The 72089-nt window shown below is 46.3% G+C and overlaps 1 protein-coding gene across 1 annotated transcript; it reads left to right on the top strand.

The window, feature by feature from the left end:
- Nucleotides 1-21832: 21832 nt before the first annotated feature.
- On the top strand, nucleotides 21833-54718 carry LOC144166765 (kallikrein-4-like). Its single transcript, XM_077696251.1, has 8 exons — nucleotides 21833-22000; nucleotides 34542-34737; nucleotides 37576-37725; nucleotides 39158-39255; nucleotides 41545-41641; nucleotides 42427-42601; nucleotides 43473-43630; nucleotides 53909-54718. Coding segments are annotated over exons 1-8 (1068 nt in total). The 5' UTR covers nucleotides 21833-21998; the 3' UTR covers nucleotides 54101-54718.
- The last annotated feature ends 17371 nt before the right edge of the window (nucleotides 54719-72089 follow it).

Raw genomic sequence — 72089 nt, 5'->3', positions numbered from 1 at the left:
ATATAGCTTGCATTACGCGACGGAGCTTCTCTTTTTCACAAGCAGTTCCCGAATGGTGAACTCTGTGAGAAGTGGTAGCCGTGAGTGGTCGCTACGGTGGCAGGTGCGATCCGCCGCTATGTTGGCAGGAGGCATGTCCGGGCGAACCAATTTAACACGGACCGGTCATGAGGAAGTTTGTATAATCGCAAGAATACCAACATCCGGGCTGGTACAAGGAGCGACGTCTCTCGAATCACGAATTGGTGCCATTGAGACAGTGAAAATATCAAGCTGCACCCCACTAGTCACTGTTGATGCAAGCGCGTGGAGACCACGTTAATGGGAGTATGTTAGGCCAACAGGCTGGGTGGTGTGAGAGGGACATGTCAAGGCCGTGGCCACGATGCAGTCGTGCTCCTCGGCGTTCCTGAAAGCATAGGAAACTCATGGTTGCGTTGCAGGCGCCCACGCCCAATCCGATATCCCATCCATTCGCCAAGAGCTAGGGCATCACCATCGCTTAAGCGTATTTATATTATTGCCAGCTGCAAAACATTCACACAAGTCTTTGCAGTTGGTGCAACCAGTCACTTCTGCGGGCAACACCTTGAACTTTAAACTGCGTATGCTGAAATGCCTCTTGCAAAATACCGCCCTTACAGAACAAGTGCAACGGTTAAGAGAGTGGCGCTTAGATGGTTGCATGGAAAGGTGGCAGGAATTAATTCCAACTAGCTTTACTTAAGTTGATGTCTGACCTGGATGGGATTGCGGAAGAAAGGGGAGAACATTTCCTCGTAGCATGAAAGGTAGCACTGCGTGCCAAGGCTGCCTTAACTAGTATACACCACATCGCTAATAAACCAACGCGGGGCATCTGGGTGTGAGGCAACTAACTGCTCATCTAAATAATGACCACTTGGACATTGCCATCATGCCTGGATGCAACTGACCGGAAGAATTACGTTAGCGAGTGGGACTCGCATTTTTTTAAACAATGCCCTTCCGCTCAAGTAACTTGCCCGAGCGTGGTCCACACGAGTCCGCCTGACTGATTGAGGTGTTAGCAGTTCTGGCAACTCGAACAGCTATATTGGCAATATGCTGCCACTGCTCATGGGAAGTAAAGACCGCACGAGGAAGAAGCCACGTACTTCATCTTCCTCTTCAACCCAGCTCAACACGGCTTTGACGCGAAGATTCCTGTAGAATCGTGTTCCTGTGCAAAAGTGTGAATGGAACTCAAGGCAATTTACCGCCACAACCTACTGAGGTTAGTAGCTCATAATATTGCGGTATCTCTTTTGCGAAGAGCAGTATTTGGATGGATACATTTCAATGGGCAGCACAGACGCACTAATCTACTAACTTGTACTCGCAATGGCCTGCATTACCATGACGAACACCACGGTCACAGTGCGTCCTGCTGTAGTAGCAAATTCATGGCTATAAATTTGCATTTCAATATTATACTACTTTATTTGCATCAAAAGTAAGCGATTGCAGCCTTTTGTGCAATTTACAAAAACACGCCGATGAAATGCTCTTAAAGAAGGCAGCTTCCCGTAGTACTGTCTACAGTACGTGTTGGTCGCAGTTGCAAGTATTGTAAGCTTCGCTGTTTCAGACTTTTGGAAACGCAAAGTTGTATAATGTTATTATCATTGGCTTCCACTTTATTTTGCCTGCCTCGAGATCATGGAAAAAATATTCCAATTTCCGATCCATCACTTCAGTCGGGGGGTACATCCGGCTATAATAGAAATGATGAGCCTTTTAAATGCCGAGCAGTTTAGTGGTTCGGCTTGTCGTCGTAGATCGCTGTAACGGTCGATGTCAAACGACTGCCGGAATCAGGCCGTGTCGCGAGATAACTGAACCCAACTAGAGCACGGCGTTCCCTCGTACGGCGTTAGGCAAAGGCTTCGAAAACCAAGCACTCGAAACTCGGGATACGCTGGAGCTTGTCATACATCTCCCCGTTGTTTAGCGTAAAAACGCCGCAGGTACATTTGACGCAACACCGGCAGCCCCCACGTACGGCATCCACCGCATTCATTGAGTGCGGAACGCTCGTTGGGATGGTATTTGCGATAGTAAGCGAAAAAAGTGGCAGTGCAACACCGGCACGTGCGGGAGGAAATGCAAGTACAAAAAAATTGAGGCCGTTCTACTCAAAGTGAAAGCTGACGGAATGCAGAGAAAGTGATTCGCCATAATGGGCTGTAGCGCCGTTATCCGCTCACTGCTACCACTGAAAGCATTTCAAATTCCCCGCCTCCGTAGTGCACGCACGGCCCCTGCCTGAAAGAGCGCCAGCACGAGTTCTGTTATTTTTGGGCTTACCTATCCTCCAGCACGTGCCGGCGTTACACTGCCAGTTTTTTTTCGCTTCCTATCGCAAAAACCAACCCAAAGGGCGTTCCAAAATAAACGAGCGCGGGGACTGCCGGCTAATTACATACATTTTCAGTCAAATGTACCTGAAGTTTTTTTTTTTGCGCTAAACAACGGCGAGATGTATGAGAAGTGGCAGCGCTTCACAAGTTTCGAACGGTTTTGAATATTTAAACCGCTTGGTTTTCGAAGCCTGTGCGGGACGCCCCACGACGGAACGCCGGGCTTTACTTGGGTCCGTTATCTCACGGCAACGGCTGATTGCGGCAGTCGTTTGACATCGACCATTACAACGAGATAAGACAAGAAGGCGATCCCCTAAAGTTCTCTGCACATCAAAGAACAAAGCTCCCGCTGGCACTGTTTGCGCGAGCACTACGGATGCGGGGAATTGAAATGCTTTGGGGGGTAGCAGTGAGCGGATAACGGCGCAACAGCCCATTATGGCGAATCATTTTCTCGGAACTTCCGTCAGCTTTTACGTTAAGTAGAGGGCCCTAATATTTTCTTCTCCCGCATGCTTGCCGAAAATTGCAATCTTTGAAGAACACAGTTCCTAAATTAGTTTGTGTATGCAAATATGAATAAATGGCTGAAACAACGCAAATTTGGCCATGGATGTAAAGTGAACTATTCAATTATGTTTGCAAAGTTATTATTGAGAGAGTTCTAAGCTACACGATGAAGTTGAAGTAGCACTGTTTTAAATGATAGTATAGGCGTCACCTCATTACTGGATTAAGAAGATAGTGCGTGTGGTATTTCTGTTCCGCCTCTCGCCTACGGCCGTAGTTATCACGAGGATCGTCGTCGTTCGCTGCAGCCATGCGTTATGCCTTGATCGGAGTAATTCCAGACAGAATACCCAGCATACATTCGCGGTGTGTGCCACGTTACAATGTTGGCGAAAAGGTTACAGTCGTCTGCGGCCCTGTTTGCGAGCCTGGACTAGATATCTTAAATGCTGCGGGTACGTTTTTGAGCAATTTTGCGGGTGCGTGTGCACGTGTTCTTGGACGCTTCCACGGCGGCTGCATTCGCGTAAGATCCGTAAAATTGCTAATGTAGTTACAACTGCTCCCTCTTTCTCCGCTGCCCTCCTCTTTTTTCTTTTTTCCTCACCCGCGGCGCCACGGTCCCTTTAACTCCGCGCCGGTGCCGCCATTTTTGTTGGCTGCTTCAGCGCAAACACCCTCGCCACGCTTCGGGTCGCTCGCTGCAGTTTTTCGTGCAGTCTGCTCTTTTCACGCCGCAATCGCTCTTTGGTAGCATTTATAGAATTTATAGAACCCCCTTTTACCAACACGCAAAGAGTGAGGGTGTTTTGTTTTACATTTTTGTCTAGAAGGGCATATTTTTGGAGTGGATGCCGCTGGCGGATACGCACATCGCGGTTTATGTGCGTAACATCTCAGGATAGCTCGTGAATGCGAAAGTATCGATCGTGGACATTTCAAACTGCTCTGTTACGGTAGTTCCGTTTTTGCATTCGCGTGACTGTGGTTGTTTTAAAGGGGTCCTGAAATGCCTTCCGCCGATGCATGGATGTGCATGTAACCAAATAGAGCAATGTATTAGCAATCTCCTCCTGCAAGCATTTTGTTAAAGCGATGAGTATTAGCTGAGAAATCGTAAATCAAAAACCGCGAATTATCGTCACGCCGTATTTCCTCCTCCTTTCAACTGTTTCTTCGCTGTTGGCCTCCCCTCCCATGATGCTCCGCTCCTCAGCGGTGACGTACTTCCGCTATTGCGCTCCCACAGACTGCCGTCTGCTACGGGCCAGCTCTTTCGGCTTTTTCATCTCTGTAGACACCATGGACACAGGCTGGAAAAGCGAACGAATGACCTGGCCGCATGTGTGCGGCCTGGCCTTGCCCTTTCGCGGTGTACGTACCTGCAGGGCTGCAGTTGGTATCGGCGGCGAACTCGCAGCCGCGTGGGGAGAATCGTGCGCTCGTTCCCTTTGGTGCACCGCGCACTGTTTATCCAAAAAGCGCGGTCTCAGATGTGGCCCCGCTGGTGCCGGGTGTTATTTTGCGGTGGTTGTAATTCCTACTACCGGCGGCATGTGAAAAAAGACATTTTCAACCGACACAGAACCCGCGCACAAAACGCGCCGGATCGGATCGCTTTATCAGCGGCGATGAACGTGAAGGCGAAGAGCAAACCAACGCTGCACTCGATCAGCGAGAACCCGTGTTCTGACAAGCTGCACCCATGTGTTGCATTCAACACTGACGGGAAAGCGTTTGTTTGCACTTGTTTGGATAGTCGTAAAATGTCCAAACACTCCGGCACTTCGCTAGCAGATCAGCCGGCGAGACATTTCGGAAAACATTTGACAGATGGCGCCGTATGCATTAGTGTGTCGCTACGCGAAACTGATGAGACGCTCTACTAAAACTCCCATCGCGGTGTCACGTAGCGGGACGCAAAAATTTAGCGTTTAGCGTATGCAAAGGCCACAAACGCTGCACTAAAACTCTATTAGCAGCAAAATAGCGTGCGTATGTGAAACCGCTTGCGTTAACAAAGCTGCACGCCGAGCGCGTACGTTTCAAACCTAGTGACATCGTTTAAATACACTGGCAAGCACAGTGTAACGTAGTCAGATATCAACCGTATGCTCAGGCGACAAGCAAGAGCTTGTTTTATGTGGGGCGGAGATTGCGCATAAAGGCCCGTTCGCACTTGCGACGAAAGCGAGTGAGAGCGGCAGGAATTCCGTCGCTTTGTCGCGCGACGATCGTTTTTGTCGAATGGTCGGGACAAATTTTGGTTGCGCGACAGAATTCCCGTCGCTTTCGCTCGCTTTCGCCGCAAGCGGGAATGGAAAGTTCTGCCGCTGCCGTCTGCTACGCAGCTCGGAGGTAACCGCGCGATCTGCTCGGGCCGGATGAACGCGCACACTCCCGCACGGCAGCGCCCCAAGCGGCAGACGGCCGCGTACATCGCTCCCGGCGCCCGCCTGGAGCCCGCCCTCGGCACACTAGCCAGTATATTTCAGGCACTATAATGGAGGAAAGATTTTTTGCTTCCGATGAACCTAGTTCTTTGCCCCTGTGTTTTTAAATACGTGAAGTGGTTAGCACGTCGTCCTCACGCAGCTCTGTATCGTCGTAGCATCGCGGATTGTCCGAACGAAGCTTGCAGCTAAGCCAATGCAGCGACCGAAGCTGTGTGTGTGTGTGTGTGCATCGCCTCCTGTGTGTTGTGGACGCGTTCGTTTCGCGATGAAATGCGACATTGTACTTCTGCGGGTGGATAGTGCTTCCCATGGTCTGGATTATCTTTCTCGAACGACTTACCACTCAACCTCGCATTTGGTATGTGCAGTGTGCCTGGCTAAAAGCCTTCTCGCTTGCGCGCCAGAGTTGTGACTTGCTGCTCGTCCCCGCAAACCGGGTGTGAGGTGAGTGCCGTATTTACGACGGGCAGGAGGATGCAACTCATCGTCTGTCAATCGCGGTTCAGACTTGCAACGCATGTTGTGACGTTGCGTTCGTTCGAAACGCATCTCTGGATTGTTTTGAAGTTGAATAAAATGTACGCGTCAAACCCGGGCATTCGGCTCAGGGCGTTCTCTGCGATTGCACCAAAGAAGTGCCACGGGACTTTCTTTATGGTACGTACTCACGTAAGATAAAATCCACGTCGTGTTATGGCCGTGTTGCATTCAATACAAACGGTTAAGCGTTTGTTTACACTTGTTTCGTTTGTCGTAAAATGTCAAAGCACTCCGGCACTCCGCTGGCAGATCAGCCGGCGAGCCGACGCTGAGCAGACGACTCATCTCTTTGCCGGAAGTGCGTGAAAAAGCCGCCCAATAGCAGGATGTCTAGCTCATGACGAATATCTGGGAATCGATGATGTAGACATGTGAAGATGGCGGCGTCCAAAAACACGAAGGAAAGGGTGAGAAAAAAGCGACAAACTTTGCAACAAAAGTGTGAGCTTTCCGCTGCGCGTAAAAGAGTAATATTTGGCACAGGTGACGTTGGCGACCCAATCTAGCGATTGCGCTAGTTCATTTAGTGTGCTCAAAATGCCTTTCAGGGCCCCTTTAAGCATTCGCGTGACTGTGGTAGTTTAATCACTGCACAGAGGGCTTGCGGACGGTTCACGGCAGTATACAGAGCGCTTCATTCGGAAATGCCGTCGTTCGAGCGCTGCGCTGGCGTCCTTGCCTTCACCTTTCTTGCGATGGTTGTGAACCATTAGCGCCGGTCATCCTGCGTCCGCTTTTACTAACGACCTACATCCTACCTTAATTCCGCGCAGTTTAGAGTGCTTTGCCGTTTTTGTAGAAATGTTTCTTTCACCTTCCTGTCGTAATAGGCTGCTGTGAATAGATAAAAAAAATATACACATGCTGTAGTGCGTGTGTGCACGTACAGCGACGTGAAAAGTCCTTGCGTCCCCGACTTCGCAGCCGGATACACTAAATTGCACTTACGGACGTACGTTCATGTGGGAATTGAGAGAAAAACGCAGGCTTGTAATTCTGGGAATAGGCACCAGAGAAGACTGTGATCAATAGATCGGGTAAACTGAAATTACAGATTTGTGGCCTCTTATTTCTCATACGAAACAGAGATCGAGACCCTCTAGGTACAAATCATATAACTAATTACTACGGTTAATTAATCCTGGACTACGTTTTAATGGGAGAGGTCGTTTACAGCCGTTATTATTGGAGGCGCCTGGACAGAAGTGTTTTGTGCTGGTATATATTCTGGCATAGTTGTACATTGCACTAACAAAGAAATACACCCGAAATAAATCCTAAAGAAACCAATGTCACGATGATTATAAAAAGAAAACAATAAGGTTTTTCACAAAAATGAATTGGTGCCACCAATAGATATTTTATTGGAACAAACGTCCGTAATGACGTCGTGCAGGTGGCTTGGGCTGCTGACGTGGCTTCCTGTGAGAAAAAATGCTGGGAGTGGCATTTTGGGTTTAGTTTTTTAACGCCAAGCTTCTCCAATATCCGTTGCTCAAATTGATCCGTGAAATAATCCTATTGAGAAGGGAAAAAAATATCACCAGCGAGTTTGAGATGCGCCACAAACACTCCGCAAATATAGGCAATAATGCATTGCAGAAGAGAGTTAGTCACCGTTCTACCGTAGCATGGTCAAATTCGTGTTCGCGCATCTGCTCAGTGCCGCGTCCACGCTCAACTCGCTTACACTAAACCCGTTTAGCAAGCGCTTTGCTGGACAAAAATGGGTCAGCTGAAAATATTATAGTCGCCCAGTGTGTTTTGGTTCAAATCGCAGTGACTGGATACGTGGCGCCATTGACTACTAAGATGAAGTAAGCGCGCACACTACAAATGTACGGATTCACGTGTAATGCAAACGTAAGATGTAATTAACGGTCCTCTGTGCATACACAGAACAAATGGCGTACAGCCGTTGCGGTGCGAATATGCATTTGAAGTGCCCATTCAAACGTGCGCGAATTTAACAAAGCGACAACAGAAATTGCGAATCAAACGTTCGTCAACGGCGCGGTCACTAGATTAGCTTGCCTTAAAGGAGCACTGACACGAAAATTTGATGTTACACTTTTATTGCTTTTATCGATGCTTAATGGTCTGGCGAACCTGAAACAGCACTTCAAATACTTCAACGCGCGATAGTTAATTACATTGAACGGCCTGAAAATCGTTTGTTTCAAATTCCCGCGTTTTCATCCCGAACGGCGCATATGACAGCCTCCCAGTTTGACCTCACCGCTTTGTGCGGACGTCACCGGCGCCCGCTTGAGAGGGTGTTGCGCCCGCTCGCCCCTCGTAGGGCCGCGCGCGTGAAGTGACGTCACGAGTTTTTGACGAGCGCTGTCGCGTCACTTCTTTTTCCTCTCCTGGAGTGATGTCACGCTGATGTCCATTTGCTGAGTGCCGCTCCGCGCGCTGCTCCGTCGGCGCGATAAATGTGATCCAATTGAACTATGTTCCTCGCGTCGCAGGCCGCTCATATTTCAGCCAGGGTATTCTGTTGAGTGAAGGAAGCGAACTGTGCAGTAATATTGACGCCGAAAATTGGTGTCAGTGCTCCTTTAAGTTGTTTTACCTAGCCGGATTTTTTTTCTCTCGTAACAGCCCCAATTTGCGCCGCACCGACCAAGCACATATTACGCAGCAAACCACTCCAATGTCATAACAACGGGATTATAATACCACCCGGGTCGCTAGCACACAAAACATGACTTCACGCCACAAAGAGCTTACACGCACTCGGAACGCACACGCTCCATGGTCAGACGCAAGCTGCTGTCGGCCAAAACAACCGCGAATTCAGGTGAACAATTCTCGCGTCACGAAAACCTTACAACCGAATGAACATGCTACACCGCTGATAATTATGCTAGAAGTTAAGCGCGCACATGACAAATGCATGGCCTCTTATCCAAAGATAGGCTTACGACGGGACGAACTAGCCGCTGCACGAAATGCCTACTCAGAACAAAGGGTGGACGACGGTCGCGGAGGGAATACGCATTTCTTCGTAAGTGACCGCTCAATCTTGCGCAGAATTTAAAGGGAAGCTGAAGCGCTTTCCAAAAAAAATGAGTTAGATTAACAGTTATATAGTTTCTTGCGGGCTGATTCCGAATATCACATTGAAATTTATCGTGCATGAGTCCAAGTGGCATTTATCTTGCAAAAAGCGCGGCCCCGTTTGAAAGACGCGCGCTCTTCGTCTTTTGACGCCCCTGATTGGTTGCGCCCGTCATGACGTCAAAGGAGGACACCCTTCGGCCGCGCGGGTTGTCGGAAGCATTGCGAACGATCGCACGGTTGCCTTTGCGGCAATTTAGCTTGCAGTTTAATTTTCGCACATGTCTGAAAGTTTGTTTTATATATTTCCCGTGCTGTTGGTTCAATTATCTTGGAGCTTAAATTTGCTTTACACGACAGAGAACCCCAAAGCAGTAACTGTGACGTCGACTAGTGGGTTCCATCAAAATATTTTTGAATTAGGCAAGCAGCATAGGGGGATTTTATACCTTATGTTAATATTAGGTACTGCCTTAACTGTTTCTTATTATACACAAAACCATTTATGCCGAAGATTAATGGGCGTTTTATAAACAATCTACCAGCGAAAAGCACGTACGTGCACTGCGCGAAAAATAAAGTTCATGCGCTGTAAGCGCATATGCGAGACACATCTTGCCGGTACACGCATAAACCAACAAGCAGACTCTGCTTCCGCATTTCCTTTGTTCGTTGTCGCCCACCCCAGCCCCGTTACTCATCCCCGTACACAGACTCACACGCGCGCGCCATTTCTGCAGCGGCGCTACGGCGCCTCCGCGATTGCTAGCTGCACTTCGATTAGTTGCGTCTTACTGCTTCACATGCATTTATTCTGAAAACACTGCAGCATACTAGTGCCTGCTCAGCATTATTGGCTGTAGTAGGGCTTGATTTTCGCTTGTGCGTCGCGCATTCTGCTACAATATTACGGCCACCTCGTTATAATTAACAGACCAGTCGGACAAGGCAGTTACATTGTAGCAGAGTCCTTCAATGCTTTACATTTAAGGACTCTGGTTGTAGTTACGTTACTTTAGGAAACAATCACCAAACGTTTGTGATAATGAATCGTTGGCCTGTTTCACCATTTCTAGATTTAAGCATTTACCGCGCTAGTCGGACAGAGGCCGTATATTTACTCTTCTCTCCTAATTTTTTAGTATCATAATTATATATATCACCGACTATCACTGGAGCACACTTGAGGTTCAGGGACAACAAGTGCTTGCCAGGTTATAATATGCAGCCACGCGGAATCTTGGGCAAAAAATTAGGTCCCCGCAGTCAACACAAATTATGGCACGGTGGTGATTCGGAGTGGTGTTTTTCTTAATTCCAGACAAACATACAATACAATACAATACAATACGTTTATTTCATCATCATTACATGATGTTGCATCACCTTATCGTGACATGTATACTTGCAAAATAAGTAATCTGCTTGTCTTGGTTGGTTCTTTTACTTTGTAGGAATACTGTTTACCTCTTAGCCGGGAGAGAACTTCTATCAGGATTGGCCCCTTGTTTTAGTTTCGCCAAAAAATTGTTTTTTTGAACACTGTCCTGAGCCCATAGGGAAAGAAAACCGACGCGTTTAACGAAACAAGTATTTCCTGAACAAATGTGACTTGGTTTCTGGAATGGAACGAAACAACCCCGGCCAAAGTACAGCAGTATTCCCCATCCTTCCTAAATCTAGAATCTAATGTGAACATTCACGTCCGTCGCATCAAAAAAAAAACGCATTGGAGCGGTTAACAAAGTATTTAGCGTAGTGTAGTATATTCTCTGTCATCAAGCACAGCCACCTCGGCTGTCGCTTCCGTATGTTGTCAAGCATCCCGGCGTGGCATTATTCTGCTTAGGAATACGGCATGATAACGTATGCCTCGTTTGGCGTTCGTGCATACTTTTTGAACATGAACATTGTACAAATGAGTGCTATCAACCCCAACAACGACAAGTATCATTCACAAGGAAACACGGCGAAAAGAGCATGGCCGAGGCGGCCGATCCGGCCGGAAGTCCAGGTATGACGTTTTTCAGCCGGTTTTCGCCCGCGCTCTTCGGTCTTCCGGCATCGCGCGGCGAGATGGGGGCGGGGCATCGGGCCATTTTTGTTTGCTCATTGCGCCGCTTCTATCGCATGTATTGCGAAAATATTTCGTACACGGGAGCTATTCAATGTGTACTTGCTGCTAGTAAACTTTTTTTTAAATTCTAAAACCGCTTCACCTTCCCTTTAAGAGAGCATGAACAAGCATTCAGAAACTTACCTCGCAAAAGAGTGATGGCAGCGTCGGCCTGAAAAATGCCCGTTCAAATCTATGCAACCAAACTTTTCCCCTTTCTGCGCCGCGTTTCCCGGACGGAATGACGAAGTCTTTTGCCCTCTTGACGATATTCGCGCTGCCTAAAGCACAACACATTCGCACCGTGAAGCAACCTGAAGCGACACCGATGCGACATTTGTTCGGAACAAGCACTAATTACTACTTTGCTATTAGCTGGCGCCTACGATAAAGCCGGTACTGAAGCTCCGTGGCTCGGAAGCCAGCAATGGCGTCGCAGCGGCGGCGTTGCGCAATGTCCCAGCCGGCGAGGCATCGGCGAGGCGACGGCGGAGGCAGAAGAAAAATACCACCTGACTTTTCTGTTGGCCAATTGCGGGCGGCGCTGGCCGGAGAAAAAGAAAATAGCAAAACACGGAGGAGGAAAGGAGCGCTGATGAGGGGGGAGAAAGGCGGCGAGATCATAGAATGGCGCTACGCGTAAGGTCCCTAAAATTACTAAGGTAGCGCCATCTTTAGATCTCGCCGCCTTTCGCCCTCGCCCGCGCTCCTCTCTTACTTCGTTTTTTGCCATTTTCTTTTTCGCCGGCGAACGCCGCGCGCCATTGGCCAAGGGAAAAGTCACGTGGTTTTGTTTTTTTTTTTGCTCCGCCGCCGGGTCGCCTCGCCGATGCCTCGCCGGCTGGGACATTGCGCAACGCCGCCGCTGCGACGCCATTGCTGGCTTCCGAGCCACCGTCGCCACCGTGCCTGACCGTGCTTCAGTACTTCGAAAAAATGTCGCACCGGTGTCGTTTTAGGTTGCTTCTCGGTGTCGATGTGTTGTGCCTTAGGCAGCGCGAATATCGTCAGGCAGGGCACAAGACTTCGTTATTCCGTCCGAGAAACGCGACGCAGAAAGGAGAAAAGTTTGGTTGCATAGATTTGAACGGGCATACTTCAGGCCGACGCTACCATCACTCTTTTGCGAGGTAAGTTTCTGAATGCTTGTTCTTGCTCTGTTAAATTCTGCGCGAGCTTGAGCGATCACTTACGAAGAAATGCGTACTCCCTTCGCGACCGTCGTCCACGCTTTGTTCTGAGTAGGCATTGCGCGCAGCGCCGAGTTCGTCCCGTCGTAAGCTTTGGTTTGGATAAGAGGCCGTGTATTTGTCATGTGCGCGCTTAACTTCCAGCATCAATATCAGCGGCGTAGCATGTTCAGTCAGTTGTCGTAAGGGTTTCGTGACGCGAGAATTGTTCACCTGAATTCATGCTTGTTTTGGCCGACGGCAGCTTGCGTCTGACCATGTATCGTGTGCGTTCCGAGTGCGTGTACGCTCTTTTTGGCGTGCAGTCATGTTTTGTGTGTTAGCTACCCGGGTGGTATTATAATCCCGTTGTTATGACATCGGAGTGATTTGCTGCGTAATATGGGCTTGGTCGGTGCGGCGCAAATTGAGGCTGTTGCGAGAAAAAAAAATTGCGGCTAGGTAAAACAATTTAAGGTCAGTGACCGCGCCGTTGACGTACGTTTGATGCGCAATTTCTGTTATCGCTTTATTAAATTCGCGCACGTTTGAATGAGCACTTCAAATGCATATTCGCACCGTAACGGCTGTACGCCCTTTCTTCCGTGTATGCACAGAGGAACGTTAATTACGACTTACGTTTGCATTACACGTGATGCCGTACATTTGCAGTGTGCGCGCTTACTTCATCTTAGTAGTCAATGGCGCAGCGTATCCAGTCATTGCGATTTGAACCAAAACACACTGGGCGACTATATTATTTTCAGCAGACGTATTTTTGTCCAGCAAAGCGCTTGCTAAACGGGTTTAGTGTAGCGAGTTGAGCGGACGCGGCACTGAGCAGATGCGCGAACACGAATTTGACCATGCTACGGTAGAACAGTCACTAACTCCCTTCTGCAATGCATTATTGCCTATATTTGCGGAGTGTTTGTGGCGCATCTCAATCTCGGTGGCGACATTTCTTTTCCCTTCTCAATAGGATTATTTCACGGATCAATTTGAGCAACGGATATTGGAGAAGCTTGGCGTTAAAAAAACTAAACCCAAATGCCACTCCCAACATTTTTTCTCACGGGAAGCCACGTCAGCAGCACAAGCCACCTGCACGACGTCATTACGGACGTTTGTTCCAATAAAATATCTATTTGCTGGCACCAATTCATTTTCGTGATTTATTGTTTTCTCTTTATAATCATCGTGACATTGGTCCTCTTTCGAATTTCTTTCGGGTGTATCCCTGTGTTAGTGCAATGTACAAATATGCCAGAATATATCCCAGCACAAAACAATTCTGTCCAGGCGCCTCCATTAATAACGGCTGTAAACGACCGCGCCCGGTGAAAAAACGTATTGCATGAATAATTAACTGCAGTAACTAGTTACATAATTTGTACCTAGAGGGACTGTAATTTCAGTTTACCCGATCGATTGATCGCAGTCTTCTCTGGCGCGTATTCCCAGAATTACAAGTCTGCGTTTTTCACTAGGTTCGCACATGAACGTACGGCCGCGAGTGTAGTTTAGTGTATCCGGCTGCGAAGTCGGGGAAGCAGGGGCTTTTCACGTCGCTGTACGTGCACACACGCACAACAGCATGTGTATGTTTTTAGTCTACTCACAGCAGCCTATAACGACATGAAGGTAAAGGAAACATTTCTACAAAAACGGCAAAGCACTCTAAACTGCGCGTAATTAAGGTAGGTTGTAGGTCGTTAGTAAAAGCGGGCGCAGAGTGAACGCCGCTGAGGATACACAATTATCGCAAGAAAGGCGAGTGCAAGGACGCCAGCGCAGCGCTCGAACTACGGCATTTGCGAATGAAGCGCACTGTATACTGCCGCGAACCGTGCGCAAGACCTCTGTGCAGTGATTGCACGACCACAGTCACGCGAATGCAAGAACGGAACTACCGTAACAGAGCAGTTTGAAATGTCCACGCTCGATCCTTTCGCATTCACGAGCTATCCTGAGGTGTTACAGAATGCCGCACACGTAAACAAAAACCGCGCTGTGCGTATGCGCCAGCGGCATCCGCCCCGCAAATATCCCCTTGTAGACAAAAATATAAAACAAAACACTATCACTCAGTGCCTGTTGGTAAAACGGGGCTCTAGAAATCCTATAAATTGTTCCAAAGAGCGATTTCGGCGCGAAAACAAGAGCAAACTGCAGCGAGCGCCCTGAAGCGTAGCGAGGGCGTCTGCTCTCAAGTGGCCAACAAATATGGCGGCCCCGCCGCGGAGTTAAAGGGACGGCGGCGCCGCGGGTGAGGGGAGAGAAAAAAGAGGAGGGCAGCGGCGAAGGAGGGAGCAGTTGGCGCTACCTTAGTTCTTTCAGGGACCTTAGCTACGCGGAGACTGCCGCGCCATCTTTTGGGTTTGTGAGCAACCCAGGATGCTGCTTCTTGCCACTGGAGCAGCGGGCGAGAAGAAGCCGTCGACAGTAGGGGCGCACTCGTACAAGGGAACAGAAGCCCGCAGCGACCCCTCGAAAGGCAGCGAGAGGCAAATAAAACATCGTTTTAATGTACTTTCCGCTAAGCATCCACAAGTACTCTACACTAATTACACCCTTTTCGCGACATCCGACACGAGAATACTTCGAGCACGCAGCCTGTGTGTCCTCAAAAAACGTAGGGAACAGGCAAAGTATCATCTCTATGCGGAAGCCAGATGCCATACTTGAGCCAAGCACAGTTTGGGTCCTTGGTCGAGTGCAGCTTTGGCTGCGCGGGTAACCAAATCTTTTTTGTTGTACCCGCGGAGCACAGGACTAGGCGGCGGTTTTGGGAAATGCTTTGTTGAATATGTGGCTAAGCCTGTGTGGGCTTCATTCGACATCTCCGACTTTCATCATTTTATTTTTTGCTTTTTTTATCTGGCTAGCAAGCCAGGCGCGACGACTCAGCTGATATCCCCCGTACCATTTCGTTCTCTCTCTCTCTCTCTCTCTCTATATATATATAGTAAGGAAATGAGGGGCAAGATAAGTCGGCAGTCTACAACGCCTCCTTTGGCGTTGTAGACTGCCGACTTATCTTTCTGTATATATATATATATATATATATATATATAGATTGAGTAATAGATTGCCTAAATAATAATTGTTTCCGTTATCTACACATTGATGTTTAGCGAAATTCCATTATGGTCGGCTGCTCACCGTAAATATGGTTATAATTCGGTGTGCACTAACACCAGAAGTAGCGCTCATCGAGGCAGCATCATTCCTTTGTTTCCCGAAAAAAAGTTCGTTTTTTCTTCTTGATTATGAATTTTGGAACTGTATTGCAGAGATCTTACTTGCGTTGTTGGCTGTTTTAGTATCCAAAAGCACTATTATCCCAACTCAGACAATTTCACATGAACGAGTTGAATGAAGCCTTAATCAAGACACCTTATTCGGGAAGCTCCGGCGGGCTTCTTATTTCTCTATGTTTTTAGGCTGTACTTATTTTTCAGGAAGTGCTGTCTCTTGCAAAACTTTAGCTTAACCAGAAAACGTTTTGATCTTTAAAAATATCATGATTTCTCATCTGCCCACCCATCGTTTGCTCCTATCAAACGAAGATTTTAGTGTGCTCGCTGGTGTGGTTAAAACCGCTAAGACGAATCAGTGCGTGATCAGGGCAGAGTGCATTATGGCTAGCGATGATGCTCTCTGCCTCAATGATACACTGGGATTAGGCACTGAGAATAACGATATTTGAATGGTTGAGTTCTGTATTAATATATACTCAGGGAAACCTGTGGCAGGAATCACGCTCCGTTGCAGGTGCAGCCATAGCAGCTAGCAACGTTGCTCTCCTACTTGGCTCGGTCAGCCTATGGCTTCTTTTAACTCTTGCAGCCAAAATCAGCAAAAGAAATAAGTGCGCGGAAATTCAGAAAATTGTGTAGTAATTGTCTAACTGCCATTGTTACGACGCTTGTCTACATTGTGATTTTCTTTAAAGCCAGATTTGGCGAGGAGTAGCCATCTCGCTTGTTTATGTAATTAGAACTCAACAATTCAAATTTGTTATCCTCAGTGCCTAATCCCAGTGTATCATTGAGGCAGAGTGCAACTGGAATACGGTAGGGTTGTGGGCATCCTATAGCTCTAATTACGCACCCTATAGCTCTAAATCCTATCCTATCCTATAGCATCCTATAGCATCCTATGCTCTAAATATCCATTTTATTGGCAGACCCTATCAGGGCAAATGATACGGGGCAGTCCGGGAGGCCAACCTATACTCTACCATATAGACCAACTCAGACCTTCATATAATATCTAACAGAACTCACTAGCGCTGGAAGAGTGAACTTTCCCACTCAGACCTGGGTAAGCAGCTTTGACGCGACGTAGCGGCGAAGGCAGCACCAACTGAGTCCTAGGCGGACTAAGTACCCCGCTTACTATCCAGGTTGACTTCAATATGAAGTAAAGTCTTGGCCTCCGCCTTCCCCTACTCCTTCTTCTCTTGCGCTTCCTCCAGTTTCACGCATAAATTTTCTTTCAAACCTAAGAATGCGCAAAAACAATTTCTTTTTTCAATTTTTGTACCTCAAGGATTACTGAAGCAACGCAAAACATTGAACGCCAATAGCGGAAGTTTGTAGCCAGCACAAAAAAACCACCGGAAATATTTGTGATTTTCCCAGGGCAGATTTGTCTGCAGCAACCTCATAACGTCTCTAGACTATCATGTAAATTATCTGAGCTTAACGACAAATCCCCCTTTAAACACATTTCACATTGTACTACCTGAGAATGCGATTCGGAATGCCTGACCTCTCAAACGGAGCATGGCCAGGTTACCCTGACCACTTGGCATGGTTGGGAATGAAGATGCTATAAAGATAAGCACGCAACGGCCAACGTCTGCGTGTTAAATCGAAGCAAACAGGGTTTCAAACACTCCACAGTTCGAAGGGCTGACTAAAATAGCCACCAGTCGGTCGGCGACTAAGGAATCAGACTCCGGAAAAAGAAAAATACCAAGCAAGCTCTCTAATTTACATTGAAGAAGGACTATACGGCTCGTATGTAAATGGAAAGGAAGGAGAGTACAAAAAAGAGGAGGGATGTAGAGAGTACGACATATGCCTCCTACGGCTCTCCGCTGACTGTTCTCTCGCACTCCGTCCTTGAGTGTGTGGGTGTTGGCTCGTAAGCGTTGTCTTATCCGGACATGGAGAAGGGTATAACCGCTGCGACGGAAATGCGTATGATTGACACGCCCTTTTTTCAATTCTGACCTCGAGCTTCCACCGGAAGCAGATGCCTGCTGAACTGAATCTCGCTCCCCGTATGTGCTGGCTCCTGTGGCACGAGCTACTGCATGCTGTTAATTGTGTCTCACCCGATAGCACATTCACTATCAGGATCACGGCCGAAAAAAGCAACTGTTCACCGTGTGCTTTGTAATAAAGAACGAAAATAAAAAGAAATAGAGCGGGGTTTGTTGATCAGCCACTGTATTTCGCTTGAACTATTGTGGCCAGGCTCTTATCGAGGTCTGACCAGGATGAAATTAGGGTTGCTGCTGGGCTCCCTTTGGTCTTCGATTGAGACATAATAAGGTTCGAATCGTAGTCTGACCATCTTTGATTGCTCTTGATTGGTTCATGTACAGCCTCCAAAAGTGCCTTTAGGAGGCTGTACCAGTGTGCGAGGAATTCCTGATGGCCTGTTAATACTTCTAAGGCCCTTGTAGAGACCGCGGTGCTTCGTTAGACGCGGCTTTTTTTTTTTATTTGGGCGTTTACTGTGTGTCCTGTGTGGTTGACTCATAGTTGTTGTTCCCTTTTTAGACCAAAACAACCAGCTAACGGTATTTCTGTCGCTCCCGATATGTCCCAAGATAAGAGAAGATAGTAGGACAAAAACTGGCAGCAATAGCTTAAGTGGTTTGGTGAGCCTGTATTAAGTACATGCACGCGCCCTAAAGCGGCATTTTACTAGGGTGTTTTAAATAAAATATAACTAACATTACAGGCACTGCTAAGTTGCGGGACTAAGGCAGCCACGTATGAACTACATCAAATAATAAAATAATAAATTCCAGCTTCGGATTAGGTAAAACAACAACAACCTCATTGGTGTTTTCCATGAGTAATTTTATGAAAGACTTTTTTCTGCGAACCGAGTTGGCTTGAATATGTCAGGAGTATCGTATGAGCAAGAAAGACACTGTCGTATTCATGCATGTGCTTATACCGACTGGACGATTTGTACTGGATGAGCCATAAATTTTTGTTTCTCAAGGCGAATTTCTTTTGCACGATTAGTGAAAATAGACGGGCTCTGAGATTTTTTACTATTAAAAAATATTGCTTCATCCTCCAAGTAGTAAGAAAATCGGCAGTACAGTTTCTCTTTGAGGGCTCCCTCACGTCTCTTCGATACCCCCCAGTCACTGCATCTCGTGTGCTCTAGGACGTATAAAAACTTTTTCTGCTAGTTGTATACCGGAAGATAAATTTCGAACAATCTGCAGTGTGCCCGAATTAATACAATCAAACGAAAAAGAGTTATTTCCCATACAAGAAACTTAGAAAAATATTATCTCACTTTACCTGTAAAAATAGTTTTAACGCATTGAAGTACTTTTATACAACAACGCGTGAATTACAACAATAACAAAAAGTTGTTTATTCAACGATTATTTTTTTTGTGTGGTTTCAATCTTGTTACAGCAGCCAGTTCTAAGAAAATGCAGCAAATGGAAACCTAAAGCTTCAAACCTGCCTAACATTTTACATTATGTAGAATTTACTATAATAAGGATATAAACAGAAATAGAAGCTTTGCAATAACCATTGCCAGCGCATGCAGTATGTTTGTACTTAACAGTCTTAAAGATCACGGATAAAAGGGATGGCTAAATCTAAAGTTATATAGCAGGGCAGCATCTACAGGAGGAAAACATAATTTGATTCACTATTATCCCAACTCAGACAATTTCACATGAATGAGTTGAATGAAGCCTTAATCAAGACACCTCATTCGGGAAGCTCCGGCGGGCTTCTTATTTCTTGCTGTTTTTAGGCTGTTCTTATTTTTCAGGAAGTGCTGTCTCTTGCAAAACTTTAGCTTAACCAGAAAACGTTTTGATCTTTAAAAATATCATGATTTCTCATCTGCCCACCCATTGTTTGCTCCTATCAAACGAAGATTTTAGTGTGCTCTCTGGTGTGGTTAAAACCGCTACAGACGAATCAGTGCTTGATTCAACCAAGCTAAGGACCACTGAGAAGTGTGTTTTTTCTTCCTTCGTTTGTTGTTGGTCCTGTTGTGTCAGGAGAACCGTTGCTCATATTTACTATTTTTTGTCAAATGTAGCCCTATCCGTGGCTCTAACGCCCGTGGAAGAAGTTCAAGTGTAGCTGCCTTATGAATCCGACATAAATCTGGACCCAACAACATCGTTGTGTGCAATATTGTTTTTGTGTCTGCTTTGCTTGTGTTATACTTGAAGATTTAGAGTAAAAGTTCGTTACCAAACTGAGTACGGTACAAAGATTTAAAAAAACTGTCTGCATTAAGCCAGACTAGACAATGGCGGATGGCGGTGTTTAGAGTATTGACAAAGGCATTGTAGCTTCGGTGAATTAGGCAATGACTTAAAACCGCCTCAATAAAGCTTCGGTTGGAAATTAAAAAAAATCTTCTAAAATGAGCACTTACGCCTAGAGGCCAATTTTACGTTCTTTACGCAAAGCCATCGGAAGCGCCCCTCCACGCTGACTAGGCATTAGCAGGTAATTTGTGTCCTTTTCATGTAGTTCTTTCCAGCAAGAAAAGCCGGCACAATAGAAGTACCGGTGAGCAACAAACGCAGGCCATTTGCGATCCATACGGATTTATGGGGGTCCTACGACGTCATAAAAGTTTACTGTCTAGTTCCTCGCCTTCACTCAATGTTCATTTTCCCGCTTTTGAGCGATAGAGTAAGATAAAAGAATGCTTAAGTGCTGCTTAACGCATACACGCTTGAACTAGGACAACTCAAGCGCAGTTAAACCACACGCGCCACAGACCTTGGAAACTGAATCGGCGTGAGTCGAATGAGTTGCGCCAAGACGGAAAAAAGTGCCACGCATACTTCTGCACCAGCGGCAGTAACACCAGCTTAGTGAAGCTTGACTAAGCATCAAGGCAGTTCTTTTCGGGAATTCTTCAAAAAGTGCTGGTAAGTTTAAAAGCAGCGCAGCCATAGGGATGAAAGAACTGAGGCTAACAAAACCGGTCATTTTCGTTTCTTTCGGCAAAGCCGCTGATGCTTAGTTACATTCGTCGACTGCTTGCACATTTACGCTCACAATATACTTCCAATATTAGTCTCTAGATAGACTTTGTTTTGTACAGTTTAACACCAGCGTCTTAGCCCAAGTTATGGACCTTGTTGCCCCGACACAAGCAAAATAGGTGAGTTCCAATTCTACGCCTGCAAAAAGGAAGCATGTTTGTTAAAAACTGGCCCCGTATTTGGTCGCATCGCTTTCAATACCGCCGAAATGCGATAGTCTTCGGCGGCTCTTGCCAAGTAACTCACTCACCTGTCTAATCTGCCCACCTCCCAAGCTCTTCCCCTCCTGCCCCGGTCCACCCACTGGAAAGAAGTTTGCGGAGTTCAACGTTTTGACGCTATCCAACTAACGGCGCGCCACTTGTTGGTACTGTTGGTATTTAGCGCTCGAGCCACGAGCGCGAGGTTTCGGCATCAGCCTGATTTGTATTTCGTAGGTAAACGTCGTTTTGGCTGGTGCAGCGGGCCCAAGAAGCCGGACGGACACAAGGCCTCCTGGAATGAGGACTCTTCCCCACGGCTGACAACTTTAGATACACGTTTATTACTCCTCCTCGTCCTCGTTTACAATGCGTTTCTTCAATTTGCTCTCGCAAAAATCGAGCACGCATGTCATTTGAGTAGGAAGAACACGGGAAACACAATTTCTCTATTGTCATTCTTCCTTAAATAGGCGTAATGCTATGATTCCGATGGACAGTGTTGACAAAATCGGAGCATCATGCTACATCCAGAAGACTGAAGATGACTCGCCGGTATAAACGGCCCGCTAAAATTCTTCGAACTTTGGTCTGGCGGCTGAATCGAGGGATGTAACTACAGACAGACAGACGGACAAAAATTTTCGCGTTTGAATAGTCCAAAAAGACCATTGTTTTTAAAATTCACCGTTCTTCAAATATTCAAAACGCTTAGTACTTCTGCACGGGCTGTGGGTCGTTGCGAGTGGAGTTGTTGCTGACACCCCTCCCCCCTCCAAACAAAAAGCGGTTGGCTATGCTCAATTTGACCCCTCATTTCGTTTTGGAGGGTTATCGCCCACAAAAGCCACAGTCTCTTCGGCCCTCACAGCTTAAGTAGTGAACCCGACTCGCCGCTCTATGTGCCCGAAAACAGCGACACGCCGATCGACGAACGCTTGCTGCGCACCCTTGCCTTACCGAACGGCGCAGCCGGCTCTCTACGGGCTGGCGACGAGAAACTGGACCTACCAGTTCGCCTCCTCGCTCCTGGTGTGGGCACGCGCACTCTCGTCAATCAGACGTGCGGGCGCAAGTTTTCTCTCTCTAGTTTCCCTTTCCGCTTGAATGACCGAAAAGCGGCCTCGTTCTCCGAAGAACCGGTGCTCCTTCTCGGGCCAGCCGAAAACCGCCGGTGAGATCATACGAGAACACCGTTACGGCTTCGGCGCCGCACAAGCTCCGCCAACGCGACGAAGACGAGGGCCAAAAAAGTAACATGTGAGTGCCTGCTATCAGCCTTGGACGGCCTGCGTCTTGGACGGCCTGCATCTTCAAGCCAGGAGGGCCTGCATTTTTAAGTCGCATTGGTTTTTAAAATTACGCGTAGCCGGAGTATTTGTAAACCGAAACGTGGGGAAAAAAGTGTGCAAAGAATCGTCCACGTTTGTTGATAGTTACAGGGTAATTGCTACTCTAAAAATTGCAACCAGGTTAAAAACCGGCGAGATAATACGCTTGTTTGACGGCAAGGTATAGAATGATTACTTGCTTAATCATAGAAGCACAAGTGTTGTGACGGATCTGTAGACTTGGGCACCGATGTAATTCGCGGGTGACCATTATTTGCGGATGACCAAGGAAAGCCCGGTTGCGAGAAAACATTGGCAGCCGATATTTCAGCGATACGCGTATCTGGATCTTTTGAAAGCAGCCTATATTACTCACACCGACACTAATTAATTCCTTACGGATACTGCATGGTTACTCAGCTAGTTGCTCGTTGTCTTCGGAAGCTTTATTTGATTCGATGACCTCTCTTCAATAGATTATGTGCATCTCGGTTGCCTACAAGAAACTCCTATATGAGCCCCTCTCTCGTGTAGTCACGATTCGTAGGAGTCTTTTTCTTTCTTCGCCAAGCCTGCAACAGTCCTTCTTGGCAATGTTCCGAGTCGGTACGACAATATAGCTGCCCCAAAGGGGATGAATATTCCAAAGACGGCAGAATTATCTTTGCCTCTTATTCAATCTGCCAAATCTATTCTTGCAGTGCCAAGGCTTTAATATACTGTAGCCCAAGTCCTAAGCAATTTGGCTGGCATTCTCAATCCACCGTGTTCATTATTGTGTGTATCTGCATGTTAGCGAAACATTACAAGTTGAGAATGTTTTTTCATGTTTATAGCTTACTCATCTACGTTTTAACTATTAAATTGCTGATGTATGACCATATCGCAACAATGTCACGTTTTCAAAAAAATTAAGTTCACAGTATAATGTTGGACCTCAGTGTCCACTACGTGAAAGACGTGGCATTTGGAGCCTCGACAAGCCTTCTTCACTGCGGAATTAATACATCCACGTTATTGCAGCAATTTAAACCTTTTTCCTTAGCAGACGCTTCTTGAACGCCGTAAATGTGTATATTACGCGTTCAGCAGCAGTAGCGCAAAAAGGTAAACAAGCAATCCGTATAGATTCAGTACTTCAGATCTAGTTAACGTCATGTGGAAAGTAGAATAAGCGCCACAACATTTACTAAAATTGTAAAAGCCTACATGCGTTTTTAGAGCACATTCGTTTCGATCTTACCTGAAGCAACTCTTTTGCCACTTATCGTCTCCTGCTGCCTTGTCGTAAGGTAATTTATTCGCAGCTGCTGCATTTCTATCAGGTTTTGTGGGGCTCTTAAGTCGTTCACATTAAATTAAACACTATTTAAGCAGAAATGTTCAGATATTCTACGATAAAGAAGAATCCCACGTTCCATCTGGGCGTCCATACGACTATACGCCTTTTTTACGTGTCCGAGATGGTAGACTGCCTAGTTTCAGCCATTGTCCTATCGTATTGTGGTAGCTTGACAGAGTCGACTTGTTAAGATGGGTAATAATAACGCCGTGGTTCATAATAAAACTGCATAAATAAAAGCTGGAGAAACCGTGAAAGCTCGACAGAACTGCACTCTCCAGCACATTATTTTAACAGGCATGGATATTTTGATAATGGAACTCTGTGTAACACGTGGACGCGCACCGCCACAAAATAACCAGAAATTCGTGCCTTCACTACTACCTCTGGCACGTTTTGGCATGCAAAACAGTGCTTTCTTATCTATTGCGCCTTATGTATATACGATATATCGCTTTGGTATAAGCCAAAACAACACTAACTCCCGTCCGTTTCATTCTGCCTCATAAAGAAGGCATTCGTAAGTTCACTCATGACCTTGTCGTTGCTTTTTGAGAGTAGACAACAAAACTTGGCGTAGTTTTCGTCTACAGTGGCAGGAAAATCATTCGTGAATGTTTTCTCATGTTCCGCTACACGTGAATCAACGCTCCGCTTGTCTGGCTAACATACGAATAACCAGATGAAACGCATATTCGGAGCATACAGCACCTCCGCGAGATGGGCAGAGCCCACGGTGTGGCAATGTGCCAATAATGGCAGTAACACCTACAGGTGACGAGCGGAATTTGAATAAAGGCGTACTAGCTGAGTCGGCGTCGGTGTATTAAAAAACCTTGTTCTGTCTGTATTCCCACTTTTGCGTTTACAATTCAGAGTAAGTAGGACCATCTTAAAACTCTTTCAAGTTACCTTTTAGGAAGCGGAATACCCATGTAGCCCTTTTCAGTGTTGAGATGAATAGCCCAAACCCAATATGCCTGGCCAAGTATAATAATCTCCCCTTGCAGAGTATTTTTAGCGAATCATAAAATGGACCGCTGGCGAGGAAACACGAACATGACAACTATTCGAGCAGAAAATTTACGATTGGGTGCTTGGGGTCTTTTGAATACATATTTAATCCTTCCGTGCTGCCCCACAAGGCAACACAAATACAGAAAGACCGGTTAAATGACGTGAGTGGTGTCAATCTTATACGCATTTTTGTAGCCTTCGTACTTCCTTACGGTGGGGTAGCTGAATACATCTCTTCGTAGATATAATCATGATAATCGATTCAAGGAAGCGACCCTTTCTCGGTGGATGCCCTCGCAATCCAGAAGAACTCGCAACTCGGGCGGCCACACAGGATAGCCCTGCACCATGGTCAAGGTCAAGGAGGGCGGTACAGCAAAATATACAAATCTGCGAGCGTAAGAGGATTACTATGGCGAAAAAAGATAAATTAGGCAACCCAAAAAGGGGGGTTTCCCCGTGCCGTGATTCGGAATTTAGATTGAGTGTAGCTTGTGAACCGCGTTGACCAAGGCGTAGGCATGAAAAGGCAGCTTAAGTTGCAGCCTTCCTCGATGTATCACGTCCAGGGGAAAACCGGATGAAATGACTCGCCGCCTTAGAAAGGAAGCGAAGCGTTTCGCGTTTTGTGATTCGTGGACGGCCGGTTTATTCTCAGTAATCACAATAACCTGTAGCTGCTGTTTTTCTTCGCGCATAATGCGCATAAGCCTTCCTCTTTCACTGGTTTAAAATATTTCTGTGCATTCTGCATATATCCTTTAAGCGAGACGGTGGACTTCGCGTAACATTATTCATGCATTTAGTGTCTGCGAAACCAAATACTGAAAAGTGAATAAGGCATAAAACCATTTTCATTTGCAGCGCCGCTTTGTAGCAGATCATTCGTGTCATGGCGTTGCCGTTTACGGGTTGAATCGCGAAATGTTATGAACGGCGGCATTAAAAAGAGCTATACCAAGAAAGTCCGCTGTAGGATACTAGAAAACTATTTGAGGTTGAGTAACAACTGTAGCTCTAACCGCGCGTAAAATGTTGCATCTCCAACAGGAGTCTGAGACTTCCACCGGAGAGGTGTGATTTATTCAAACTTACGTCACTCGATAGGCATTCTTCTCCAGGCCAAAACGCGTAAGGAAGGCGTCCCCTTTCGACTAATAATCACCGAGCGTGGAACATGGCAGCGTCACATCGGACGATTCTTGCAGACTTCCTTGTCCTTGCTCACTATCGAGGACCCTTTCCTTGTTCGAAGTCCAGTGGAAGTGTCTGAGTACTTGCAAGATCGGAGTCCTACAGAAGTGAGTGCTTTTTCTATCGACGTCAAGGACTTGTATTTTTCGTTGCCGCATGACGCGCTCATTGATGTTGTGGAAGAAGGCATAGATGGATATGGAGGTGTTCGGTTCCAGAACGCCACGGGGACGACCATAGGAAAGTTTCTGCAACTCCTGAGGTTCTATCCGGAGTCGTCTGTTATGGCTTTTCAAGGAGACTACTATGTCCAGAGCAAAGGCGTCTGCATTGGCGCTTGCCTTGCTCCGTTGCTCAGTGACCTTTTACTAGCGCGTTATGACAGGAGGCTTGAGGCGAACCTCGCAAGTAGTCAAGTTTAGCGGGTCTTCCGCTATGTTGATGATTTTTTGGTGATTTTCAAGTGTGCTTCATCTTTGGACAGCCAGCAACAAGTCCAGAGCATTGTGAGAATGTTTTCTTCAACGCTTGGGGGCTTCACGTTGACGACGGAGGAACCCTGTCATGATCGCCTCAGGTTTCTGGACGTAGAATTGACCCTGCATCCGGACCACGTCTGCTGGAAATATTGTCCCCGCTCGAAGAAGAATCTATTGCCCTTCACGTCGGCCCACTCAAAAATCGTAAAAAGAGGCATTGCCATCTCGGCACTCAGGAACGCCCTGATTAGGTCGTGCTCTCATCAAATGGGGGTCAGCTTTTCCGCGCAAGCTGAGAGGTTGACGAGGGCTGGTTTCCCTGAACATTTGTTGTTCAATGTATGTGAGACCCTCCTGAAGGAAATACGCAACCAAAACCCTGCAAAAGAACGCCAAGAGATCGACCGGAAGAAGTTGACAGTGATCCCCTACGTTCACGGTGTTTCCCACCGGCTAAAAAAGGCTGCAGCACGAGCCGGAGTGACCGCTGTGTTTAGTGCACCAAACAAACTAAGTGGGTTGTGCGCCAGAGTAAACGGGGAAGGAACTGGCACCAAGGTCTGCTTGAAGAACCACGCCCAGCGTTTCGTTGAATGCTCGTCTGGTGTGGTCTATGACATTCCGTTGTCATGTGGTAAATCATACACGGGCCAAACAGGGCGGTGTCTGAACGATAGGCTGCGAGAACACGCGAACACAGTGAAAAATAAAACTGGCAGTAATTTGGCTCTCCATTGTGCGGAGTGCGCAGATCGTAAATGTACTCCTCTTTTCGAGCAGACACGTGTGCTAAAAAAGTATAAAGGAAAAAGTGCCAGAGAAATCTACGAAGCACATGTCATCCACAAGCGGGGTGATTCGTCCGTCAGTAAGGCATCCATTGAATTGTTGGAAAAAGAACACAGATACCTTGACCAATGAAAGTTTTTCTCGCACATGCGCCTTGTATATCAGTTGATTGTTTGTCTCCCTTTCTCCTTTCTTTTCGTGTTTTCCGAGGGTATATATTCCGCCACGGCGAAATAAAACTCGTTGTTGTTAGTCAGCGCCCAGTCTTGTCACGTTCTTTGTCCCGTTTTAGCGCTGTTTTTCCATATTCAGTTATGTACCAACAAGCCCGCACCAACACACTTTTTACACTTCTCCAGCTCGAAAAGATAACCCTGCCACCGCATTGCAACTAATTGGCGATGTTTTCCGTAGCGTGGAAATAATTCAGCATGTCAGAAAACTGTTAGTGGAATGGTGACTTAGATGCGTAAGTTTCAATGTTAAATTGCCGCATTGTGTTAAATCTGAAATGCTTGCACTGCTTGAGCAGCATATGTTTCAGGCCGTATAATAATCTTATAGGTGGGCGATGTAGAAGACGCCGATTCCAAAAAGTTTCGGCGGCCGAAATATTTAATGAGTCTGCTATATTTACGCATTACCAGGTTCAGTTGGCAAAGAAAAGCGGCGTCTCAGATCCCTTTGTACAAAACCTGTCTATAAAATGTCCATTTGCAGCGAACTCAAGTTTTAGCTGCCTGATGTTCCAATCGGCCTTGAACGGAGGTATGCAGGGACAGGATGAGCCCATATGGTTCGCGGCCACCTGACGTTAGTCCTAACGTTCCGCTTTGAGGTTTAGCGTTGTCAACCAGTAATCGCAGCTTGAGTTACAATCAGTTTTATACGTTACCTAGCACAATTGCTACGCTAATGTTAACATCCGCTATTGTTGAGGCTATAAATTGCGAGGTATGCTAAGAACTTCCCAAGAATAGGTGACGGCGAAAGCCTATGTCGGACCATCAGTCGATCTGCTGTTGAATTTTCTGTAGACCATTTCGGCCTCGCTTGCCACCACTTGACCTTGTAAAGTAGCCTCCAAACCTGGTTCCACTCACTCGCCATCGCCTGGAGCCTTCTGCTTGTCCCTTTCGGTTGCTTCACCTCTGTGGGTAGTTCATGATTTCAAGGCGGCTCGAACTGCACGTGAGGCTGCGGCTTACTCTAGTCCGGCGCTGGTGCTTGCTTTTCCCGGCGCGCGCTCCCCCTCCCTCACCCATATACCTAAACTCTCGAGTTAGTATATGAGAAAGAATTGTAGCCCCACAACATGACTGGTTATGTTAATAGGCCTGTAGTGAGGAGAAAACGTTAGACCTCTATGGCTTTCACCCTAATTTAGGCCTACCAACACACACACTCCGATTGGTTGGCCAGTGAGCATGACAGCGCCGCCAGAAAATTACAATGGACTCAGCTTATTCCACTTGGTTGCGGCGTCAACATTCCAATCTACCATCCTAACATAGTCACTCGTGATGTCTGTCCCATGATGTTGATTTCTGCTGCATGAAAATCGGGGAAAATAATCCCCACCCAATTTGCCGTGATGTCCACATACCACGCCTTAATCCCCCTTACCTGCTCGGGAGGTCGGCCAGAGAGGTGACACCAGCCGCCAGAAGCTTATGACTGATAAACCGATTCACGCAGGTAGCGAGGACAAAATACCCGAGCAGGCATATGCTTCTACAACTCAACGTGAAATGGGGCTCAGGTATCCTTACATCATAAGAAAAAGCTCATTTCCCCCCTAAATTTCTTTCTAATCCTGAAGAAACGCATCCCTGTAATAAACACAAAGTTGCTCCGTTTTTCTAAATTAGTCTTGAATGTCGGGCGTTTGTTTTTTAATTGAGGGCTCTGCGCTTGTCACAACAAATAAAGCAGAGCCAAATGAGATATTTTTAACTGGAACTGCTATGACAAGATTTCTGAAAATCTCGCGAGCATTAGCGTTGGTGAAATATGTGCTAGGGTATGCAAATGAAAGCGCGGTGGTTTGTTATACGGCCCACATCACAGCTCTGAGTGCTACATTGCTGGATCCTGCAGCGCATAAAATACGCGTATTGTGCTGAACGTTAGTGTTGAATGTTAAAGTGGGCGACTGAGGCTTTTGATTCCACTTCGATACTTCAGCGCAGTGTGCTAAAAACTAGGAAACCAATTAGTCTCTTTTCCTGTGAACATATTGTTAACATAATTTTTAGACACACTTTTATTTTTCGCACAGGTAAGAGAAGTAAGGCTAGGCCTAACCGCTACGGAATTTTTACGGCATCCACAGTACCATTGGGGTGGAGGAAATATACTCATTTTCGTCAGTATCGATTTTGATCTGAAAGCAAATTGCACGTATAAAGCACATACAAAAGAAACATTCACATATGTACACATGATAATGGATGACATAACAAATTAGTCCGGGTAAGCAGAACAGAACATAAATAAAGGTGCGAGACTTGTGCGTTAAAATATCAAAAAAAGGAGCAACGCGTACTGTGGTAGGGTGTAAAATAGAAATATTTCTGAAATGAGAACATTTCCCTAGGGTTTTAAATCTGTTCGCAGTGCAGTTGAAGTTAATCATACCGCCGAATTTGCTTAAAATGTAAAATCAAACGCGACTAGTAAAATTCTAACTCCATGGCATCTTCAAGAAAGGAATGTCATGCCTATGCTTGGAAGTTCACTATGTTAACCACTAAAAAAAACGTTCACGCTTTGCAACGCTCACGACCAAGCTGTTGCGGAAGCGTTTCGACGCTAGCTTTAACGTCGTACGGCCATGGTCATTATGTAACACGCCGACAAGGGGGAAAGAAAAGAAAGACAAATTTTCCTCGATAGATAACGATCCCGCGTTCTCGTAACATCGGCCACGCGTTGACGACAGGAAAATTGAGTCGGCGTGGCCGCGAGAAGGTGACCCAGAAAGTGCACTGAAAGCCAGTTCCCCGACGGGCAGTTCAGTGAACGGCGAGTCGTTTCGCCAGCCTATTGAGTGGCCGTTGAAGGAGTCCGTATTTTGAAAGCGTACGCGATTGACGAGCCATAACTGCAACAACTGAATTGATTGAATTTAGGGTTTAACGTACCGACGCAACGCAGGCGATGAGGCGCGGCGTAGTGGAGGGCTGCGGATTAATTTTGACCACCTGGGGATCTTTAACGTGCGCCGAAATCTCGTACACGCGGGCGTTTTTGCGTTTCGCCTCCATCAGAAAAGCGGCCGCCGCGGCCGGGAATCGAACCCGCCACCTCGTGCTCAGCAGCGCAACGCCTTAGCCACTGAGCCACCGCAGCGGGTAACTGAAACAATAAATTTCAGACTTAAAAGGAATGTACTAAACCAAAGTGCTTTGTATGACAAGCTTCAGTGTGTTTTTTTTTAATTCCCGAAAAAAAAAAAAAAAAACACTTGATACACCCAGAACCATCGGCAACAGCCGCCCTGTAGATTGCTGGAGCAGAAATATTGAAAAAAAAGAGAGAATTTATGTAATCGTCAGCCATAGAGTCAAAAGCGCGTTCTGAATACGCATTTCTAGTTGTGCGAGGAGAAGGTGGGGGGCGGGGGCTTCCTTTTTGAAAAAGATGTAGGGTTATCCCGAAAAAAATATGCATGTGTGCACAATGCAGGTCAGGATGCATCGTCCCCGGATATTTAAAAAGCACTCTCTAGGTTTGTGAGAAGAGTGATGTACTTGTGACCGTTTTGAAAGAAATTTGTAAATGAATAAACATTATACTCGTCTAGACGTATAGAGCTGGCACTCAAGAAACATTGACATCACTAAAGGGAGTGCGTCGATCTCTCCAAGTGCGAAGTTCTACGCCGCTATAACTGGGACCTTATAGTAGGAAATCAAGTGTCGCAAGGCGAATCCGGGCGAAGCGACCCTTTTCTCGAAGCATTTTCGGACACAGGTGCGTAGCATTGCGGCAAATTTGAAAATTTCGTCGTGGAAAATTCACAAATATACTTTTTCGCTCGTGCACATTTCCCCGGCCTTTATTGAGCAAAGTTTGCTCTGTCGTGCAAGATAGCTTCTCAATCTTATTTGCACGGGAGATTTAAGTGCAACTTTTTGAATTGGTGCTGTCCGATGGACAGTTTCTTAGCGTATAGAAATCAGACACAAGAAAAAAAATGGTCCTACTTCTTTCTTTTTTTTTTCGACATACAGCAGAAATATAACGTTCACGGACGCTATAAGTGCACCCGCCACGGTGCTTATTTGCCCACGAGATAATGGTTAGGGCCGCAGGTCTCTTGAACTCGGCACTATAATGCAAAGCAACAACAAGAAAAAAATCGCTACATTAGCGACAAATTATTCCTCCTGTTATCACCTAAATGAATAAAACAATCAACATTTCATATAATTTTTAAAAATTGTTTCTTGTAAACCGCTTAGAAAACCAATTCACATTATAAGTTGTGAGGTTGAGTTGTGTGTTGAATTTACGCTAACTTAAAGAAGAACGAGCACGAAGCAGTAGGTTTAGAAAGGTAGCGCAAGTATCCCGGTGTACAGGCAGTAAACGTTTCCCAAAAAGATGACCGAGAAAGCTGAATGTGTACAATGCCACGTATATTGCGTCTGGCCTCTATCCATTCGCGACATTAAAAAACTTCGGGATGGCGAGCCGACAAGCACCTTTTCTACGAACAACGGCACCAACCGCGGCCGCTCTGTTTGACGGCGCTGCTGTTGCAATTGCTTTTTACTTTACATATTCGGTCGCTTTCTCGACATTTCATATCAAGATTTGGCTCTCAGGCGTGCGGATGCGAGTAATTCTTCCCTTTTCGGGTGGCTTAATGAAGCGCTTGTTGACCTGCATTTTGCCGTACATTGGACCTATGTGTTGCTTTGAATGAAACTGTCGAATTGTGTACGTACGTTTCATAGACGTTTTTCGTTACCACCCCAAGCCACTCCCACTTTTATTGTCATCTCAGCAGCGTCATGATCATATGAAGACCGTTCTGGAAGCATCATTGCTAGACGCTACCTCTTCAAGAGGATTCTTTTTCCGGGCAGTCCGCAGTAGCTGAACTCTGCTGTATATAGAAAGTATGATATTCGGAGGAGAAGCCAGGTGATTACGCCTCGATAGCACTGCTTATAAGAGCGACCCAGATGAGATTATAACGAATATGCAAAGAGCAATATATTCGTGTTGCATATGATATACATGCAAATATTCATCAAGAGTGAGTTGTGGGTTTAACAAGCCGACGCTACACAGGCGATGAGGCGCGCTGTATTGGAAGGCTCCGGATTAAGTTTGACCACCTAGGGATCCTAAAGTTGCACCGAAATCTAGAATACACAGGCGTTTTCGCTTTTAGCCTCCATTAGAAAAGCGACCACCGCGGTTCGGAATCTATCCCACGTCCGTGGGCTTGCTTCTGCTCAACTCCTTAACCACGGAGCCACAGTGGTAACGAAAATATACGTATGTATGTATGTATGTATGTATGTATGTATGTATGTATGGATGTATGCACGTATGTATATATATATATATATATATATATATATATATATATATATATATATATATATATATATATATATATATATATATGCACACACACACTCGCGCAAGCAGCAAGCATGTGTGGGTGTGGGTGTGGGTGTGCGCTTGATAAACCGTGACCATGCTATCTATGGTAATACTTGTAAACCATATCTTTGGGGATTATTCATATAACACTAGCAGGCCGGCAACCAAAGAACCAAGAGCGTCTGTTATTTTGCTTGGGTTCTTCAGTGATGCCCGTCATCTCGGGTGTCTCTAAGGTGAGACATACTTGAAGAAGTGTTTGCCATTCTTACTACACATGAATATTTAACTATACTGCGTGTGATATCTAGCAACCGACTGTACGCCGTAAATTTTTTAACATTCGCCTCTTGACGGAAGCAGGTTTTTTGGCACCAGCAAACTTCCTGCTTTAAACCCTATATTTTCGTTTTGATTAGTAATTTTGGGACTGTGAGGAAGGTCCTGTTTCATCCATATAAAAATACAACCACGTTTTCTAGACAGAGAGCTTGTATTATTCTGGTTGTTTTTCCATGTATCCAGTTCGAAGTAGCTGACCAGAAAGGTGTATAACTACGATGCGCGCCTCAGGCAACTTGGGTATAACACCTCCCGTACAAGTTGTACCTGTTCGGGGGCTACATCACTGAAAAAATAAAATACTCTGTTATTATCAGCGGCGAATCGCGGTCAAGCACCTCATAAGACTCACCTGACCTGAAACAAGACAGTCTGGAACTAAACGGGAGCAGTCGCTCGATCAGCGCTTGGAGACGAAAGGGTTATCGAAACTATACCCGTTAAAGAATATAGGTCAGGTTCGACTGTAACTTGAAGTGGGTGCTAGGGCCGTGCGATGGTTCTTGTTTCTTGTGCACGTGTCGAAGAACGTTAGTAGGTCGTAGCGTCGTGCTCGGTGCCGCCTTTCATAAGTTGGAGGCCCACGTGTGCGGCGAAACTAAAAAAATGGAAGGCTCTTCGAAACAGCAAAAGCCGGTTCGTAGCACAAAAGAAGAATCTCGAATAAAACAGATACACAAAAAACATTGAAATACGAGCTATTTTTGGCACGGATTTGGTTTTTGTGTCAATGTAAAGTTTTAAACTCACGCTGATTTTGAACACACAGTGTGCTTAATTTTAGCTCCAACGGGATGTCACGAAAAATCCGAGTCGAGTGGCTATTACGTTTTATATTGACTCATTCCTTGAAATGGCTTAGTTAACACACAAACTAGAAAATGATAATGAAGGAACATGTGGCGAATGAATTGCAAATGTTAAGCATCTCAAGTGTTGACCATAAACCAAGACGGAACTTTGCGGTAATATGTTGTTCGCCCTATGCAACTGCAACACTATGGCTGCGTACAGTTCAAAAATAAATGTAACTCTGTACGTTTGCACAATCATCCACCAGTCAATATGTTAAGAGTAGGAAGAGGAAATCCCTCGATCGCCTTGCTCTGTTCACTGCCACACCTAAAACTGCTAGCTAGTAGCTATCGCTGAGCCCAATTATTGCAGTATATAAAGTATAAAGAATATATAATATAAAGTATAAAGTATAAATAATATATACACAAAATATAAAGAATATGTGATTGTTTTTTTATATATTGAAAACAGCACGCGAACTGTACAGATTGGGGCCTACTTTAAGTTGTGAAAAGTTAAAATTTGTATTAGTTACCGATGAACTTCGTGAGGGTATGACACATGGTAGATCTTGGTTTGCGGGTATACCCACCTAATAGTGCCCGGACTAATTTGACTTCATTTTGTGTACTTTAACAGCACAAGTGTGTTTTTACTCACCATACTTTGGTGGTATACACTGGTTTAAGTAGCATTATTCGACGGAGACTTCTCGAAAAAGAATTCTGCAAAACTATGTCACCACCCCCCCCCCCCCCACCCCACCCCGAAAGCATAATTTATCGCTAGTTTCATGCGCACCGGTTGCGGTCAATCATTTTTGACCTCCGAAACATTCAGGTTCAGGTTTCTCTTCTTTTGGGGCCGTATAACTTGTGCAGGAACTCCTTGGCGGTGTGCTGCTGTTTGCTGCTGGTCGGCGGCGGTCTCGTCCACGGCGCTCCGCAAAAGCCTGCGACAAGCTCTTCTTCGACTACAGAGGCTACCGGAAATGCGGAGGAGGTGTACGGCTGCATGTGCGTCCCCAAGGACGAATGCAAAGACGACACCGTCGACTCCAAGGACAAACCGCCAGTGGTAAGAAGAGGCGAAGTGTTTGCCTAGCTAAAATAGAGAAAAAAAACCTCCATCCATATTTCAAGGAAAGACAAACATGAAAGGGTAAATCCCTGCGGAACTAAAGTGTAGCAGAACGTTTGCTTAGCTAACACGCACAGAACGACAAAATGCCGTGCACATTCAAAAAGGAGCATAATATTAACGGGGGTGTCCTTTGTGAAAAAAAAAACTGTTTTTGCTATATCTGGACGCACTTTCTGGCGCTCTACTCGCAATAAATCAATCAATCAATCAATCAATCAATCAATCAATCAATCAATCAATCAATCAATCAATCAATCAATCAATCAATCAATCAATCAATCAATCTCCAAATCTTGGGTGAAACCAGCGCAAACGTTCAGCGCGATGAAACCAGCCGCTGTCCTTGTGTTCCAATTCATTTGTCTTTGTTTAGGTTCCCGCTGGTTTCATCCAAGAATGTCTCTCCCACTAGCCCAGCTTGCAACCCTCCTCCAAATTTTGTCGCACGTATTAAGACTAGCTTTGGGGGGCTTGTTTATGCTATCATTCCTATAATTCAGTCTTTTTCGTTAAAATGACTGACTTCAATTGTAATAGCTTCACTAACATGCCTCGCAATGTGTTGTTAAATAAATTGCGGCTCAAACAATACTTCAAAAACGTGTCACTTGAGCAGGAGAAAGATAATGGTTTTTAATGTAAAAAAAAAACATTGAAGGACTCTGGTACTGGTGAGGTTAGCCTGGCAAAGGCGTCTAGCTTAATACACCAGATCTATGAGGACACACGAAATTGATGAAGTAATTATGATTACTACGATGACGATGACGTGCTGACCAATGAAGCTTTATTTAGTGAGGCTGATCAAGTTCTCTTCTTCGCAGGAAAGTGAATAGAGCTTTTGTCTCTCGGGATTGTCGTCCAGAGTTAGACGAGGGGCCTAACACGCGACTTAGTGTTAGTATTCATGAAAGCTGATGGCCGGAGGACAATAGGAGAAAGGTCCTGCTACGGTATACCGCGCACCGTCACATATACCTGGGTTCTTGATTTATTTACTGAAGATGCCCCCACGACCCCAGGAGCATTATAGAGTGAACTCAGTTATAGCATTGTAAACCGAAACATGAATACATGCTATGTACAGAAGACAGCGGCAGATTCGATTGACTGATTGTAGGGTTTAACGCGCCGACGCAACGCAGGCGATGAGGCGCGCCGTAGTGGAGGGCTCCGGATTAATTTTGACCACCTGGGGATCTTTATCGTGCGCCGAAATCTCGTACACACGGGCGTTTTTGCTTTTCGCCTCCATCAGAAAAGCGGCCGCCGCGGCCGGGAAGCGAACCAGCGGCAGATTCACTTCACCATCTAGAAGTTTTCACACACCGTGCAGACGGGAATTGGGAGGGTGACATGAACAAGATGTAGAGCCCAAGCAACGAACGTTTCAAATTCTTCTTTGTGATCGTTCAGCAGAACGTCTTAGTCGTTTTCTCACGGCTGTCAAAATTGTGAATGTTATTACAGTACTTGACGACGCCCGTCTTCCTTATCGCAACGCAAACTGCTTGCCGCCTAGTTTCATTACGAGCACCATATCAGCGCCACTGAGACTACATAGAACTGACTATTGCTTGTGTTGTGAGGACAACTGGACTTTTCTCGCCAGGCATGCAAAGCTACATCCACAGCTTGTTTTTCTTCTTACCTCTTTGTTTTGCTGCCGACTCTTTCGCCCTACTTTTTGCAGGGCATTCATTTCCTCGTCCCATTTTTTTCAGAATGACATGTAAGTGACTCACGGTAGCAGAAACCTCCTTTTTTCTAATAACGAAACGCTTCTTTGTTTCTACTATTAGGATCCGTTATAGGTGCGCTTGTAGGGAAAGGTACTGGAGACCAAACAACTGTCCCGTTAGCATATAGCATCACTATCATATCCAACTTTGAGAATAAATATGCGCGGTGCATATTTCTTACTCCCCTGTTCAAGGTTTCGCTAGGTCAAATAAACCCTTTCTTGCTTTGCTGTTCCCGGAAATTTATCTCTTCACAAGAAATAAAAATGTATTATTGGTTGTCAATCCTTTCCTCAATTGGACTCATAAAGTTACCAAATCAGTGTCTTGCGGCTCAAAACGGCTCGCAGAGATTTCCAGAACACGGGATTCACTTTTACGAAAACAACATAAAGATGACAGGAATTGAATTGCTAGCGGATTACTGCTTACAATGCCAGATCGAAGTTTATTTCATGCTGTAAGTATACAAGTGAAAAATGTTTCACCGTAAGTTTACGTTGATTTCTGTTTGCCGGCGTCCCTTTAATCAGATAGCATTTACGCTGATGCCCGACGTTTTGCTGTAACTATAACGGTGGCGACTCCAGTGCGCCACTTGCAACATCCCTCTTCAACGACTACAAATCGCATGCCCCAACCAACCGGTGTACTTCTGTAGCAATTGAAAACTGCAACCTGAAACTATTAAAATTGCAGCCTGTAGCAACTACCTGTAACAAATTAAAATAGCAAAGGGGGAGTTCCATCTTTGAACCAGTATTTATGGACGGTTTTAAACTACGCGATTACCCATTGCTTACTTTTAGAGAAGCCTGATTGTTAAAGCGTCAAAATCGCAGTTCTCGTAGCAACCGAGAAATCCCCGGCTGCCAATCGAAATGCAGTGTTCACCTCCCGATATACCTCCAATTCTTAACTAACAAGTTTGGTTCTGCAGTTCTGGTTTTAGTTGAGCAACTTCTGTTTGGAGGGCCATGTTCCGTGTTCAGTGAATGCACGACATGTTCTCTGTTCATTGTACGTGCAGGTGTCAGGGGGAGGCAGCTGCGGTCCGGAGCAGGTGTGCTGCTTCCACCTAATAGTTCGCACGGAGAAGACCGTGGAGACGCACTCCTACATCTTCCCGCAACCAGAAGTACAAACCGCACTGGCGCAGAAGGGCGAGTTTCCTTGGCAGGTATGTGGTTTCCACCTTCCTCCCTCAGCGGTCGTACTCGGGCCATTCACTGGAAACTCGTACTGCCTTATCAGAAGTAGCAAACTTGAAACGATACTTTCTGGTAGTCATTAGATTGCTTCAGGATGGTCGCGCAAACCCGCAAGAGGGCATTCCGCTTTTGAGGAAACTACACATTTCACTGGGCCGGCCGGCCCTTTTAGCAGATGTGGAAGACTTCACGGGGGACCAAAAAATAAATTAAAGTTAATAATTTTAAGCTCTAAATACACGTCTTTGTTCAGAAAATATGCTCAGGTGCAGCAGAAGGATCAAACATAACACGTGCATCTCTCTGTTTTATAGACAGAAAAGTTCTTATTTCATTGGTTATATTCACTCCAGTATCTTCTAAAAAATGATCCCGGTAATTTATCTTACCTTTTAAAGCATTTCTCCCACCGTAGGTCAAGAAATAAACTTCTCACTAAGAATTATAAAAGCCAGATGAGACTTGCTGATAATTTTATATATTTGTCAATGGCCGACCTATTTTTTTCGGACTTCAAAAATTCGGACTTGCGGGAAATTTCGAAATTTCCCGAGGAACCACCAGTTGCCCCACAGGAGTAAAGACTCGCGTATTTTTGAGACTGCTCTTTTATGCATAATATTTTTCGCTCCCCTCCAGTTCCAAAAAATAGGTCAGCTTCTCCCGTATAGCCCTGCGCCACAACAGTACCATTATATTTTTGAAAAGAAACGCTGTATGAACCTCTGAAGTTAGAAAGCGCAGAACACTGGTTAGTGGAACGAAGAGGTAAACAATATATGAAAAGACAATCCCAATGGCGCTTTTTACATACATCCAGAAAACGGAGGAAAAACGGGACAACATTTTTGCATTTTCAATTCTTGCGCACATTTACGGCAGGAATTTTGGGCGATAATAAATAATAGGCTTGATCCATCCTTTGTGAAATAAGAATTTCGGGCTCTCTCGGGAAACACGAAGTTTGGCTGAAATCCGTTTGTTGTTTTGTTCTGATAAAGAGAATGCGGTATTTTAGTCTTTGCTCAAATTTTGAGGCGAACCAACAAGCAAAATGTTTAATAAAATGCAACATTGTAGCTGTATGAAAAAATATAAATTTACTTGAAGAGCCGGGTTTCCTGTTCATTTTGCAAACTAAGCACAGCTGAGATGCTATAGTTTAATTTCACTGTCGAGGGTAGCGAACGTACTTTCCGTGACACGCATTCCGGCAATTGTATTTCTCAAAGTAAACTTGCTACAAAGTTTCTGAATAAGAGAATGTGCACAGACGCTTATGGATTTATAAATAATAAGCAAGGCAGTTGGAGCATCAAGCTCTGTTTCTAGCCAGCTTTGCATTTCCTTCCTAACTGTGTATGTTTGTTTTCAGTAATTCTGTTACTTTTTTCTCTCCAGGCGATGCTGTTTTCAACCGAAGAAGAATTCCTATGCTCCGGTGTCATCGTTGGACCAAAGACAGTTTTAAGCACAGCTGACTGCGTGCACAAATTCCAGTAAGCGCTTACTTTTCTTTGATAAAAATTTTTAGGCGTGCATTTGCTTTAGTTCAGAGAATATTTGGTACTCCTTATATGCTTCGCTGATTGACAGCCCTTGTTTGTAGTCAATTGAACAAATTAGGTTGATATAGTATAGCGACCTTGTACTCTCAAAAATCGAAATGAGTGAGAGGCGAAACAAATCGTCGTTGATTTTAGGGCGCCAACATCATCAGAAAGTTGTTGGAGGCTGGTAGCAGTAGGTTACATATTGTTATGCGAAAATCGACTTATAAAGCAAGTGTACCGCTAAATTTGAGACAGCTAATTTTTTTTTTTCTGATGACCACTTGACCCATTGCAGCCGACGTACTTTCATTCGAATTGTAAACAGTGTCTTACAGCTGAAAATTTCACCCTTAGCTAAAGCGTTTGTCAATGTGCTCGCAGAAAGGCACACTAGGCCTAGATGGACCCATTGTATGAACAACAGGGTAAACAAACAAACAAAAAACAAACAAACAAACAAACAAACAAACGCACACACGCACACCCAGGCACATATGCAAACACAGTCGCATGCGCATAGACGCACAAACCCACGCACACATGCAGACACACACACAGACACACATACGGAAGATGCATGCAAGCGCAAATACGCTGGCAGTGGAGAGACAATCCGCTACGTCCTGAGAGTAAACGGCTTATGCCAGACTTCCTATGTTTTGATTCCACAGGGAGCTACAGTTGTAGCACTCTTTTCTACACGAGGCCCTAACGATTTTGAAGAAGGCCCCTTGAGCCATGCGTAAAATCCATCTCTACTGCCGCATCGCAGAGGCCGAAGCGCTGCCGACCACTTTTCCTCCGCCGTGCGATACGGGGGGGAGCGGCTCCTCGACGCCCAACGGGTGGCTTCTTACACCAGTTTGTTTAGCTCTATCGTTTTATGCGAGCTGAATACAAGAATTCTTCCTTCTGCATTTATATAGGCGAACTCTAGCCACGGTGGGAACGCAGATGAACAGCTGCCTGCACATCTCACTGACACCCGTCGGCGCGCGCTTTGTCGTCGTCCTCTCCTTGGTGTGGGAGTTTATCCGCGGATCGACTGCAAATAGTTTAATAATAATGCCTCACGTATTTCTCACGCGATATAGGTTGCATCACGATTTAAAAAAGAGACCCAGGTGAATAGAAATAAACACACGCGTTCCTCGGTGGCTAAGTGGGTAAGGCGCGGTGCTTCCGAGCCCTACAGCGTGGCTTTGATCCCGGCCGCGGCTGCTGTTTTCAGACAGGGGAAATGAACAAATACGTCCGTTTGTCAAGATTTCGGCGCACGTTGATGATCCCCTGGTGATCAAAATTATTCGGGAGACCTCCACATCCGCGCGCCTCGTAACCCTAGTGTAGCTTAGGAGCGTTAAAATCCCAACATTTGAATAATGAATTGCCCTCGCCAATGTGTGCTTGTGTGCATGTCTCGCATACATGAAAATACCTGCTTCCTTCGCACAGTTTGGCTTCTTTTTTTCGCTACACCCTATAAAATACTCGCGCTTTCTGCCCAGCAAAATCCAGTCCGTTATTGGTACATTGTTCGTCACGAAAAATAAAGGTCTGCTTGGCATATGCCGTGATCCTCTCCCAAAATAGGAATATGGCGCCAACGTGAGAAGTGCGCACCCCGAAGATTCGCACGGCTTATTTAATGTCACAAGTACGGACCGTAAGGTGGGGTGCCCTGATGCCCGCGGGCTCGCAGGTGACGAGACACCCTTCCGCAGCTTTTGCTGGAGAGTACTGCAGCGTCCGTTAAATGATGTGCTCACCGACATATATTTGGTAGCGGGGTACCTGGGACCATGACAGCTCCCCCTTCAAGCATTATCGACTCTCGAAATTTTTTGTTAAAGGATTCGCGTCTGTAGAGATGATACTTCACAAGTTGGTATGAGGGATCCTATGGGAGAGATTCCTCGCAGCCGCTTGGCTACATAGCGCAGGAATTCCCTGACTTTTTTTGTGCCAGTGGGGATAAGCTGAGCTTCTTTTCGTGGCATTGTAATGTCATGGATAGTGGTAAAATTCTTAGTGTTACTGTTCTTCAATTTTAGTGAGGCGCGGTAGTATTATGTTACTGTGATTTTAAACAGTTGACATTGAAGATCGTCCTGCTGCAAATATATGCACTTTTTCTCCAACACTATAATTAGGAGTTTCAGAAAAGCGTACTTAGAATGTAGGAAATCCTGAATCTGTTTGAACATACCAATATTTCGTTTTCATTCATTGCAGGGGAGACAAGGCATCAAAACTTTTTGTTCGGCTCGGTGTTTTGGACCGGAGTGTTTTGGAAAATTCCCCCATTCACCAAAACTACACCGTTGACAAGGTAAAAAAACACTGTTAAAAACGCAGGACCGAATGTGTTTTTTTTCGAACAGCTGCCTTGAAACGTACTGCGTGAAGTGTTGCCTTAAGAGAAGGAAGGAAGGAAGGAAGGAACAAAGGTAAAGGAAAGGCAAGAATGTCAACCAGTCTGTGGCCTAGTTTGTCATCCCACACGTGGGGAAGAGGAAAAATGGAAAAAGAAGATAAAAACAGTAAAGGAAGGGATGGTAAGGGCAGAATGTAAAGAGGTGTGGTCAGCAATTTGACACTATAGAGGATAGAGTTAATTAACTCCATAGTGAGTAGTCTTTTGGGCTACAGTCTTCCGTGCAAGTTTGTTGTTTTTAGGAAGAACAGGAGCGCTTTTGTCGCCTTGTGCGTAGATGACACAGAAGGCCTGTGGCCCAGAATTTTATTTTTATAAGTGCTTGGATGCTCACCAAAGACAGCTCAAAATGTTGCATCGCCGTACGGTGATCGAGTTGGAATTTTTCATCCAGAAGTGGTTAGTTTCTTTTTCGACATTATAAATAAACCATCCAAGAAAACACAAGTATGCTAAAATAAATGAACTCTGCTCTTTCAATGTCTGTTTTAAGGCGCACTGCTTTAAATTCATGTTAATTCGGTCACAGAAGAAATATTCGCCAATCTCACGTTTCGGGCTTTACACAATCTGTTTTCCCATGTATCAAGATCTTTCACTGTGTGCAATACAAAATGCTTCTAGAGAAGTTGATAATTTTATGCTTTCTGAATGATGCAACAATCGCATTCCCTTCACAGGTCATCGTGCATCCCAAATTCCGGTCGGCCCAGATCCGGAATGTCGCCGTGATAAAGCTCCGCGAAGAAGTGGCCACCACGCCCACCATCGGCCGCATTGTCCTTGCAGAGCCTGGCGAAGGATCTTTCGTAGGCAGTCAATGCGTCATCAGTGGCTGGGGCAAGAACTTGAAACGTATGTGCTTTTTCAACCATCTGGATTTGCTTACTCCACTGGAGGCTGTTTCGAGATGGAAACTGGGTCCCATCCTCTCGCAGTCCTAATAATTTCGCGTGATATTTTTTTCCTTTTCACTAAGGGAAGGCCACTGAATAAGACTATTTTCCAGCTGCATCATGAATGATACTGATGAAAACACTCAGGCAGCAGTTCCTGTGCCCTGACCATCAGTTTGTACAGAAGCTGTTGTTAACAATGTTTCCTAAACCAGCGAAAATTATGGTTTGTTGCCTCGTTTTTTTACTGTCTTGTGTGGGATGCAATAGGTAGGCTATGAGGATTGTTTCGAACCCGTATGTTTGCAAATACCGTATTTTATTTCTACTATGGAAACTTTTTAACGCAGCATCAGCAAACTCGTTCTTCGGCAGGGTGTCAATTACTGCTTTATTCGTTAGCCTATTGCACTTGGCGCAATATGTGGTATTTCATGCCGTAATACAAGCCCCACTTTGCCGGAAAAATTCGTCGCCTTAAGTCCTCCTTACCCAGAAAATTTAAATATCTGCTACGAAAGAAATGTTTTAAAAGGCATTGGTGTTTAAACAACATTTCGATTTCTAGACTTAGTCCGTCCATTTTATAATTTTTGGACGTGTTTTGCCGCCACACTACTAACATACCTTGGTTAACAGTCGTTACTGGAGCCATGCAATCGATTTCAGTAGGAATGTTCCAGAGAAACCAATTGCATCCGCAATTTGCTTGCTGTGTACTCGATAGGATGCCGTATATCGTAACTACCGGCAGACGTCGCTTTCTAAATGTGTCGTGAGAATACACTCAACAAGAGTAAAGAAAGCCCACTACTCTTTGACGTATGCAGGCGGCTCTCTGTCATCAGTCCTGACCAAGGCAAACGTCACCATACTGGATAAGCGGACGTGCGAGGGCCTTCTCAGGAAAACCAAACTCGGCCCCTCTTTCAAGCTGGATGAAGGCTCCATGTGCGTCGCTGGAGATGGTGGAGCCGCCGCCTGTCAGGTGATGAGCGTTTATGAATCACGTGCTGTCTACGTCCCCTATTCGGTGTATCTCAGTAGTGAAGGCACGCCCAGGACTGCATCGTTTTTAAGTGCATTAGGAAAAAATCCTTTAGTCGCAAGGCAGTGCTTGTAGCTGCTGAGCAAAAGAAAAATAATTTTCGTTCACTTTATCAAAGGCATGATAAGGAGGTCATATAAGGTATTCGGTGCTGCTCCTCTCGAGGGACACGTAAGAACATACGTACCTTGGCCGACATTTTGCGAATATAGTTTGAGAAGTGAAGATAATAGCGCCATGCCGATCGCAGAGTCACATTGGGGGACGTAAAACTAAGAACTGGTTTTACCCCATGACGCACCAGTGCCTCAATTGGGCGCTGACACACCCAAAATTTTCATGACAAAATTACCGCAACTGTGGGAGTCCTTTCTCCTTAGTCCTTAGTACCGCTGTAATTAGCGTTACAATTAAGTGATAGAATTATCACAGTTCTTGCATCACCCCGATTACAACGCTACAATCCAGAGTAAACGGCAAAAACTTGTGAAAGTTAGACTATTATAACAGCGCTGCAATGCAAAATAAGCGACCAAACTTTGGAATGGTTAGTGTAGTGTATAAGCCCCAAAAACATCTTTTATATGTTGCCTTGAAGTGAATTTCCTTGCGTGTCGTTCCCTCCACATAATAAAAGTGGTGCTTGCTGCTCTCCATACGGTAGTCCTCGAAATTCAGGTTACTTAAATAAAAATGCGAAATTTATAGCGGCGATTCATATATCCATTTCACAGAGTTTAGAAAAAAAACGATATCTTCACCGGGGGTCAACCAACTATCGCCAGAAGGTGAAAAGCTCCAAGTAGATTTTACTTACGAGCATATCTCCATTTTGTCAAATAAAAGCTACGTTTACAATGGTTTGTAGGGATCCTTTGGTACTCTTAGGTTAAGGTGACCGGGTACTCAAATAGTGTGGCTGTAATTTCTGCATGAATTATAAAACTCCAATGTTAAACCATAGTGCATTTTTTTCGCTTATTTCCCCCCGGTCTAATCTCAGCAGTGGTGAGGCACACGGAAAAATTAAGGTTTGAGAATTTGCCTAAAAAATTAGGTTTAATGAAAAGATCGCCATCAGAATAACTGGCAAATAATCCGTAGTGCAGGGGAAAAGCCTCCACTATCATGTATTAATTGGTGATATTTTAAGTTGTTCGAATCCACTCGTAGCCCCCGGTTTTTTTATCAAATTCTTCAAGCAGGCTTATTGTTTCCTGCTCTTTGCTCTGAACCTCAGTACGCGTTCTTCGATCCGTGGGTAAAACCAGCTGCTATCCACGTCTTCCCTTGGCTAGTTTGGCTGGCTTCATTTGCCGATGGAGATGTTTAGTGGGGGCAATTATTTGTTTCTATTAGTGGCATCCGGAATACTGCTTTCTTGCAAACACTACATATCAGTGACAAATACACCCTTCTGTATGCCTGTTGTATGACTGATTTAAAGTGTACCTTTTTGGGAATAGGCATTTACTTTTTTGTCGTAATTGCTAAGAAGCACTAACTCTTTCGCTACCGCAGAAAATTGACCAATTTTGGGGGGTCCAAGAAAACATTTTTTTTTCTGCTAAAAAATTATTTAGGCACTAATTGCAGGAGCACAAAATGCAGATTATTTAACGGCCTTTCCAATAACACCAGTTTTTTAAAGGTTTTCATATATCATAGTTGTGAAAAAAAAATATCAAAATCAAAAGTTTTGTCAAGTTGTCGAAAAAAATGATAAAAAAGGAGTTGTGTATATCAAACCACCGGTAGTAGAAAAAAATTAGAATATACATTTTGCAGGGAAACATTTCAGGGAAAATGTCGACTTGCGCGGAACAGTTTTTCAGATATAAAAAAAAATGTTAGCACGCACGGTGCTCGTGTCATGCGGTGAAGCCCAACCTCTAATTCAAACTGTGCAATTTTGGGTGGTTCCTTGGAATAAATCTGGCGGTTTGACGTTATCAGAGGCACCAATTTGTCCCCACATAACGTAAAAACATCTTGTCAATGGCTGACTTTGCATTTACAGCGAGCACAATATTTGGGACAAGCACGCGATGCAGAAAAAAACATGCATGAAGTTGAAAACGGAACGCCGTGGCTGATGTTTGTTGTCGTTCACGGTCAGTTATCTCTCAAAACATAAAGCTGAGCTTTATTATCATCTTCTTACTCGCAATTGTAGCCTTGCTCGCAAAAATGAGGTACGATGAGCTAGAATCGTCCCCTGCGATATTTGGCCGAGTAGCAGTCGCGCGCTAAAAAAGATCAGCACAACGAGCCTCCTCTATTGCAGCGCCACCTAACATTTTTCAAATGAAACAGTACAAAAACTTATCAGAGACTCCGTCCGAATAGACAGTTCAACTAAGCAGCAACATTAGACACCCGGATATACCCTCGCATGAAAACGAAACTGGAAGGCGAACAGCTGGCAGTGTAAGGCCGGTTTGAAGCGCTGTCCTCGGCGGAACAGATATCTGGTGACTGGGTGTGACCTTTTGACTTGCATCTGAAGTTCTTATCGCAGAAATCAGGTTAGGGTGGGGGGAAATGAGGAGCGGCGTGCTTTGTTCGAGGATCAGTCGCGGACGCTTCAGGCGCCATGGCAGTTAGCCTTGAAGTTGGGTAACTGCGTAGTTGCGCTAAATATGAATTTCGCGATGCAGAAACGAAACCGAAACTGTTGTAAACTGTTTGGGAATGGTCCTGGGGTAAGTAGAACTACCAGAGTACTTAGGACAACTTGCGCAAAGGCAATAAAACTGCCTAAAATCATAAAGTAGCTTTGCAACCAGGCACTGTTTGACATTTTCAGCCGATTTCTGGGATTATTACTGTCAGAGCGTGAACCTGACGATTGAAAATCGTTTGCTAGTTCTCCATTCACGCCCTGATAGCAAAAAACAAGCGCTGGTGCAGAGTAATTACGAGTTGCACGCATTCTTCGTTGGTAGCCTTGAGGCGCGATGACCACGCCCCTTTTCCACAACTAGGTGATTCAAAAGCGTGTCAAAAATCACGTTTCCGTTGCAAAAATTAAAACAAAACTGATTTTGAAGGGCCATTTTCTGATGTAACTCCGAACAGCTTTACTTGTTGGAGAAACGCCTGGAACACTATGAAAAGGCGCTCCCAAAAGTATCGATCAAATTGATCGATTTTGATAGGCGCGGTAGCGAAAGAGCTAATGAGGTGCCACCATCATCAATGACGCAACATCTGCAAGTGAATTCCTATACTTCTCTTTTTGTTAAAAATGCACTAATTGACTAAAGAGGAACTTAGTTGTGATTCATTTTGGTCGGTATAAAGGCACATTTCTATCGCAGGCGCTAGATCTAACGTAGAGCACAAGTCTGTATGTAGAAGCTTGTACTGACTCTGGCAGTATTTTCAGTGTCATATCAATCAATCAATCAATCAATCAATCAATCAATCAATCAATCAATCAATCAATCAATCAATCAATCAATCAATCAATCAATCAATCAATCAATCAATCAATCGATGAATCGATCGATCAAAAGTTGATCAAATGATTACTTTTCAACACAAACTTGAGGTTACAAAAGACGAAAATTAGCTTCATACTGTTTCAGTGTGCCTGACGACACTTCGGACGGCAGCGTTTATGCAATACAGGCCAAGTCAATTTTGCCCATTTACAGCCTATAATCTGCCTGCAGCCCTTTGTGAAATTATTTCTGCATCAAGAAAATATTTCAGTAAAGAACGAACAATCCTGCCTTCTCTCCAAATAAAAAAATAAATGTAACAGAATTAGGCCCAACAGTAGTTTTGCTGTGGCTGGACTCATGAGCACCCGGAAATAATTCTTCAATCCTTTTACTGCTCCCAAAACGTATGCGTTGGTTTCATATGAGGACAGCCAGCACTGCCGCAGGCGCCACCACCACTCGGAAATCATCCAGTCGCTCCGCTTGCCCCAAGACGCTGAGAAGTTTGTCTAGCGTCGGCAGGCGAATGTTCGCTGTGTTTGCTCGCCCCGTTCTGATTTAGCTGCAATTTTATCAGAAGAGCTGTTTCGGCTTGTGACAAGTATGTGGTGCTGCCCCCCCCCCCCCCCTGACGCTAATTTTCGTTGGCCGCTAAGATTCGTGGCCCCGCAAAGCTCTGTAGTCAACACTGTGTTTGACTGGCCAATAATTACCGACCGTGACCACCAGCAAGCTGCGGGTGGTCACTCGGCTGGAGGGTACCACGACTTTCCAACGTTGACGAATGCGAGGCAAATCGGGACACTGACGAAGAGGGAAGACGCCCACGGACCGACTGAAGCCACCGAAAGCGGCGAGACAACGCCCCCACGCCTGCCGCCATTACCGCCACGCCGCTGTACGGGAGGCTCGAGCCGTTCGAGGGTAAAGGGTCCGTCTGGCAAGTGTACGAGGAACAAGCCCGCGTGTTTTTCCGGGTGAACGACATGCCCACGGCGAAACAGCGGGACATTTTCCTGTCCAGCTGCCGGACCCGCGTCTTCCGTCTCCTGCTTGACCTCCTCAAGCCGGCCACGCCGCATGACAAGTCACTGGGTGAGCTGCTCACGACGCGACGCTCGCACTTCAGCCCGGCCCCGACCACGTTAATGGAGCACTTCCGCTTCAACAACCGGAGCCGCCGAGAAGGAGAGACTCTCGCGAAGTTCGTCGCAGCGCTGCGAGGGTTAGCGAGTGGCTGCGGCTTCGTGGACCAGCTTGACTTGCTGCTCCGGGACCGTTTTGTCTGCGGCATAAATGACCCCGCCATGCATACGCGACTGCTGGAGCTTCCCGACCCCTCGCTGGATGACGCCGTTAAGGCACGACGCCGTGAAGGCAGTGCTGGCGATGGACACTGCGCCGAAGGATGCAGGCGAGATAGCACGTGCGGCCGGCTCACCGTTGACGGAAGCGGCAGTCAGCAAGATGGCTACACGGCGTGGCAGGTGCATTCATTGCGGTGGCGACCCCCCCCCCCCCCCCCACCTTCACAGTTCCAGTTCGTGCAAGCACAGTGCTTCGCGTGTGGAAGAACTGGGAACATTGCCCGAGCGTGCCGAGGGGGGAAGGCGAACGTGCAGCAGCAGTCGGGGTCAAGCAATGCTCCACGCAAGCCCACGGCCAAGGGAGCCGGCGCAAGGGTAGGCGGCAGGAACTTGCAGCAGCAGCTTCGTGTTCCTCAACGGCCAGGCTGCACGTCGTGGCCGACGACCCGCCGATTTTTGACATGTGGAACACAAGCCTAGTTGAGTCGTTGGTGTCACCGTACATGTTAACCGTCGAAATCTGCGAGCAACCCATTTCCATGGAGGTGGACACAGGGGCCAGGGTGTTGGTCATGGCAGGGACACTCTTCAAGCGCACTCTGGAGTGTCCATCGAGGCTTCGGGATCATGCTGCACAGCTACTCCGGACAGCGCTGCCAGTTCGAGGGTCAGGCCCAGGTCATCCTTGGAGACAGGGAGGCAACCCTGGCCATTTACATATCATCAACGCTGCTGGGTTGGAACTGGATTCATGCCTTCGGTGTTTGGTTTTCGGAGTACGAGGAAGCTGCACTACATGTGGTGGAAGATGTGTCAAGCGTCCTGACCAAGTTCAAGGCCCTGTTGCAGCCCGGTGTTGGCACGTTCACTGGCACGGCGGCTAGCATCCCTGTCCCGGAGGGAGCCGGGCCGCATTTTTTCAAGCCGCGCCCACTGGCGTTCACCCTGAAGGATGGCGTCACCCAGGAGCAGCAGCGGTTACAGCGAGATGACATCCTAGTGCCCGTCAAATCGTCATAGAGGGCCGCTCCCATCGTGCCAGTCCTCAAGCAAGACGGCAGTAGCAGGATCTGCGGGGACTTCAAAATCACCATCAACCCCGTCGCTACCGTGGAGAAGTACCCGCTGCCCCGGATTGGATATCTCTGGCCGGCGGTGTGCGGGGACAGAAGTTCACCAAGCTTGACCTCAGACATGCTTACCAGCAGCTGGTGCTCAAGGAGTCGTCCCGGAAGTATGTCACCATATCGACAACATTGCAACTCTTTCAGTACACGCGCCTATCGTTCTGCGTGGTCTCAGCACCTGCCATTTTCCAGAGGGAGATGAACAACCTATTAAGGGGTATGAAGCACGTGGTGGTGTACTTGAACGACATCCTGCTGACCGGCAGAGACCGCGAGGACCACCTGCAGAACCTGCGGGTGGTCCCCTGTGTTTGGCGGGCCAATAAACACCGACGAGCGCAGCAGCTGGCGGTCGGCCACCGTCACCACCAGCAGGCTGCGGGTCGTCACTTGGCTGCAGGTTACCGCCACCCTACGACGTTCACGAATGCGGGGCAAATGGTGACAATTAAGGCCGGCACAAATCCGCCTGGTGTTGACAGAAAACCCCGATCGCTCGTGAGCGCGTTCCTTGTGGCGACCCCCCCCCCCCCCGGCATCCCCGGCGTGAGGCGCCGGGTACAACCTTCGCGGAGTGGCTTGAGCAAGAAAACAAAAAGATACCGAGCGCACGTGAGCGCATGCAGCGCGGAGCATTCCCGGTGTCGTCCAGACCTGCACGTGGGCTTACGCTACCTCAGGAGCTCCGGCATTTCCCGTCTTCGTCTTAAAGCGAGCGGCGTGTCACGTGCCCACCACGGCAAAGATGATGGCGACGAATCTGCCAAGCCATCGCGTCACAATCCACACATGGAGGCGACGACCGGATCAGCTGACGAAGACGTGGATTCCTACCGAGGCGAGGAAGCTCTACAAGAAGATTTTCCCTACGCGGCATTGCATTCGGAAGACGACAACGAAAGGGATGACGGCGATTGCTGCTAAATAAAACGTTGTACGTACTTGAATGGCCATTACTTTACAGTGCCGTCCACCACAGCTTTGCACTGCAGGAATCAGACAGCTCCCTCACTCCTGGAATCCCCTGTGAGTTTTTGAACAAGCTAGGCTTACCCCCGGCTCTGCGGTTTCTCCAGCCTTGCATATGCGAATATCGGGCATTGATGTGGGAAGCGCGATCTGTAGGAGGCAAATTTGCGGCAAAGGTTTGTTTGAGTTGAGACCAGGGATGTTAAGTCTTCTGCACAGGGTTGAAAGAGTGCAGGAAGTCCAGGGTGCCCAGGGAAGAAATTTTTTACTGAAGGCTCACCTACGCCTCACAGCAGTTCATCCAGCGTCCTCATTTCGTCAACCGGCCAAGCGCTCACCTACCGCGTTTAAAGATTGACCTCATCCCCGTCTGCCGAGCTCCATGAACTTAAAAAAAGCCCTGCGCTACATTCTTCGTCAGCTACCAGCAGAATGGGCTATATTCACGCAATCGAAGGCGGCGTTGCAAACCTTGCGACATACCAGCTGCTTCAGCCATAATGAGCACGTATCCCATGACGTCACCTACCTGCACCATCTAGCCTACGTCGCCGGGCACCGTGTGACCTTACCATGGATACCTGCACACTGCAATATTGTCGGAAACGAGAAAGCGGATGAGGGAGCTCTCAGAGGGCTATAGCTCCAAAACTTAAGGAAATTTTTTTTTCACATGGAACAAGTTCACGGCGCTAGAGAAGGAGCTTGTCTTAGAGGAACAAAACCGCCTCTGGTCTTTCCTTGAAACTCGGAACCCTTTCCTGCCCCATATTGACTCTGGATACAGAATGAGGCTGCCAGAGAGGATTGCACGTAGGCTTGAAACTGTTTACCACCGATTGCATCCCAACGTAGCACTTACGAAGTCCTACCGCCATCGCCTCGGTCTAACAGCAGATCCCTATTGTGACAACTGCGGATGCCGGAAACAGTTGAGCACATTTTGCTATATTGTCTGGCGTACAGGCAGGAAATAAATCACCTCGCACAAAAGATTGAGTGTCCCAAGTGCGGATCTATATCTTTGAAAGCTCTCCTTGGATCCTGGTCCGCTGCATCATCTCAGCGAAAAATAGTGGTTGCCATATTTGATTATCTACATGAAATCGGCGTCACAGAGACAATCTACAACTTGCTATTCTCACCTGTGAGAGTATGTGGACTTTTACGTCCCCCACGCAAAGTTTGATGTTCATGTTTTCACCTCTCCTTTTTTTCTCTCTCTTCCGCCCACTTCCGTTACTGTCGTTACTCCTTTGTCTAAATCTTCGCAGAGTAGCATTAGGCGGGAACATGCCGGCAAACCTATGTTCTTTCATCTAATAAAGATGTCTCTCTCTCTCTCTCCAGCCGTGCAACATTAGTACAAGCTGCGCCAATTTTTTAACCTAGCAGTAAACGATATTTCATCCTATCTTCGTAAACGTACACTGCCTGGCTTCATGGGCAGTTTTCATTTTTTTAGATTTACCCCGTCTTACTCCTGCTGTGGTCGATAACTGCACCCGCGTCCTCTGGATTTATCTAATCGTAATGTTTACTCATTTTTTAGTTTCATTGTTTTTTTACGTTGAAGTTAATGCATTACACCGGTGGGGGCTACGTAGAAAAATAAAAAAAAAACTACAAATGGAAGCAACTACGCGTCACCAAGAGTGTGCAATATTAAATCTGTTAATTGCGCTACAGAAAAAACAATGAATAGTCCACTCACAGTAAAAGCACAATTGTGTTGTCCGTTCCGCAACTTGGTAAATACTTGCATGGGCTTTAAAAAGTGCTCCAGAATGACTAGAAATTAAAATGCGGAAAGACATTATGCACCGTAGTTTTTAAGGGGCAACGCTTTGAAATCCTCTAAAATATGAAAGCGCGAAGGGAATACTATAACAAATCTGAACATACGTAGCTAGAGGATGCAAGCCTGCAAAGGAAGGGAAACGCGGATGATTCCGAGTACACAATAAATTCATTTTTTGCGCTATAATGTGCGGCACATGGTGGAAACCGAACACTGGAATTAAAAGCACACAAAAATTAAACAGACGTTTTGTATTCTACACTGTGGAGGAGGCGGTGCAAATTTGTTAGAAGGTGTTGAAAGCACAGCTACTAAGTTACTGGTCAGTCAAAATCCGGCTTGTATGTTACCAGAGAGTTGCACAATGAGAGCCCCTGTAGCAAAAGAGTTAATTTAGTTTGGTAACTTCTCTGTCAGCTTATTTTTTTTCCTTCAACTCATGGGCATGTTGCTATCGTCGTCACATGCGATCAGATAGTTTTTTGTCGCGTGATCTTTTTCCCTCAATATATACGTTCGTTCCTCCTCTAGCTAGTACTCCAACTGTAACGTGGAAAAATGCAGGTGGTACCGGAAAAGATAGTAAATCGTGTCAGCCGTCGTTTACTAAAAGTGTGTGAGGGGGGGGGGGGGGGCAGCCGACAATAGCAGAAAGTGTACGACTGTCAACCAAAGTGAGTTTGGCAATGCCTATGTAGATGTATACCAGAGGCAATGGTATTTGCCATAAATTGTGTAATGTGCATTTCGACCACCCGGAGCAGGCTCGAAGACTGTTTCACTGTTAACATTATTGTAAGCGTTCGCGATTGCGGGTTTGACTTGTTAATTAAAAAGGATTGCAAGCGGTTAAACTTTCTCGAGATGGAATTAGACTGTATAATCGGTTTGCCGCGCTGCAGTAACACATGATCGCCCTTGACTACGACTTCATCCACAGGGACGATGTCAGTGGCGTCAAAACAGTTCTCGCAAACTCGCACATATATGAAGTCATATATGAAGTATCGCACATAAATGAAGTATGAAGCTGAAGTCATCCGTTTCATGCCACAGAATGACCCGCTTCCCTTTCTAACGCTGCTGTCCATTGTTGGGTGAACAGAACAAAGAAACCTTTCCCTTCTAGCCCTGCACCGGAGAGGAAGCCAGGGAAACAACACATGTTTAACGTCGTCCTTCAAATGACTCAATCAGACCGCATAGTTATAAATAGCGGAAGAACTTTATTGAGACGCTTGACACCAATGGGAATGGTTTCTTCAACTTATCTGTATTTTTCGTGGCTGAAGTTTGTTTCTCTTACGGTCCACTGCAGTGACAGCCCTAGAGGATATGAACTGAAAGAATGCAAAGAAAAAAGATTAGGCAGTCTTGTTATGTCTCGCTAAATGCGTAAATCGTGCTTGGGGAGGAAGAATTAAATGCGGCCACACAGGTGCACGTAAATATGTTGAAAACTTCAAAGAAATATTTGATGAGAAACGTTTGCTTAGAAACTGCTTAGGTACCGTCGCTGTTTTGTCAAACTAATAAGCGAGATTGCTGTCTCCTGCATTTAGGGCGACGAAGGTGGGCCCCTGGTATGCCGGCGCCGGAGTGAAGATCGACCAGTCCTGGTGGGCCTCGTCTCGTACGGCGACCTTCACTGTGGTCAGCTGGGCGTGCCCGCCGTCTACGCTGACGTCGCGAAGAACATGGAGTTCATAACGGAGGCCACAGGACTGCCCCGTGAGAGGTTCACCAAGGCGTAGACCTTGCGGATGAAGACGAAGGAGCACCCGGCAGTTCCTCAACCTTTTCACCTTACCTCGGTAGTCTCGGCTTCAATGCCCAGAAACACACATGTACCAAAGCGCAGGCGCCACCATCAATGCAAAAGGACACTTCAAAGCGTCCAAGGCGTGGCTCTCTATGGCGCGGCAGCTTTTGCTTCATAATAACGGCGTAGAAGGCGCTTGGCAGTTTTTAATAATGACAAAATTCTTACTGAATGAGCCTTTTTGCGGCACGTGATGAAATATCGCAAGACCGGAAACTCATCTAAAATAATATGCTGTGGTGTTCATAACAGTATAAAGATATTAGTTTGCGACGGGCCTGACAGTTCGATGCCACTAGAAACCTCTGTACTGTAGGCTATTCGTCGTAAGTGGCAGTCTCGCAGGGAGGTCATGTGCCGTGGAAATTCATCAAAGATCACTATTCTAGCAAAGTTTAAAGAAAAAGTGCCTTGCTAACGCCATAATTAGAGCCCGAGTGCATTCGAATCGATGCGGTTTCGGAACAATGGCCACTAGCGTCTAGTGTCACTGAGTGTTCATACAACTGTGTAATTAAGTATTTCATTGAATAAATTTTTATTAAACGAGCTTTGCGTGTTGATGTTATGCATCAACCGGGTGGAGAGCTACGCTAGTTCTGGATGTCCTAGCTGCGGCTGGCTGTCCGAGCACTCTTCAGTAGTTTTTGGTGGGTCACAGAGCCCGTGTTACTTACAGTATTTGAGAAGGGCTGGGGTATGTTGGATCTCTGACGACAAGGGGTTAGGGTATAGAGCGTTAGCCCGCTGCGCCGAGAAATAACTGAAGAATGCGCTGAAATAACCTGTATACTACGTTGAGACCTCACCTTTTGTGTCTCATTAATGTTTTCTACCGGATTTCAAAGACTTCAGGTTGGTTAACTTAAGATTTGCTGACCATCAGCAACAGCCCTATTTCGCCTGCTTGTGCGCTTTCGCCGTGCGGGTATAGTTCTTGCCGTGCTTCTGTTTTACGCTTTACGCTGAAAGCTTTGGTCGATAATGATTTTTTATTACCTAATAAACCTTCCGTAACTCCTCTTGTGCTGTTAACTGAGCTCATATTTTGTACAAGCGTAGCTGGTCGCACACTAATATGCAGGTTGAGACTCCGGGACACAAATTGGCGCCAAAGCAAACGGCAGAAGCATCGTAAACCTAAATACGTATCGCATGTGTTGAGCTGTATGAATTTCATGGACCTTACTACGCATAACAGAACTAACAGAACAAAGCCGCATTCATTATGACACGAATTTTGTCTTGGCGCAGCTTTGAATTCTCGATCTATTCACGCCAACTGTTCGGTCGATCGGCATTGTTGTCGTCTTCGGTAAGCGAGCTATTCACGCCACGTGGGTTTACGATCAGCCGACGTGTTCGCGTCGCCGTCGGTGAAGTGTGACAAGGCGGTTTGCCAATTCGTAATTGGCGTCGCCGTCGTGTCACCGTCGTGTAGGCCTAGCCAAGGCGCGCCTTATCGAGAAACGTGGTAATAGTGTAAAATGATAAATATGGGCGAATATGATAGCGTTGGGCGTGCTCAAGGAAGCGCTAATTAACCAATGGGGCCACCACGACTCGTCTACGCTAAGTAGACGACGTTTGTCTTCGCGGAAAGTGAGAGAAAAAGCCGTGGAATAGAAAGATTTTTGCTTCGTGCTGCACATAAGAGAATAGATGACGTACATGCGGGAAAATGGCGGAGCCCAAAAACACGCCGGAAAGGGTGGGAACGCGGCAGCAAACATTGCCAGCAAAGCGTGAGCTTTCTGATGCCAGCAAAAAAAGTTATACGTGGCACAGAGGATGTTTACCACCCGAACAAACGATTGCGCTAGTTGATTTAATGCACTAAAAATAACTTTCAGTGCTCCTTACAGGCTAATATTGAAGACGATAGGGTTTTTTGGCTGACAATGGCAAATACACATCTGTTGATATACACTGCATCATCTTTACTTACTTAGATGGCGTATAAATAAAGGTAACCCTCCGCCTCGTTGTGCGATTACGGTTGCATGTTGCCACCTCGAAGCGACAAGATTTTTGTTGTGTATTGCTACAAGAATTTTCAACCTGGTCATATGTGAATGTATTGCCCTATATCTCGGGTCAGGATGATGAAATGACAGTGAGGACAGTGCCTTACGAGTGCCGGCTCCCAAAAAGTAACAAATTACGTGCCTACGTGCCTCATATCGCGTACGTGCGCGGCCAAAGGCTAATTAAAGTTTACGTCGCGCCAAAACCGCAGGCTCCAAGTTGTCAAAAAAAAAAGTTCGCCGTACGGACAAGCAACCGCTTATCGCCACTATAGTGAGATAAAGTCTGCCCAGACCACGCTGATTTGCGTTCTACGCCTGAACAAGCACAAATGCAAAGCGACGCTGTGGGCCGAGGAGGTCACCGCCTCTACAAGAATTCCCAGCAGCATACACCTTTGCCAGAACACGATGATGTCGACGTGATGGCTCTTGATGACCGATTTGCTCATCTCTTAGCCGAGTCAGCAAGCTCCGGCTGCGGTGCGAGTGCGTGCTACACGTGGTGCTTCGTTAAATAGAGATTTGTACAAACAATAAAAAAACATCTTGCAGTAGTAATACGACGTTTTTAACACCTCTTCGAAGCTTTCTGCCAATGAAAAATGACGCCCATCTTCCCGCGAGGGAACCCTGATGTGATGCGACGCATCAGGGGGGAGCGTTTGGACTGACGCTGGTATTGGATTGCGTCAGTCCACTCGCTGAAGGGACTGTCGCTTCCATCACGTCTTCATCGGAAGATCTTGCGCGGAGGTATCGTCAAGCAAAGTCAAGTCAAGTGCGATAGCGAGCGCTCGACTGATCCGGCGCCATGCACTCCCCCGCTTGTATTCCCGCTTTTGAAAGGAGAGGAGCCGGGGAGGGGGGGGGGGGAGCGGGAGAGTCGCGCGCATGCGCACACATGCGCGCACCCAGAGCAGCGAAGCGCGCACGCGCAGCTGTTGTTATGATAATGAGACGGAGTGGGAGTGTTGCGCACAGCTGTCGGAGAGAAGAACGGAGGAGAGTTGCGCATGTGCAGTGAGCGTGCAGACAACGCCGCGACAACGACAACGCAGATGGAGGGACATGCCCGCGAGCAAGAGATGCGTCGCATCTAAAAAATATTGGATATTCACCGTCCGGAAATTATTTATGATACGAATCGTCGCCATCGTATTAGAATATCCCCCTAACACTTATGCTCACTGCTGGGCTCAGGCCTCCGCTCTCCTGTGAGACGAACTTTTCCTCGCACAAGTCGCTGCCTAGGGGCGAGGAAAGAGAATTCTGCGCCCTGCAGCCTCAAACCTTTTCACACGCCGCCAGACTCCACCACTGTGACCAGACACACTTTGCTTCACCTTTCCACTTCTGTGGAGAGCCTGCGACCTTAAGACACATAGTGAGCAGCAGCGACAAAGCTACCCTATACAGCTGCTCCTCCACCTCAACCTTTCCATAGAAGTTAGGGGGAGAGCCGTGCCTTTTCCGTCCTCGAAAATCAGCTGCGCTTTATTGAAAGGGCGGTCGACTCGTCTCTCAAAGGATCCTGGATTGAGGACGCCTCTTTCAATCTTTTCCTCGCTTTAATTAAAGTTTGTTATATATTTCTCTCTCTCCCTCCCCGACGAACTTCGCCCCCTCATACCACCAACCTTCTTTTTTGCTATAAATGGTTCGGAAAAAGGAAAATCTGCTCTCCGGTGAACGTAGAATATTCTGGTGCAATCCGGAAACCGTGTGTAAAAATATGTTGGAGAGAGGTTAGAAGTAAGGAGAACTACCGTGGCTGCATTTCAGAAGAGCGCGTGCTAAGCGAGGTTGTGCGTTAACCACAGGCACAGCGATAACTGCGGGCAGTGGCGACCAGTGGGGCGTACAAAAACTGGCTGCGGCTTAGCTCGGCTAACCTTGGATATGCAAAGCAAACACTTGCCTTCATCTCGCTGAGTCTTGGTTTCGCTTGGTTAATTTTGATGTAGCTGTTTGATGTAACACACGAACAACCGGATCGACCGTCGCGCCTTGAGAAGAAAGTGCAACAACTTACCGAGACCATGCAGCTACTTTTGCTGTCTGGCGTTCTACAACAGGGCAAGCAAGGATGCAACCGATCCCCTTTAAGACAGCCAAGCTCTTCCCAGAGAAGCCAGTCACGAAATAGACAGGACGGCGTTTGCTGGTACCACCGTCGTTTCGGCATGGGTGCTAGCCGCTGCACTCAACCTTGCTCGTTTCCGGGAAACACTTCGGCCAGTCGTTAACGGCGGCTTACGACATCGGCCCTCCACCGAGCGGCCTGTTCTTAATAGTCGACCGCGTAAGCAACTCGCGCCTGCTTGTCGACAAGGAGCCGAAGTCTCTATTGTCCCGGCAACCCCTTAGGATTGCCGACGTAGCAAAAACATAATTTCACTGGAGGTGGTGAACAACACTGCCATCGCTACATACGGCTTCCGCTCGCTCATAATAGACGTCGGACTCAGGCGCCAGTTTCGCTGGGTCTTCGTGGTGGCGGACGTTAATTTCGCCATACATGGAGGAGACTTTCTGAGTCACTTCAACCTGTATTTGAGCGTACGTTACCGTTGCCTCAAGGAAAACAACACATCCCTCAAAGTACGTGGTTTGGAGTGTAACATAAGCTCATCTGGCATCTGCGCCTTCCAGCCAGTATCGGCCTACACCACGTACTGGCCGGATTTCCTTTTCTCACTAAGACCCGCAACACGGAACAGCCGGTGAAACATAACGTGACTCACCACGTCGTCAACACCGGGCCGCCAGTCACCGCCCGGCCACGAAGGCTATCCAGCAACAGGCTTCAAGCTGCACACAGTGAGTTCGAGCATATGCTGCAGCTGGGAGTTATTCGCCCTTCGTCTAGCAACAATTCATAGCCACTGCACATGGTGTCTAAAGACGACGGGGACGACTGGCACCCGTTCCCTGACTACAGAGCCTTGAACGAATCGACAACGACGGACCTGTATCATCTGCTACCCATTCACAATTTTAGTGCACCGCTGGCAGGTACAAAAATATACAGCGAGATCGAATTCATAGTGGCATACCACCAAATCCCCATCGAACCGGAGGACACACCAAAAACAGCCATAAAAACTATATTCGGCCTGTTTGAGTTTGTCCGTATGTCCTACGGTTTGAGAAATGCAGCACAGACCTTTCAAAGCTTCATGGATGAGGTCACCCGGGGTCTTCCTTTCGCTTTTGTCTACCTGGATGACATTTTGGTGGCCAGCAGAACTCCTAGCGAGCACGAACAGCACCTCCGCAAGCTCTTTGAGCGTCTCGATGAGCACTGTCTGGTGTTGAAACCTCAAAAGTGCGTGTTTGGTGTCGAGTCTCTCAACTTCCTCAGCCACCACATCACTGCTGCAGGAATTATACCATAGGAATCGAGGGTGCAAGCTCTCAAGAAGTTTCCTGCTCCGACATCTTACCGCAAGCTGAGAGAGTTCCTCGGGCTCATAAACTTCCACCGGCGGTTCATTCCGTCTTGTGCTCGAATACTCCAGCCATTGGCCGACCTGCTGCGCCGAGACTACCAAAAGGCACCAGAATTTTGTTGGTGTGACGAAAACCAGAAACCTTTCCGGAAAGCTTAGGACGAGCTGGCCGCGGCTACCCTTCTCATTCATCCACTGCCTGACGCTCCTACACGCCTCATGGTGGACACCCCTTCCACATTGGTCGGAGAAGTGATGAAGGAACAGGAGGGTGCACAGTGGAAGCCACTGGGTTTCTTTTCGAAACGCCTGAAGCCTTCACAATGATGGTACAGCAGTTTTGGAAGGAAGATGCTCGCAATTTATTGTTCCATTAAGCATTTCCGATACTTCCTCGAAGGTCGTGAGTTCTCCATCTTTACAGACCACAAGCGCATCACCTACGTATTCAACAACAACAGTTCATCCTACGCAGAAGGGGAAATTCGTCAGCTCTCATTCAAATCTGAGTTTTCAACAGACATACGCCACGTTCCCGGGGTCGAAAACGATGCAGCCGATGCCTTGTTTCGAGTCAACGCTTCCGGCACAAAAGTTCTTGACTTCGAGGCGATGGCCGCGGCTCAGCGGGAGGACACTGAGTTGACGAGACTTAAAGGTGGGGGATCTTCACTCGCGCTATCGGAGGTTGTACTTCGGTACGTCCAGGGCACGATAACCTGCGATACCTCCCAGGCAACCCCACGACCTTTCGTTCCACTGAATGTTCGCCGAGAGGTATTCAACACTTTTCACTCCATCAGCGACCCAGGTGTTCTCGACACACAGCGGCCGATAAGAGAACGCTTCGTTTCGTCCGGTGTCAACGAGGACGTGCGACGTTGGGCTCGGACATGTGAAACGTGTCAGCAAGTGAAAGTAAATCGCCACACTCGGGCTGCACTAAAGGAATTTCGGACCGCTACCACCTTGCCAAGGTTTCAGGTACCTGCTCACATGCATCGACAGATACAGCCGATGGCCTGAAGCTATACCAATTGCGGACATATCCGCTGAGACCGTCGCGCAGGCCTTTATGCAGACATGGGTGTCCCGCTTTGGCTGCCCCGCCCGCGTAACAACTGACCAGGGTTGGCTATTCCAGAGCTACCTCTTCTCCACGCTTTCGACCGTCCTCAGTAAGAGGCTGCAGCATACAACCGCCTGCCGCCCCGCCAGCTACGGAATGTTTGAGCGCTTGCACAGGCAACTCAATGCTGCACTTACAGCGAAACGCGATCACCAGCAGTGGGTGGAAAAGCTCCCGTTCGTTGTTCTTGGCCTACGCTCAAGGGTGAAGGAAGACCTCGGTTTCAGCGCAGCGGAAATGGTGTATGGCTCAACAGTGAGCCTCCCGGGATAATTCTTCTTCGAAAAGACACTCTCCGCCCCAGCAACCTCCGATCACATCGAGAAGCTGCCCGCATGGCTTGTGCAACTCAGGCCAACAGCACCTCGCATCGCCCGCAACAGAAAGGTTTTCACTTTTCCTGACATGCACTCTGCTACACGCGTGTTCGTGGGAAACGACGCAACGAAGCCGCCCCTCACTCCGCCCTACGACAGTCCTTTCAAAGTTTTGGGAGGTAATAACAAAACCATCAAAATCGGCGTGAGGGGCAAATGAGTAGTCGTCGCCGTCGACCACGCCAAGCCTGCTCATATTGAGGTTTCTGTTCATGCAGCCTCCCACGTATGTTTTCAGTCATAACCAGTGGACTCTGACCTTTCGCCATTCAGCCGGTAACTGCTGTCTTTCTTTAAAAGCTCCGCAATCTAGGAAGGGGGGTGGAAGCCTCTGTAGCGGAAGCCGCTCGACTCAGCCGCACAAGCGGCTCCCGCCAACCGTGACGTTTCCTTTCTTTCCGGTCTGCCACCGGCTTGACGACAGTGCGCATTCGTGGAAGACGCGTATTGGCGAAGCTGCCACCTGCATACTACGGGGGTTATTCCCCCGTTCTCTACAACGGTCGCATTTCGGGGAAAAACTTAACGTGCGGTCCGGCCTACTCCTGGCATCAGTCCCGGCGCCTTTACCGTCTGCTCGAATGGGGGGCCTCTTTCCTCTCTCTTCTGAAGGATGTGGGGGTTCCCCTTCTTTCCCCCGTCGGGGGAAGCTGCTTGACGTACGCATTTTTTGAAAATAAACAGTCTTGTCTTGAACATGCAAACCAGCTCTACTTCCGCTTTGTCGCCTCCTTCAGCAGCTGGTATTCCGGGCTGCTACTCTTAATTGCCGACCACGCCTAAAAGCCGTTCGGTCCCATGCAACACTCACAGAAGGAGGCCCGAAGAACGCGGTGTTTGCCAGGGCGAACGCGCCTTTTTTTATTGCCTTATTTGACAGGATGACAAACAAAACACACGTAACTGATGATGCGTTCACTCAATACAAAGACTAGAACTGCAGCCCTTCTTGGGCAAGCGGATTGATTTCAATGTGCTTTCACTACCAACGATGCCCAAATTGTGGGTAGCCACTCTGGTTGAGAGGGCTGAAGTTTCTGTATCTGCACACAAGAACCTATTCACTCTTTGAAGTACTGTCGGATGGGTCTGGCGTCTGCCGTTCCCCTTCACCGGGCGCGAGACAAGTCACGTATCCCTAGACGGCGGAGCGGCGCATGCATGAGAGGCCGCGGGGGTGGTCGGCTGCTCATCAGCTCACCGGCCACTGCTGCGGCAGCAGCCGCCGTTCATATGAGCAGAACAACTGAAAACGAGGCCTTTTGCGCAGCGCCAAAAGCGCGCCCGGCGAATCATGCGATGCGCTTTAAGGGGTGTGTCTCCGGGAGTGTGGCTCAGGTCAAAATGTTGACATGCGCATCCCCTGCGAAATCGCTGAATGAATGTAGTAAAGTCTGCTTTACAAACCGTTAACGTGGCACCGGGTAACTCCGGCCGCACTTTACTTCGAAATGGGTACGTCCGACGTAATGCCTACTCCAGGAAAGCCGGCAGCTTATGATCAGCGATGGTGCGAACAGCAACGGGAACCAAAGGAAATGCACCAAACACGCAACGTATCACAAACTTTATTGAGAAGACTGGATTATGAGCTCTCCCGATGATGATATTGGTTAAGCTGCCCAGTGGAAAGGAAAATTTTGAATTTGTTAGGAATTGAGATTCATTAAATTGGTGCAGCCAGATGTGTGGACGAAAGTGTTTGTAATTGGGAATGCAGGAGGTATTGAGTGTGGTAGTGCTCTGTGGTGCTTTTGGAGGTAACCAGGGGGGGAGTGTCCAAACCGTCCTCGATACCCGGGAAGAAAGGGCGCTGGCTTGAATCGCCACGGTTGTCTGCTAGGAGAAAGAGCTGGGGCTACAACCCTTACAAAATTTGAATAACCACCCCTGCTTTCATAAAGCAGACTGAATGCCCGCCCCAAGCCTTTTTACCGTAGAAATAGCGGTGCAGATTCTAAATACTGGCAGGGATGTACCCCAGTGTCTTGCTCCTGCAGATAACCGTGGCGGGTCCTCCATTTCATTCGGTTGTTTCGGGAGAAAGTGGTTGGTTGTCGTTGGACTAATTTTTCTTTTACTTATTTTTTTCGATTATAATTTCACAGTGTTCTCACCCGGTTAATATCTCTGAGCAACCACGCGCCCTGTAGTAGTGCCATTATTGTCAGTGTAATCAACTTGGCATTGAAGCGAAAGAAGCCGAGCCGACATTGACGTCAGTTCCTGGAGGTGCCGCTTTGCTGTCTGGGGATATTCCTAATTGTTCGCGGCCCCCGTAATGGGGTTCTGCAGCTGGGATGTATGCTCTGCCCTACTGCTCCACATTGAAAATTCCAATAGATTCACTTTATGATTGCGATTGGTCACCCCCGCCTTGATTTCCCAATTTGTTTTCAGTCGTTTATGGTACCAAAACTCTTTCCAACCGGTCTAAATTTTCTGTTCTAAGAGTCTCGTAATTAAATAAGAATTCCATTTGTTTCAAACGTCCTCGGTTGATTGGCCGATCCCCTTATTGGGTATGTGCCATATCGAAAGGCGCAGCAGCAACAACAGCAACAAACGTTGACGCCATGGTTCGCTGCAACACAAGACGTGCTGCTCTCTCCCGGACCTCGCTTTCTGAAAGCACAGATGAGATACTATCAGCGTGGAAGCGCCAATTTGAGCGCGGATCCACTGCTTCTGAGAGCACCTCGTCGAACGACAGGGGACACAAAGCCCAACGCTGCCATCGTCCGCTCCCGTCCTTCGAAGTCTCCGTAGATGACGGTACGTGTCAAAAGAAAGTCGTCCACAGCGGCAATTTTTTCATATGCCAACCACACCTCGCAAAACATGGGTAGTTATTTGAGTGTATTTTTTGGCGCCGCATTGTCTGCTGTCTATTGGGTGAAGGCAGCATTACTTTCGGTTATTCTAGGCAAACGAGCTTCTAAGCAGAAGGCACACATATGCAAAAACGTTTTACTCTTATTAGCGCAGGTGTGAGAGCTGAATCAAATAAACTTTGCTTACAGAAACGAAAATTTCCTGAAGATTAGTGCAGGAGCAGGGGGATAATTGTTGGGGTAATAAAAAAACTCGTTTTGGAACAAAACCAATAAAACCACCGAAGTATTTAGAAAAACAGTAGAGAAATTCTACAGAAATTCAGAGAATTTTCTACTAATGCATAGCATTCTGATGTTGCCTTTCTTGAGTCTGAGTTTTCTCAAGCCTAATTTGTTTTTTCTTAATCCTGTCGGACAAGTCGTCTCCAATTACGCTATTATAACGATTACCGGTGAAAGATTCCCAAAATGTGCACTATTGTGGAAAGGCAGGGCATTGCATGGTTTTGCCATTTTCCGTAATTACGTTATATTTTTCTTATTTTAGTTTGTCACAATTTCGTTCGACCAATCATGTGCCTTTACGCAATTATAACGATTACAGGCGGAACATCACCGAAATCTGCTTTATTGCGGAAATGACATACACGTTTTGACATTCCGCGTATTTTTTTAAATATTTTTTTCTATTTTCTATTTTTTCAGAATTTGGTTCGACCAATTATCTCCATTTACGTTATTACAACGGTTACATTTCTAACTTTGCGAAATCTTCATTATTGTGGAAATGCAGGGCGTCACAGGGTTTGTCATTGTCCGTGATTATTTCATTTTTTTAAATTTTATAGTTTGTAAAATTTCGTTTGACCAGGTATCTCAATTCACATTGGTGCAACGGTTACATTTGGAACATTCTTGTAATCTGCATTATCGCGGAAAGGCATCGCCTTACACGGTTCGCCATTTTTAGTGATTATTTTGTATTTTTCTTATTTTTTATTTTCCAAAGTTTCGTACGGCCAATTATGTTCATTTACGCTATTATAACAACTACAGCTGGAACTTTGCCAAAATCTGCATTATCGTGGAAATGCCATGTGGAATTCGTTTTGACGTTTTCCGTAATTTCTAAATATTTTGCTTTTTTTATTTTGCAAAATTTGTCTGACCAATTATTTGCATTTACGTTATTACAACAATTACACTTAGAATTTTCACGAAATCTGCAATTTTGTGGGAACGCAGGGCGTTACCATGTTCGCCATTTTCCGTAATTATTTTATATTTTTCCTATTATTTTAGTTTTTCAAAAAATTCGTTAGGCCAATTATCTCCATTTACGTTATTATCGCGATTACACGTGGAACCTTCGCGAAATATGCATTATTGTGGAAATGCAGGGCGTTACTCATTTTGACATTTTTCGTACTTTTTATATTTTTGTTGTGCTTTAGTTTTTCAAAATTTCGTCCGACCAGTTATCTCCATTTACGCCATTATAGCGATTACAGTTGGAACTTTCGTGATATCTGCGATTTCGTGGAAATGTAGGGCGTTACACGGTCCTGGCTGGGGGGTACTCGGCAAATACAAGTAGCTCCGTAATTGAAAAACAACGACTTTCACGCACCGCCAAATATTACCATAGCAAATCGCATAGCAATCGCATAGCAATCGCAAATATTACCATAGAAAATAGCATCGCAAATATTGCAACGTGATATTTTAAGGGGCACTCATAGTGCGATAGTCGTTCATAGGAGAGCGAGGCTCCAGATACCGCATGTCCTAGGCATCATGCTGGGTGTTCGATTTATTGTGCAGCAAAAATTGCAGTGTATTATTTGCAATGTTCCTCCGCTAAGGTAATTACCTGTTATGTGTGGTAAGTTATGATAAAGCAATTTTTACTCGACTAGGTAACCAAACCGATTATTATAATGATTAGCCACCTAAATATGTGAAGTTCCGTGGAATTACAAAGTTTGCGGAAATCGTTCTCGTAACGGTATTTTAAATTCCCGCCTAGTTCCGCTCATAATTAAAGAAATGGAGATAGGAAGAGCTTCAGTGGCTGTTGCGGAAGACCTCAAGCACCGATACCGTTGACGCAAATGTCTGATTGCTTCGTCGTCACTGCTCAGTAATGTCCCTTGTTCACGTACGAAGTACTGGCGTACTGGACCCGGTCGTCGTTGGCATGTTGAGGAACACGTAACAATCTGCAGGAAAGGAAAATAAAACAGAGGAGCGAGAAAAATGAGCCCGCATAAAAACGTACCAAAGAAATAACAACTCACGACATCATGTACAAATGGGAATTCGGCAGCCGTATACAATTCTAAACATCGCCGGATGACTCCGAACATATATGGTCATGATCGAAGGGAGTGTTTGAACGTAGATGCAAATAATAATGAATTGCGGGTTGAAAATGTTGTTCTTTGTTCCGGTCGTAACCGGTTCGCAGAAAGAGTGAAGTTACTGCTGTCATAACTGTATCGAGTCGTGCAGTACATTACTGAGACCTTATATCTCTGCCCGATTGCATATCTAGGAAACTATGTTCAGCAAAAGGATTCTGAAATATCTGTACGGGATGTCCTTTATTTAGCTGGTACATAATTTTAAGTGGAGCTAAACGAAATCGCCGTAGTGGTTTAATGGACTAAACGTTGTAAAACTCATAACCAGTACATGTGTTCCCTGCCCTCCGGGCACGTTGTTTACGAAGCAGGAAAAATATGTGTGTCCAGATTTTCAAGTACGGTAAATGTTTCCTAGTCATGTAAAATTCTTCGTAGACAGCCACGACAATTTGCTTGACATATCCGGTGTAGCTTGAAACAAAAGAAGAAATCCCCCCCCCCCCCTTACGACGTAAGCCGAGCGAAGAAGTTGTGGGATTCTCTATGTTGGGGTTCAGCTAAGTTTGGGATTTTGTTAATTGAGCTATGAGGACAGCGGGCCGCTCTCTGTACCACAGATTACGGAACCACACGATTAGTCATTAGACACAATGACGCGCTATTACAGCATGGCTTCGCCAGTCACGACACAGGCTCTAGTGCGCCGCACAGGTTGTCTTCGAACAGCGCGTGGCATTCCGTAATAGCCGGGGGACATAAAGAACCAGCATGGCGAGGAGTATACACGACTCTGGAAAGATTCGGTGGCGGTGGGGAGAAGTAGAATTGGGGCTTCAACCATACTCTCGTTGCAGGTGGTCAAGCGTCAGTGTGCAAAACATCTTGTGGAAAAGCCAGCTTTTAAAAAAAAGTTACACCAACACTTTGAAAGTGCACTTCGCGTCTAAAGAGGGAGGATTTGCTAGAATAAACTTTTTCCGTAGACAATATAAGCCGGCTTACGGCAAAATATGGAAGCCCCCTAACCGTTTCTTCATTTCTAATAAATGTTTCAATTCGCTCAACACAATCCGCTGACGGAATTCTTGCCGCCGGGGCGATAACCTTGCCTCCTATAGAGATTAGCAGCTTCGCTATTAAAAACGTTTTTTTTTATCAGGGAACGATTGGTAAGTAGTTAGTGCATTTTCTTCTTACAAGAGAGACGTTGTCGCAGCTGGTTCACAGCCACCGGAACCACCGACAACACACCACTCTTCATTGGACTCGGGTGAGGGATCGTCGCGGAGCACCGAGGAGTCTTGGGCTACAGCGGGCGAAGTAACTACGGAGATCACGCTGTGCCAGGCGCTCGCGGTTTTTGTAGCCATTGTGCTGCTGGCCATCACCACTGTGCTGGGCAGTCAGGTTATTAAGGACGGCGGCGGCGAAGCCTCGTCTCTCACCGACGGAAGACCAGTTAAGTGGCAATTTGAAGTGGCTCCTTCATAAAATTTGTGAAATTTTGACGTCTCATCTACCCGCAAAGCCAGACCCAGACAAACAGTGGCCTTGAAGAATACGGTTATAGAGAGTCAATGAGGGATCCAGGTCTGCTGCGGTTATTTCTAGGGTTTAATGTGCCATTAGTGTTCTGTCTTCGTTCGAAACATTTGTTAACTACACGTGATGGTGGTTTTAGGGTCGTCATTAAACGAAGTACCGACAACCGCACGGATCCTAGAGTGAATAAGCGATTACATTTATTCATACAAGAAAGGTCGAAAACCTGATGTTGGGAAAGATGAAGCGAAGGAGCGAAAGGGGAAAAAATCATGGAGCGCACGCGCATCCCGGCAGCTCGTCTTTTTTTTCTGGCTCTTTCTTTATTATTACCCTCTTGGCAGGCCATTAACACTTCGGAATTGCATAGGGAACCACCTCAGTGCAAAAAAAAAGACGCAGGTTGCCGAGAATGGTTGCATCCTGCACCGTGCTTCAGGTTAAGTTATGTCACCACCTTTGCAGAGACATTTTTTTTCAAAATAATTTTTTCTGGCATCGTCACCGTTCGTTGCACGAAAACGAAAATTGCACCATCGCGTAGCGTTACATTCTTGAACCCCGAAACATTCCAAACTGTTCTGCAGAAGAAATCATGTTTTTATCTTACTTAGGTCCAAAGTTATAGCCACTGTTCTATGAGCTTGAGAATGATTTTGAAACCGTAACAAAAGCGGTGCGGTAACAAAGTGATAACACCGTGAATATCCGCACCGTAAATTAAAAATTTTCTGGTATGTTTTAGTGTGACACGTAAAAAAATAAATTGAAAGACAATTTTTTAGCCTTCCTTTTTTTAAACTCTAAATTTGCTCTAAATTTCCGCAAGGGGGATGTGACACCCCACAAGATTGTCTGTTGTTTACTTTGTGCGCACTTTATGTTCCTAGTGTGAATGTTACGGGGCTCGCGCTTTTTATACATATTACTATTAGTAAAAACAGGAATAACATAGGCTGGATGTTTTAACAACAATGCGTCAAGTCCAGGCTAAAAGTCGACAGAATCGAAAGTTCCGCGACAATTGGTACACAGAGAATTCGCCAACCGAAGAACATGTAGACGAGAATGTATCGGTTAGGGCTGCAACGTCTGGGAACTTCGGGAACAATTGTGAGGTGCGATTGCGAGGATCTTTACTACAAGGTAATAATATTATACGTACGCAGACCCTATCATCTGCTTTTGCGCAAATGGCCTGGGTTGCCCAAGACATTCCACACGAGCCGGCACATACTACTTTTTGGTATATATAATGCCATGTGGCGCTTGAACAATAGCAAAAGGACTACAGCAGATATTTTGAGAGAAGTGAGAATCGGACCAGGCCACCACACTCCTGTAGCATATTGCACCGGTCACCAGTACCGAGACAAGGAGGGTAAGCGCCAATGAATGCGTGAGACGAAAGATCTCCACAAAACATACGGGCAGCAACAAAAGCCAAAAATGAGCTCGTGGCTTGTAAATACAGCCCTACCTATGCACGGGGTAAATTTTAACGTTCCAGGGCAAGGTTATCTGTTTTATACACACATGGAAAAACTTTTTTCTGTTGATCACAAAACAATTTTTGTCCTTTCTTGTTGCGCGAACACTCGTAACTCCCAAATGAGTATTTGTTTTTCAATCACACTACGCAGGCTTGTTTCTTTATTACCAGACTGTGCAATGAACTAGAATTCTGAAAAACGGCTGGTAAGTTTGGATGTAATCATGATTTATTTCAAGGACTGCAGAGAAAACGACATTTTTTTCTTTTCCTTGCTTTCACTATGACTTGATTCCAATGTATCGAATGGCAGATATCCTAGTTTATTGCAGAGTATGGTTAGCTGGACACCTCTGTGCGAAAGATTTCCAATGCCTGCAATTGATTGAATAGTCATGAATGTTCCCGCAACGGCCGAGTTTGGGGAAATTTTTTGCCAATAACAAGCATCAGAAACAAAATTTTCACTGTTTATAACTTTTCAATATTATAAAATGCGGTACTGTATAAGGTACACATGAAACAAATATTTAACGTTCGAAATTTTAAAAGTTTTTGGGAAATGGGGTGATATACCTTAACAATGGCAATTTGTCTGGGACGTCACCACTACTGCTGAAACGGCTATTTCTAATTTCTGCAAACCATATGCAACAAAGATCAAACATTGGTATGTTCTGCTAACCTAGTATATATAAATGGATAACACCTGAAGCGATTCTCCCACATTGCTGGAACGTTTGTTAAATGATTCAAATCTCGCGGCTAGGCCGGACATCAAGAAATGCGAGACGACTTTTAAACACTATTGCTGAACAGCTAAATCTGGCCAATGTGGTGGGGTTCCCGGTATCACAACAGCCCTGCAATAGGTACACCGTATAAGTAATTTTTAAAGACTAAGCACGGCATTAGGATCTAGAAAGGTGAAATAATTTGTGTTAGTCTGTTGTAAACTTCCCACAAATATTCATTGGCACAGGCACTACATAATAATAGACCGGTAAACGAGAACGACTGAGGGAAGAACGAGAAACTAACCCTGGCATCACCGTAAAAATCAGTTACCAATCCCAAAATGCCGCTGTAGAATAGGTAAAGTTGCCTGCCGTCTCACGAAAGCATTCATTTTCAATACACGTACTAACCGACAGTGTAGTAAGGAGATGGTCATTCCTCATTACCGATATCGCATAAGGACTATATGTGACTGAATTGTTTTGGAAGGGCAAACAAAAAGGATCCGCACAAAGTAATTGCCTTGTGGTGTTTAAACACGATAGTGCGCTGTGATCACTTTACGAGCATTTCGAAAGTAAAGGGGTGAGAAAAGAATATTAGATGAAGGTGCGATTGATGCCTCTGTTTTTTGCACCCCGCAACTGCGCACATTTGGCAAAGTTTATCGAAACTATCACATCATTACAGGATCACCAACAACTTTTGAATGCGTACAACAAACGACAGCTCCATCTTGTTGCGTTAAACAAAACGCGTCTTGTTGAGACACGACACCACATGAAGCGACGTGTGGCGACATTGCATGAAGAAATTCTTCTTGGTGTAGGTACGCCAGTGATAGGAAATTGATGAAGTAACGCCACCTGTTGTCTAAACGAGCGTGCGACATTTTGGAGGGCAACCAAAATAGAGAAAATCTGAAAAACGAGTCCTTGCTTTCTGGCAGAGAGTTTGTTCTCCGGAAAAATCACAAACTACACAAAAACTTCAGACACAGTAATAAATTCACTCACTCACTCACTCACTCACTCACTCACTCACTCACTCACTCACTCACTCACTCACTCACTCACTCACTCACTCACTCACTCACTCACTCACTCACACGTTCGTTCGTTCGTTCCTTCTTTCGTTTGTATGTTCGTTTACTGAAGGTATGTATCATCGAGTTTAACACGCGCCTACCACATACACCTTTCATTATATTGTCGTTTCATTAGCACAAGGTAGAGTTCTGGTGATATGAGAAGAGCAGATATTGACCCATATCTCATTACAAAACGAAAAGAGAAAGAAATTGCTAACATTTACAGATGCAGTAGGTCCTGCGAACGCGTTCAATAAAAAACAATTAACTGCAGGCCTATTCAAACATTTGTGGTTCATGCAGGCAACCAGAAGCTGTTTAGTTGCGTATAAGGCAATCCGAAAGTCAATGCACTGGCCGCATGTTTCGCTGCCTCAATACGTGCCGGGGACAGAGAATTGCGTGTAGTAAACATCTACGGGCTGTCATTACACCTCTAACTGTAAATACGGTTGCCGCTGAATGTTTTGTGCACTTTCTGTCTTGGCCGGGCCGGTTTCTCACCAAGTGGCGTAGGCCCGATTGCAGTATGAGGAAATAGTGTCCTACTGTATCGATGTACGTCACTGGCTCAGCTCGGTTGTGTGAGGCAGCTATAGGACGAAGTACAGTGTTCTCCTTAACACACTGTTTCACTGTTTTCATATTTTATTTACAGGAAATCAGCCATGCGACCATTCAAGAACTGCGGCATTTGGACGCCGCCGTAAGTGTTCCCCCGTTGATGAAGCCACGAGCGTCTTCAACATTTTCTGGGAAGAACGAAGGGCTTCTGAATAAGAGCAGTACTCTTAGCAGTGAAGCAGGTGCCGCTGGAACATCGCTGACGTCAGCGAGTGCGGAAGCTCATGATCTCGGCTCAATC

This window comes from Haemaphysalis longicornis, unplaced genomic scaffold (genome assembly GCF_048455015.1).
Source record: "Haemaphysalis longicornis isolate Haplotype H1 unplaced genomic scaffold, Haemaphysalis longicornis Haplotype H1 scaffold_19, whole genome shotgun sequence".
NCBI lineage: Eukaryota > Metazoa > Arthropoda > Arachnida > Ixodida > Ixodidae > Haemaphysalis > Haemaphysalis longicornis.
The sequence above is the reverse complement of the archived record's forward strand: the minus strand, read 5'-3'. Positions and strand labels throughout refer to the sequence as shown.

Excerpts from the sequence above, each read along its gene's own strand:
- LOC144166765 (XM_077696251.1), top strand. Across the intron at positions 34,738-37,575 it reads CCAAGGACAAACCGCCAGTG|GTGTCAGGGGGAGGCAGCTG; the intron begins GTAAGAAGAGGC and ends TTGTACGTGCAG. Across the intron at positions 43,631-53,908 it reads GTGGAGCCGCCGCCTGTCAG|GGCGACGAAGGTGGGCCCCT; the intron begins GTGATGAGCGTT and ends TCCTGCATTTAG.